The sequence below is a fragment of the Eubalaena glacialis genome, chromosome 9 (assembly GCF_028564815.1).
Source record: "Eubalaena glacialis isolate mEubGla1 chromosome 9, mEubGla1.1.hap2.+ XY, whole genome shotgun sequence".
In the NCBI taxonomy this organism is placed as follows: Eukaryota; Metazoa; Chordata; class Mammalia; order Artiodactyla; family Balaenidae; genus Eubalaena; species Eubalaena glacialis.
In genome coordinates, this window is record NC_083724.1 from 87,593,951 (window position 1) to 87,647,077 (window position 53,127).

The following is a 53,127-nucleotide window of genomic DNA, read 5'->3' on the forward strand; positions in this document are numbered from 1 at the left end:
CCTGTCCTGAACCCCTTCAGCCTCTTCTGTCAGCTGAAGGTCTTAAGAGCAAAACTGAGGTTTCCCAGGGAAGCAGGAATTCTGCCTCAAGACTGTAACATAGGTGTGTGTGTGTGTCCCCTATCGGCTCTGTTTCTCTGGAGAACCCTGATATACAGACCCACCTTATAGACCCACCCACCATTTCCTACTTTCCCTCCATATCTTTCTCATCTGTATTCTCTTCCTCACTAAAAAAAAAAAAGTGATTAGATTTCATTTCATGAAAGTGAAGCCAGAGAGTAAAGAACATGTTAATTCTCATCAGGTTAAAAAGAAACAAAAGACCTTAGGGTGCTAGCTGATATATTTCTTTCTTTCTGCATTTGTCTATTTTGATGTTAAGAATGCCTTTGTATAAAACTATTTAAGGTATTTTTTTCCATATTCATAAAAGACTGGAGTGGGTTTGTAAGTTTAGTGGGCTAAACTGCTACACAACAGTTTAAACTGCTGCACAACAAATCAACTATCTCCCTACAGGTGGACATTTAAATTGCTCTCATCTTTTTGCCATTACAAGCAATACTTAATTTTTAAAAGACTAATATAGGCTGTTTTATACATACGAAAGTGTAGGACTACTGGGCCAGAGGGGCTGTCCATTTAAACAGAACTGCCAAATTGCCTTCCCAGAAGGCTGTCCCCACCATCTGTCTCACCAGCAGAGGGAACGGGGTCATTTCCCTGCATTGTTAGCTCATTTGATGTTTTCAGTCTTCATTGTACCCTGCCATTCTGATAAGCGAAAAGTGATGTTATTTTACTTATATTTCTCTGATCAGAGAGTCTAACCATCTTTTCACATGTTTATTGACTGTTTGTGTTTTCTCTTCTGCAAATTGCAGTTTTATATCCTTAATTTATTTCTCTAGGATAGTTTCCTTTTCCTCTCAATATGTATGATTCTTGATGTTCATTTTTTGTTATAGGTTGCAAATATTTTCTCCTAAGCTATCAATTGTCTTTTTTCTTTTGCCCTACCCAGGTACGTGGGGAGTTTCTTGCCTTTTGGGAGGTCTGAGGTCTTCTGCCGGCGTTCAGTAGGTGTTCTATAGGAGCTGTTCCACATGTAGATGTATTTCTGATGTATCTGTGGGGAGGAAGGTGATCTCCGCGTCTTACTCTTCCGCCATCTTGAAGCTCCTAAGCTATCAATTGTCTTTTAACTATGTGGTGTATTGTTTTTATTTTGATATATTCACATCTGTCTTTCCTTTATATCTTATGCTTTGTGTCTTTTGGTCCCGTTTAAGGTCATAAATATATTCTTCTTTATCTTTTTGCCATACCTTTACAGTTTTATTTTTTATGTTTAATTCTGAAATGCATTTGCAACATGTTTGGGGATCTAGGTTTTGGGTTGTTGGTTTTTTTTTCCCCCAAATGACTAGCTTATTATTCAAACACCAGTCATTCATGTCCCACTGATTTGAAACACCATGTTTTCTTCTTATTTTTAAAGAGTATTAAAATGCTTCTCTCCTTTTGATGTGTTAATGGGTCTGCCCCCCAAGCTGCTGAAGCTCATCTGCCCAAAATACAATAGAAACCAGTGAATGGTCCCACCTTCCCCAAGTGGGGCCAGACCTGCAGGGGGTACTTTGGGGGCTGCTGGAAAATGGAAAGAACAACTGGATTTCTCCTGAGAGAGACAAAAGCATCTAAACTGGGAAGGCAATCAGGAAGGAATGAGAAACCAAGAGGAAAGGGATTCTCAGATCACTTCGGCCAGAGAGCCCAACTTCTTTCTGAGGGTCTTTCCAGACCCTGCCTATGAAAGCACTGGTCACCCAGGCACCATTGCACCAATGCCCTCAAATCTTTGATATGTAGCCACTGAGAATGGAATGTGAGTCCCATACTCTCCCCTGGTTTCCCGTGCTTAGATTTGATGTGCAGGGACCAAGAGTCTCAGCTTGAAGAAGGGTAGTGAGTGAATGGATCTTTCCCTGAGCACCTACCACATTCATCAAAGCAACACAGACCATGATTGAAGGTGTTATTATCCACCTTCGTTTCCAAAAACTCCTTCTCCTCCTGGCTGTGTAGTCCTGAAACCATGTGCTCACCACATCAATTTGTTCCTAAGAAGTGAAGACTTCAGCTGAAGTCTTCAGTTTGAACTTTCTTTCTGATAAAGAAAGTTTCCAATGAAATGTCTAATGAAGTATTAATAGCCCATTAGTTAGAATCAGAATTTTTCCTAGAAAATCCTTGTGTTTTGTGGAGGAAGATGAAAATTTTTCGATTACGTATTAAATTTTACTGCTTCTTTTACTACTGCCAAGCAGAGGTGGACTGAGGAACACTACTGAATCCTGAATTATATCCACATTGAAATCCATCTTTCCAAAGATAAACCACTTTGTCCAAAGCTAAAGTGGGAAAGGAATGTTTCTTCCCATGGTTTCCCCTAGCCCCCACCTCCCCACCACTGCCTTTTGCTTTAATCTAATGCACTATTTAATGGATTTTCTTTTTTTTTTAATTAATTAGTTTATTTATTTTATTATTTTTGGCTGCATTGGGTCTTCGTGGCTGCCCGCAGGCTTTCTCTAGTTGAGGTGAGCGGGGGATACTGTTCGTTGCGGTGCGCGGGCTTCTCATTGCGGTGGCTTCTCTTGTTGCGGAGCACAGGCCCTAAGCGCGCAGGTTTCAGTAGTTGTGGCACGCAGGCTCAGTAGTTGTGGCTCACGGGCTCTAGAGCGCAGACTCAGTAGTTGTGGTGCATGGGCTTAGTTGCTCCACGGCATGTGGGATCGTCCCAGACCAGGGCTCTAACCTGTGTCCCCTACATTGACAGGCGGATTCTTATCCTCTGTGCCACCAGGGAAGTCCCTGGATTTTCTAATATTGAATCATTCTTGAATTTTGGAGTTAAGCCTGATTTTGTCCTGATGTATCTTTGTTTTAAATATTTCTGGATTTGTTTGTGAATATTTCATTAGGTATTTTTGGCCTCCAGGTCCATAAACATATATAGCAACTCTTGGAAAAGCAAGCTGAGATTTCTGATGCATATGCCACCCCATCCCAATCTAGACATAATTTGGACAAATGAAGGGTCATTAACCAGTGCACTCTGGTTAGGGCCTAGGATAGATTAAAATATTTCCTGAAAATATTAAAAAGGAAAAGTCAAGAAGTTGAGAAAAGTAGGTATTAATTTTTAAATATTAATTCCAATTAGCATGTGGCTTTGTCAATAGGTGACCACATTTTTCTATTCAAATAGTTGTTGGTTATCCAAATCATTGCTCCTAATAAAGGCTTGATCCAAAATTTTAGAATTTAATACCCATGAGATTTCTAACTCAAAACCTATCCACAATAAGACAAAAACTTCTAAGAAATTAAGTCAGCCGTTTATATATTTAAATATATATAATGTATATATTTATATACCTTGAATATATATAAGTATATATAATAAGTATATATATAAAATATACATATCTATTTTATAAGAAAGGAAATTAATCACTATAGGACTCAGACACTAGGTTCAAATTTTAAGCAAACCAAGACAAATTCTTAACTGATCTCTGTACCTTTTGCCCACAAGTGGATAGCTGCGATTACTTGGGCTGATAGACTTCGAATCACAACCCTATTTGCCGCTGTTCATGACAGAAGACAAATCAAAGTTGTTCTTTTCACATGTGGGTTTTATTTTTAGTCCTTTACACTGACCACAGACTCGCCTCTGGCTTCTAGACTTGTCGTGAGCACTTGGCCGCTTCTCTTCTGGATGTGATTTGATGGATTTGCCTTTTGTTTCTCATCACCAGCATTCACTCACCTATCATTCATCTAGGGTCCTTAACAAGGTACAACACAAAGAGAAGAGGGCTTGAGGGGTCAGACTCACCACCTGCCTGCCTGGTTTTTCTGTACACAGGTGAGATATTCCTGCACATCATCCGGGGACCCTAGAATGAGGGGGACTCGTTGGTGAATGGCCTCAGGCTTCACGTCCAGCACAGGCTGGGTGCCTGTGGTCGCCATGCCTCCTGCCTGCTCGATGATGTAGGCCACAGGATTGCACTCATACAAGAGCCGGAGCTGCAGAGGAACAGAGTCAGGCGGACAAGTGTTGCAAGTGGTCAAAATTCCCAAGCCATGCCCCTAAAGCTTCACGAGGAATTCCAACTGCTCAACTGCTGTCTCGTTAGTGCGAGTGCATTTGCGCATCTCAGCGGAGCCCTGCCCGAGCCCTACGCCCTCCAGAAGGCTGGGGGCCTCAGCTGATGCTCATCACATATGCCTGTGGGGACACCTCTGGTCGATATCTACCTGCCTTGTGACCTTTGTGCTTATGAGAGCTTGGCCTTCTCACTTGGGAGTATGAGATCTAAGTACTCATTTCTCTTTGGTTCCGCAATGAGGTGAACTGATTCTGCGGGGCCCGGTTAGGAGCCTCTATATGCCAGGCCTTATGGCCAGTCAAGAGTCAAGCTTGGATGGGATTGGAAGGTCACCTCGGGAGTGCTGGCCAGTCTCTCAGGATAACCACAGTGTCCCGCATCGTGGGGAGGAACATCTCAAGTGTTGACTTGGCCGAACAGTTTGCTGGTGTTTAAATGGCCTTTCCTTTTGGCCCCTTACACTAAGTTAGTTAACTCTCTCATTGCGTGCTCTCCCACAGTATCCTGTACTTCCCCTTTCATAACAGTCCTGACTCTGAAGTTTGTTTAACATCTGCCTTCCTCCTTGGACGCCCTCCCTTGAGGGCAGGGGAGGGGTCTGTCAAGGTTGGTCTTTGTGGCGTCTCCATTCCTAGTACTGCCTGACATGTAGAGAGTGTCCAAACAAGGCTACCATGTACATTGCACAGGGGCTCCCAGTGGAGGGCAGAATTGGGGTGGGGGGGGGGGAATCAGCCTGCACCTTTGTTTGCCAAGTCAGGTACATGGGTCCAGGGCCGAGCCTGTTCTGAGGAAGAAATGCCTTTCTAAAAGGCACTATGAGAACTAGCAGGTGTCTGTCCTGTGTCCAGTTAGAATATGGTGAATTGAATTGAAATGGGCTGACTGAATGTCCTTTCTGGGCCTATTTCTGTCATTATGTTCTGACTCCCTCCCCATCCCCTGACCCACAGCGGACACACACACACATCACATTAGATTCAGGGTGACATTCTAGCTGCACGCTCTGACTCAGTATCATACTATCTTCTCCTTCCTTCCCCCATAGGTACAAAATCTGTAGTTTAAAAACTTTTCTCCTTTTCCGCAACGAGCTTTCAAAGTGGTTGATCTAGCTCTGTGAAGCCTTTTTCTTTCCATTCTTTTCTTGAAATGCATCTGTTAAAACTACTTGGAGAAAATAGTTATATCTTGTGCTGATTATTAAATTATTGTTATTTCAAAGAGAGGAACAAAATATCTCCAATCTGGGTTGGAGAGCCAGGCATCGAGGAGAAAGTAAATTAAGACTGTAGAGGGCATTTATTGCCATTTTGGGAAAACAGCATACCATGCTTCTGTTTGTATCATGTTGATTCAGATACAATAAATAAATAAGTAAACAAACAAACAAATAAATAAGCACAGCATTCTTGCATAAGGCTTGTCTCGGAGCCAAGGTTTGTTCTGACCTTAAAATGCCATTGTTTTAGTAAATGCATCTTAAAACACAATGTCCAGATCTTCATGGTACCTTGACCTGCAGGCCATGCAATCTATTTTTTCTCCACGATTAAAATCTACACTGCTCTACAGAGACAAGCGCACATAGGAGGAGAACCCAACCACACACCCACACACACAAATGTGGTCACAGAGAACTTGAGAGCTAAAACATGGAGGTCAGAAACCAATGATACTTTCAATACGGTGCTATGAATATAGATCTATATATGCAATTATACATGCTTATGGAAATGTTTTTGTAATTATATGTGGATATTTTCAGACTCATTTTAAATCATCTTAATAATTAGTAATAATTAGTCTTAATGTTCTCCCCGTTGAGTACGTGGCAAGAGCGGTTCTACTTAAGAATTTCCACATTTAAAAAAAAAAATAGGGGACTTCCCTGGTGGTGCAGTGGTTAAGACTCCACGCTTCCACTGCAGGGGGCGTGGGTTCAATCCCTGGTCGAGGAACTAAGATCCTGCATGCTGCGCAGCGCAGCCAAAAAAAAGAATTTCCACATCTTCTACTCTATCTCACTTAATACTCCGTAACACTTTTCTTTCCTCCAGCACCTTTCGTGCAGATTTATCTGTGACTCCTAGTTCAACCAGCTAATACAGGTAAGCTAAACACTCATGTGAAAAAAAATGCCTGACATACCAATCTGCATATTAAAATCTCCTCTCTGGTCTCATGTGCTGTGTTAGATTTCTTATCGTGGCTTTGAATCTGGCATTCCAATAATTCAGGTCGCCCATGCTAGGAGACATATATACATGTGGCTACTTGTTAGTGTGTCAGAGAATACGACAGGCCTTTGTCTGGATTTGTCTACTTACCTATGATTCTGTGACTGGCTAAAAATCAGACACCTTTCTATGGCGGTGTCTATTCAAAACAGATGCATTGGGATCATAAAGTTGCAGTGAGACCTTCCAGGAGCTACCTTTCCAGAAATATTGAATGAGTTCTGAGCAGAAGTGCTTAGTCTGGACTTTGGGAACTCTCTAGGGAATTTTTGGGTAGACCGCAGATCATCGTGAACCCCCTGAAAACATATGTAATGTGTATGTTTACGTGTAATTTTCTTCTGGGAAGTGGGTCCATAAGTTTCATTAAATTCTCAAAAGGGTCTATGACGAAAAATCAGTTGCTGATGAAGCTAAAAGATAGACACAGCATGGGGAAAGTGGGAGTTGAACACAGTTGACTCACGGTGAATTGAGGGGCGTGAGGCCCGCGGAAGTGAAGGCCAGTGACGATCACCAATAACAACAACTTCAGCCACCTCCTTCTCCACACCTTCTACCACAGCCTCAGAATTCACTAATGGGATATAGACTTCGTTTCTCTTCCACCTGCCCACTCGCAGACAGACATGCCAAGGACAGGGCAGTAGCCAAAAAGCAGGAATGATGAGAAAGCGAATTCTGACTGGTTCCCTGAACAGGTTCAGCCAGCAGACAAAGAAGAGTTACCTTGCCCTTCGGATTTTTCTGGTTCGCTGGGTACAGGAAGATCCCTCCATAGACCAGGGTGCGGTGCACATCAGCCACCATGGAGCCCACATACCTGGCCCCATAGGGAGCACTGCCATCCTAGAAGGCAGAGAGGGAAGAGACAAGATGCAGTGAGCTTAGCAATTGCTCAGCACCTGCTTCAGGTCACACATCCAGCTGGTGTGACCTCTGCATTCCAGGGCCTCCTTCTTCCACCCACTAGCTTAGGAATTGAAAATATTATATAACTGAGCATTCCATTCATTAGGAGCCCCCAAACCTCAACTAGTGATTGGACTCATTAAAGGTTGGACTACTTAAAGTGAGAGACAATATGTGTCCTAAGACAGAAGCTAACAGGAAAAAAAAAAAATTTGAAAAAAGAAAGAAAAAGGAAGTACAGACAAACGCCAACTGTTTGGCTGCTCCTTGAATCTCCTCCTTGGCCCCCAGAGTTCAGAGCACTTTTCAGCTTTCTGAAAACCAGACTCCCTTGAACCATGACAACTTTTGCACTTAGTGTAAGCAGTGTTGATTCACTGGCAAAATTATTTTAAAGAGCCTTAGAAATCATGCAAAGAAATACAACAACTTCCTTATAAACCTCAATTTCATTAGTCATGTAATGAAAAGAATATTTGTTCTGAAAAAAACAAAGTTCATAATTTCCCTCAAGTAGGGCATGTCAGGTAAGGCACGACTATCTGATGAAATGGTTTGGGCAGGTTTGCTTTTCCTCATTCAGTGACCCATCTGACATTTCTGTGTCTAATCTAATAATTCTCTGACAGTGCAGGGAAACACCAAAATTCCTCAGGGCAGATATCCAGTGTTTTGTGTGGCATCAGCCACAATAAAATACATTGATTTCATAAGCATTTATATTCATAAGCCAGGCCCCTCCATCAGTCTGTGACGCCCTTGGGGAAAAGACTTTCTGCTTGATCTTGGCATTCCCTGAGCCCAGCCTGGTGTGAGGCAAAAAGTACGTGCTGGGAAAATACTTACTGAATTTCATTTACGTGAGATTTCTTGAAAGCACTACTCAGGTTGTTACCTTAAAAATTACATGGGAGATTTTGCCTCCTCCATTTTATTCACATAATGATATTAAGTATATAAAAACACTTTCAGATGCCAATTAAGAGACTTCTCAGTAGGTAAAAGAACACAGGTCTGAATTAGACCAATGGCCGTAAGGATGAAGAAAATGGACTAACTTGAGAGATATTTAGGAAATAGAGTTGATAACACCAAGTGAATGATTAGACATGGGCATAATAAAGAGGTAATCCTCTCGACTCACTCCCCGAATGTTGTTGGGAATGAGTATGGTGGTTGAGGCAGTATGGATCAAGAGAAGAAGAACCAGGAAGGAGCAGGCTTGGGGGTGTATGTTTAGTGGGTGGTGGGGGATAGGAGGGTCAGAGTTGGACATGTGGAGTTCTAGGTGTCTGAGGAGCAAGCAGATCTGAATTCCATCAGAAGAGACTAGATGAGTTCACCCTGGCAGGATACCAAGTGTGAACTGAAAGGTTTGTTTGGAATAGAGTCCTGTACCAAGCATGAAGGGCAGGCAGAAGTGTGGAAGCCAGTAAAAGAGGCTAAGAAGATGGTTAGGAAGGTGGATGGAAAGCCAGACACAAGGCCGAGGAAGGGGTAAACAGCCCTAAATGCCATGGAAAGGTCAGGTAACATAAGGTGGAAACATGACCGCTGGATTTGGCAACACAGATAAAAGAGGATTATAAAGGGAAGACAATGGAGCAAAGAGGGTTAAAGAGGGAATGACAGGAAAGAAAAACTGTTTAAAAAAAAAAAAAGGAAACATCCTTCCAACTTCTGGGTATTTATCCTAAAAAAATAGGAAATAGAATCTCAAAGAGATATCTCCATACCCATGTTCACTGCAGCATTATTCACAATAGCCAAGAAGTGGAAGCAACCTGAGTGTCCATTGACAGATAGGTGGATAAGAAAATGTGGTATATACACACAGTGGAATATTATTCAGACTTTAAAAAGAAGGAAATCCTGTCACTTGTTACAACATGGATGAACCTTGAGGACATTATGCTAAGTGAAATAAGCCAGTCACAAAAAGACAAACACTACATGATTCCACTTATCTGAGGTATCTAAAGTAATCCAGCACATAGAAACACATAGGAGAATGTGGTTACTAGGGATGGGGGTGGGGAGGAGGAAATGGGGAATTGTTGTTCAATGGATGTAGAATTCCAGTTTTACAAGATGAAAAAAAGCTCTAGAGATTTGTTGCGCAACAGAAGGCTTAGATTTTAATCCTGGCTCTACCAGTTAAATGAGGTCACCTTTACTCAAGTTACTGAATAAGGAAGAACAAATCTGACTTCATATTGGATCTGTTTATTTTACTTTAACCTTCCTATTCTATTGCTTTTGCTACAAATTAAGACTGTTGCCTCTAGGCTGAAATATACAGGACAGCCCATTCTCAAGGCTCTGACCTTCAAAGGTCACTTTTCCATTCATATAGAGATAAAAAGTTGCAGAACAGAGAATAACATTTGTCTTGTTGTAGATTTACAGGAACATCCTGACCTGACCTATGTTGACAGCTGCAAGAACAAAGGATTCTGACACCAAGAAGTCTGCAACAACCAATCACACCCCCTTCCCTTTTAGTATAAAAGAAGCCTGAATTCTAACTCAGGTAAGGTGGTTCTTTGGGACACTAGTCCACCATCTTCTTGGTCTGCTGGCTTTCCCAATAAAGTCGCTATTTTTTGCCCCAGTAACTCGTCTCTCTATTGGCCTCTATTGCCATGCAGCAAGCAAGAAGAGCTTGAACTCGGTAACATTACTTGACTGTTCAGGGCCTCAATTTCCCCATATGTAAAATGGGGATTGTGGTATTAATACTTACCTTGTAATCTGTTGGAGAATTGAATGAGTTAGTACACAACAAGCACTAGGAACAGTGTCTGACACAGTATACACTAGCTACTATTATCATGACTAATAGAAGAGTGCAGTCAGGGATAGGAGAAGCTGCTACTATCAGGAGACAAACAGCAAAGGAGCACTGCTCCTTCCACAATGGCGGAGGGTAAAGAAAAGTGCCTGGACCACTTCCCATCTCCCGGGGGTGCGGTGTGTGGGAGAATGGCAGGCGGAACACAAAGGTCCTGCAGGGAAGCAATGGCCTCAGGAAGAATGAGGAGTGGGAGGAGCACTGTCTGCTCATACTAGAGAGGGGCTTCCCGAGGGCAAAACTACAGGAGAGTAAGGGGACTTCTTTTTCAAAACAGAATGATCTATTTTCTTTCCATTTTTAAGTGCAAAAGTAAACATTCATTTTAAATGGAAGAAAAGGGGCTTCCCTGGTGGCGCAGGGGTTAAGAATCTGCCTGCCAATGCAGGGTACACGGGTTCAAGCCCTGGTCTGGGGAGATCCCACATGGCGCGGAGCGACCAAGCCCGTGAGCCACAACTACTGAGCCTGCGCGTCTGGAGCCTGTGCTCCGCAACGGGAGAGGCCGCGACGGTGAGAGGTCCGCCCACCGGGATGAAGAGTGGCCCCCGCTCGCCGCAACCAGAGAAAGCCCTCGCACAGAAACGAAGACCCAACACAGCCAAAAATAAATAAAAATAAATAAATAAATTTATATAAATAAATAAATAAATAAATAAATGGAAGAAGAAACCACAACATATTACAAACTTTTAAAAGCTGACTCACACTATACTAAACAACATAAAATCCAGAAAAAATATATTTTTATTAATTAACTACTTGATATGCTTTTTCCCTTTAAATTTTCTTGGTTGTATACTCTTTGACTGCCTCTTCAAATGACAATGCTTTTGCAATAATTTCTACAAAGAGAGTTGGAATGATCCGTTTTCAGTAACACATGATTATTGCACATATTCACACAAGAGAAAGTGAAGAACCCTATAACCTCAACTTCCAGAAACAACTATTAACAAGATGGCACATTTTTAAGACATTTTATGCATACATACATACTATATATATCTGTGTGCATAAATACGTTCACATATATATGTGTATTTTGTGGACATGTTTCACTACCAATATATAAAGAAGCACTTACCTTCCTAATGGATGAATAGATGTGTGGCACAATATTTCACTAGAATATTGTGGATGCCCCCAACCAATCCTTCCTGATGGATACAATACTTCAGTTGTTCCTTTGTTGTTGTTATAAACAATGCTGCAGTGACATATCCTTGTTCATTTACTTTTTTTTATTTGACCTATTAGTTCTTTAGGATCAGTTTCCAGGGGAAGTTTAGGATTAACTAAGTCAAAAGATTTGAATATTTAATATTTGAAATCATATTGCCAGATTGCCTCCCCCCAGAAAGGTTGTGGCATTTATGTTTCCTTTAACATTTTATGAGAGCGCTTATTTTCCCACACCACTGAGCACTATTCATCTGTTAGATCTGTGCAAATCTCATATGTGGAAATGATGTTGCATTTTAATTTGCATTTCCTTTTTATTAGCATCTTCCCATTTGCTGACTGGATATTTGTTTCTTCCATGACTTGCACTATTGTGCCCTTTGCCTGGTTTTCTGTTTGGGTGTTCATCCTTGTATTTCGGTCCTTGTGTAGACAGACTGTTCACCTGTTGTCGGTCATATGTGTGGTGATTACTTTCTTTCTCAGTTTGCAACTTCTCCTTCAAAAAGATTTATGGGTTTTTTTTCATACGAGTTTGGTTTTTCAGTGGTAAAATAAGTATCTTCCTTTATGGGTTCTAGAAGAGGCGCATTTTAGTTTAGAATGGGAACAACCATGAAATCATCTCCAAGACTGGGAACTTGTAAATAATTTTGGCTTTATCAACCTCACAATTCATATCCTGTTACTTCTGCCCTTAAGATATCTAACAGGTTTGTGCATGACAGCAAAGGAGAGGTACAGGAGACTGCACTTCTAAGAATTTTGCTTAAAGAACAAACAGAACAGAGAAAGAAGAAAACTCTCTAAAGCTTCCGTTTGAGGCAGCAGAGGCAGGTCCCAGCACCCTGTTGACTAACTGCTTTGGACCCTCTGGAATCCTGAGCTCTTTCTCCCTGGAGCTCGTGAAGGGCTTCCAGGGACAGCCAGGCTGGCACGTCACACCACTGCTTTTCCAGCCACTTCCAGTGTAGGTCAGACTTCACATTCTTGATCTGGAAATGCTCTGACTCCTTGCCACACCTGTCTTAAAAGCGCTCTTTGTATGGCAGACATACATACTGGATTGTTTGGGCTATATTAATAGCTACCTGAAGTCCAGGACTCGGTGATCAAACTGAGAGCCAAAGACCTTCCTAAGACTTGGAGTAAACACCAGGCCCTGATATTAGAGCATATGAATGGTACTTTTAAATGTTATTATTCCACCTAAATACAACTAAGTGACCAGAATCAGCACAGGTGGTAGCTCAGCAAAAAATGACAGGGGAGATGCTCTGGCCTGAAACTCTGGATTTTGAAACATTGGTCTCTGCCTTCTTCATAGACAATTTCTCCTGGAAAAACTCACCTGGGGAGTATTATCTATAGTACGTAAATTTTAGCTATGAAAGATACTGATTGCTTATGAAGAAAGTCCGCCATTCCCATACGGGCCAGAGCCATAAACAGGGGCACCAACCTCTTTCAGCCAGGCCCCGACAGCCATCCCCGAAACAGGAACCCACTGAGACAGCATTCCCCCCACCTTCTGCCTTAGCGTTCTTCACTCACCTCGGGAAATTTCTTTTTCTGCACATATTCTGTGGTGGCAGCATCAAAATACTTGGCATAGCCCTCATTGAGGCTGTAAATCTTTCCTTTGTTTTTAATCTTGACATCTTTTTCCACCAGGACAAATTCACCAAGAGCCTAGAAAGGTGAAGAGAAACACCAGGAAGAAGAGAGATACCAGGAAACAGAAGCCAACAGCACACACCTCCAACAACCAGAGAACAGTAGAAGATGTGAGTCTGCTCAAAGAACCCTGGGGTTTGCCAGGTCCTCTGCAGCCTGCCCAGTGATGTTTTTATGAGTTATATAAAGAACAGTGACAATACGGAGCCTGCACAGGCAGCTCAAGCAGTGATATAACAAGAAATAAAATAATTCAAAGGAAAAAGAGGGAAAATTTCCTTTGTAACTTTCACCGTAGCTAGGTTACTCATTTGTAAAGAACCTAGCTGTATTTATCCCCCAAGTTCTCACCCCCGGTTAATTCCTAATGTTTTCAGGAAGATTTGGGCCATCAACAATGAGAGGAAGAAGTTACTCCAATGGGATTTGTCATGAAGGTGGGGGATGCAGTTAGACCACTAATTTGTGGTCCAGTTATTTTTCTTTAATTTATTTATCCTGTATTTCCTACACTGTTTTTGCCATCCTCTTCCACATTCAGTTCAGCTTTTTTTTTTGGGGGGGGTGCCACACAGTGAGGCATGTGGGATCTTAGTTCCCCAACCAGGGATCAAACCTGTGTTCCCTGCATCGGAAGCGTGGAGTCTTAAGCACTGGACCGCCAGGGAAGTCCCCAGTTATTTTGTTTATCTTAAGGACTCAATGTTGGAAACCATTCAAAGTTCCTTGTATCCCAACTACTCTTATAGGGGTACAGAGAAATCCCTTCAATCAGAAACTGTATTCGCTCAGCATGAGGAATAGTTGATAAAAAAATGTTTTTTAAATCCTCAGAATTAGAGTGCTGACGGTCTCATCCCTAGGAATGTAATTAGCTAGCTGCAGATTCACTTTGAAAGGCTGGATGTCTCTCTAAGTCACTAGGAAGAAAATCAGACCCTGGAAATCTAATCAGTTTTGATTAAACTTTGAAGACTGAGAAAATAAAAATCCCCCAAGATGACAGCTCACAGCTAGAAGGCTCCTAATGAACGTCTACAACACTCCCACAAAGAGACAAGGCCACACTGACCATGTCTGAAATAAGACAATGATGAGGATACTCAAGTGCAAAAACAACTCGACACGCCTCTCTTCTGCCAAATGTGAGTGATGAGTGCTTCTTTACCAATGAATCTCTACCCTCACTTTAAACTTCCCACCTCCTACATACAAACTGAGATACGCAGTCATTCATTGTACCCACATCTAGACAACACCCAATCCAGAACTGACCCTCTCTTTCTCAAATACTCCTTAGAATCATCAAGCAAAACCCCAGGTGCTATAATAAGCCCAAGCCAACCCCCTCTTAGCACGATGCCTCACGGTTCCTCCAGAGTGCCTTCTCCCTTGCTAGTAAACCAGCTTCTTATGTTGCAGGGAAGTACTTGATGGTCTCTGGATCATGAGCTTTAATAACTTGCTCTGGACATTTGTTGCTTTGGAGCAGCTCAGCATGGAGTTCCACGTCCTAAAAGCACCCGAACTGCCTTTGAATAATTAACTTTTCTCATTGGATGCCAGTCTAAGAAGACTCTAAGCTGGGCCTCCTCTAGCCCAAGGTCAGGCACCTGACTGAGCTTAGCAAAATAGATACTCCTCCCTGGCATTTGAAACCTGAGCGAGAGACACAGCATCAGGGGTGGTGTCCAGACCAGACTGGCTGTCCTGTGGGACCGTTCCTGTGAATCCTGCTTCCCAGACCTGCCCATCTCTAGCCTGGGGCCTGAGCTTTCCCATTAATACAGTAAGTCCTTTACTTAGTTTTGCCGGGATCCTTTTCTTTTTGTTTATCAGCAAAGATCAAAGACAGATACTGTTGTCTAAATAATGTCTTCACTTATTTATCCACCCCAGGGGCTGTGGGTGTAGACACTCAGGCCCCTGGAGAGTTGTTCCTTATTGTGGGATGGAGGAACTGGCTGTGGAGCCTTACTCTAACCTGGAAAATAAATGCCTTTTTCTGACTGTGTGATCACTGGCACCCACTGAATATTAAAAGGGCCTCCCACAGCTTTGAGAAGAGGGTACCTGATTATCAAGCACCATATCCTTGTCACCCAGAAATGATATCTGCCGTTTGTAAACAAATGCCTTGTCATTGTGGCTTATACCGCAGTTGAGAGTTTGGTTAACGTGAGGTGGTCCCTCTGTGCCTGAACAAAATGTGTGCTCTGACAAAATCAAATTAGCAGCCCTGCAAACTCACAGATCAGGCAGGCTCTTGTTGCCACACCAAGGAACTCTGGCCTGTGAGGCCCTGTCTGAGTAACCTGCTGGCCACCCTCTATGGTTTTCTACCTGTGACAATTGCCATAAGCTGCTTCAACTTGAATTCAACCTTTCAAACTAGTCCTCAGCTTCATACACTGGGTCCTTGCTCAAGTGTCCTTTGTAGTAGGGTGATGTGATCCAAAGGGTTTTCAGGCTAATAAAGAGAGCTCAGCAGAGAGCATACTATGGTTCGTCTCTTCTTTCTGATGTGTAATCAAGCTGTCTGGCCTACCTGTATCCAGACTGGGCCCCCCTATCGTGACCGAACGTGGAAAGCATGAGCTGTGTCTCTAGAATCCTTCAGCTGGACCCCTGAGCCAAAGGCACCTCCCTACTACCCTTAGAACCACTTCAGAATGTTCTTGGAGATATTTTGCTTGTAATCGAGAGAGTTTATTCAAAATTGTCTGGTATAATAGTTAAGCACAAAACTGCCTGTGAATTGGTGTGCCAAGGCCAATTCCTCTGTGTGTGTATGTGTGTGTATGTGTGTGTGTTGGGGGGGTGGGTAGGGGAGGAGTCCCACACATACTGTTAAGGGAACCACTGACAGAAACTGCCCGCCCTGGTCAGGTACCATAGTAACCACTTGCATGAGTTATCTTACAACAGGAGGTCCTGGTAAGGAACATGGAACTAATAAGCTACCGCCAACCGGAAGAATTCGGTAAAGGTCAAAAAGAGAGAGGAGACCCCAATCCATATATATATCCTACCAACCTCCCAGAATCCTTCTTGCTGGAATCCTTCTTGGCTGAGCGATGCAGGCACCACCAGGAAGGACCCTCAGTCAGAATGATGGGTCAGAGACAACCCCGAAACTAATCCCATTACCATAAAACCCAAGACTGTGAGCCATGTGGCAGAGCAGTTCTCCTGGGTTCCCTTACCCTGCTGCTCTCTGCCTGGGTGCTCCTTCCCAATAAAGTCTCTTGCTTTGTCAGCACCTGTCTCCTTGGACAATTCATTTCTAAATGTTAGACAAGAGCCCACTCTCGGGCCCTGGAAGGGGTCCCCCTTCCTGCAACAATTCAACCAAGCAATTCTCGGACACCAGCAGTGTGTCTGAAATTCAACTCAATTCTGACACTATCTACACAGAGATAGCATCAAATTCTACAAGTTAAGGGCTCAGTCCTACAAGTCTGCCCTCTCCCGAAGTGGGGACACTTCAGACGCCAGTTCCAAACCCAGGTTGTCACCTATAATTCTGACCGGACATAAATCAGAGGTTCCCAGGATGAAACCAAGCAGGGCCCTGTGGGGCTCCCAGGCGTAGAGGCCTTTCTGTCCCCCATTTCTTGCAGGCAAGACTCCAGCCTGCATGACTTTCCCTGAGTTCCAAAGGGCAGATTCGACTAGTTGCTAATTAAGAAAGGAGCAGCCATGAAATCACCTAAGGTTAAGATAAAAGGGACCAGAGAAGCTCATCAAGATTAGGAGACCTGACCACCTGAGACCCTTCACAACCCTAATCTTGTCAGCAACCCCACCCTTTTGAAACTTTGCAGAAGAAAGAATGCAAGACTGTTGCTGCCTTGATCCTTATCACATACCTCTGACCATGAGCCCTGACTATAAGACCGCTCCCTATTCCCCAGGGAGGGGGGCACAGTTCTTGAGGCGCTAGCTTACTGTGTTCCCTCTTTGCCTGGCAAAGAAATAAAGTTTTCTTTCTTCTCCATAACTCTGTCTCCATATTTCTGTTCAGCATCGGTATGCAGGAAAGCCAAGATTTTGGCATCAAGGACCTCTTTCTCAGGTCAGTTAATTTGCTACAGTGGTTCCCAGAACTTAAAGAAGCATTTTACTTACTAGATTACTGGTTTCTTATAAAAGTCTATAACTCAGGAACAGCCAGATGGAAGAGATGCACAGGGAAATGGTGAAGAGCTCCCCTGCCCTCTCCAGGCTCACCACTCTCCTCAGTCTCAACCCAGAAGCTCTCTGAACCCAGTCCTTTGGGTTTTTATGGAGGCTTCATTATACAGGCATTATAGGCATGACTGATTAAATCACCTGTAATTGATTCAACCTCCAGTCCCTTTCCCCTCCTCAGAGGCCAGGGGCTGAGATTGAAAGTCCCAACCCTCTAATCACGTGGTTGGGTCCATTGGAAACCAGCCCCCATCTTTAGGAGCCTTCCAAAAGTCACCTCATTACCATAACAAAAGACACCTTTAGCACTCTCAAAACTTAGGAAATTCCAAGGGTTTTGGGAGCTGCTGTGAGCCAGGAACCATGGATGAAGAACAAATATATGAGGAATATATTTTGGTCATCTTGAAACCGTGCACCTCAGATTGGGACTTGAACCCCTGTGCCAGAACTCGAACACAGCCTAAACCCAGATTGGGACTTGAACCCACACTGCTAGGACTCAAACCCGGCCAAAACCCAGTCTTCCAACTGAGATTCCACACCTGGTTTCAGGACTTAATGAAGCTCAGGTTCTTGATGTCTCGTCACAGAAACAATTCAATGAGAGACAAAGTGATAGGTAAGAAGTGGATTTATTTAGAGAGAAACAACACACTCCACAGACAGAGTGTGGGCCATCTCAGAAGGTGAGAAAGGAACCAGGGTATGGGGTTGTCAGTTTTTATAGGGGTGGGTAATTTCATAGGCTAATGAGTGGGAGGAGTATTCCAGCTATTTCAGGAAGGGGCAGGGATTTTCAGGAACTGGGCCACCGCCCACTTTTTGATCCTTATGGTCAGTCTTGGAACTGTCATGGCACCTGTGGGTGTGTCATTTAGCTTGCTGATGTGTTACAGTGAGCATATACTGAGGCTCAAGGTCTAGTGGAAGTCGACTTGTCCGCCATCTTGGACCCATTTGGTTCTAATCAGTTTAAGTCATGTCCTCGGGTTATGTCATTCTTTCAAAGGTCGTGCTCTGTCCCCTTCCCTCCTGTTTCAATCTGAATGATCAAATTTATTTTTTTCTTATAAATCACAATTATCACAGCCTGAGTGTGACTCTTGGCTCCACTGCTACTAGCATGACCTTGGGCAAGTTACTTACCCTCTCTGTGCCTCACTTTCCTCATCTGAAAATGAGAATAATAGTAGGACCTACCCTCACAGGGCTGTTGTGAGGCTTAAATGCATTAATATATGCAAGTTGCTTAGAACAGATACCTATCCACCACTTAATAAGCACTGTCTGTCAGCTACTATTCTGAGAGTATTATTGTAACAGGGAAGAGTTAAATCAGACTCCATGTTCAATCTGTTTCTTTGACTTTAACCTCTGCTTTTCGTTGCTTTTGTTATTATAATCATACATAATGGCCTGCCACAGGGAACCCTTACCCTGTGGCTGAATGTTAAACTAAAGTGCCTTTGCTCAGCTCACAGGGAGATAATCTGACCTTGACCACCTGTGAATGGCTGCAGAAAAGAAGAAATTAACACATCCCCTCCCGATGTTGGCCAAGACAGGCAAAACTAATGGCCTCTTTACTTCACTTCCTCACCTCCTCCCAGTCTCTGTTCTATAAATGAAACTGGCATCCAGACCCCGGTAAGATAGTTTTTTGGGGACCCTAACCTGCCATCTTCTCGGTCTGCCAGCTTTCCAAATAAAGTCACTATTCCTTGCCTCAACACCTTGTCTCCCAATTTATTGGCTGTCGTGCAGCAAGCAGAACGAGCTTGGGCTCAGTAACATTATTTGTGAACTACAGATTCCTGCTTCTATGAAAATAAGGAGAAATTAGAGCATCAGTAAACCGACACAGCAATGCGTTTTGCTCTGATGGGTTTATATGTGAAAAATTTAGACTTTAAAAGGTACCAGATGGACTTCCCTGGTGGTGCAGTGGTTAAGAATCTGCCTGCCAATGCAGGGAACACGGGTTCAAGCCCTGGTCCAGGAAGATCCCACATGCCGCCGAGCAACTAAGCCCGTGCACCACAACTACTAAGTCTGTACTCTAGAGCCTGCAAGCCACAACTACTGAGCCCACGTGACACAACTACTGAAGCCTGTGCTCCAAGAGCCCATGCTCCGCAACAAGAGAAGCCACAGCAATGAGAAGCCCACGCACCGCAACAAAGAGCAGCCCCCGCTCGCCGCAACTAGAGAAAGCCCACGTGCAGCAACGAAGACCCAATGCAGCCATAAATAAATAAATAAAATTTTAAAATAATAAATAAATAAATAAAAATTTAAAAAAATAAAAGATACCAGATTTCCATACTATAAAGTTTAGTTTAACTGTTTTGAAATTTGTAACCCCCTTCCATCCACTCACGTGTGAAACAGGAAAGAAGGGGGCAGGGCACAACCTTTAAAAGAATGACAGAGCCATTGAGGACACAACAAAAACTGGTTAGAACCAATTAGGCTCAAGATGGCAGAAGACTTGACTTCCAGTGGACCTTGAGCCTCGTTATATGCTCAATGTAATACACCAGCATATGCTAAATGACACACCCACCAGCACCATAACAGTTCCAAGGATGACCATAAAAGGCCAAAAAGTGGGCAGTGGCCCAATTCCTGGAAATTTCCGCCCCTTCCCCAAAATAGTTGGAATAACCCTCCCACTCGTTAGCCTATGAAATTACTCAGCCCGTAAAAAGCTAACCACCTCATATTTCCGGGCCTCTTGCCTTCTGAGATGGCCCACACTCTGTCTGTGGAGTATGTTTCTGCTTTGGCCACTCTCACTTTCCAAGACAACCCCATGTCCTGTGGTCATTCTCGCCTTTTGAGACAGATTCTGTGTATGGAATGTGTATCTCTCTAAGTAAATCCACTTCTCACCTATCACTTTGTCTCTCACTGAATTCTTTCTGTGATGAGACATAAAGAACCTGAGACCTGAGACCAGGTGTGTGATCTCAATTAAAAGACAGTGAGTTCAAGTCCCAATCTGAGTTGTGTGGTTTCACATGCACCAACATGTAAAATCCTGAAATGTTTGTCTAAAATGTTTGTTTGATCAGTGCATTATCTCCCTCCACTGCCTAGAATGGTATTGGGGACACACTAGATGCTCAATAAACATTTGTAATTTCAAATTAAGTTGAAATACTGAACAATAGCTTTTGCTTCACGGAATACTGGAAATTTTGAAATGGACTTTGGTCAAAATTATTTGAGTTTTCACAAGACCTGATTATATTTAGCAAAGTAGTTCACAAGTCATAAGCAAAGCATCCAGCATTTAAAAGAGAAATTCTATAAGTTACACATATTTTCCAAAATTTCTCCTGAACATTTTTAATGTACATTTGCCATGAAGGCTCACCCTTTATTTTTGAACTCTTGTGTCTTTATCCAATTATTTCATCCTCCAAACAGCGTTGTGCTATCATATTTTTCATCTACCCAGAGGTTGTGCTTCTTCCCCTTCTGCTACTGAGCATTTTCTCATTGTGGAAAGTGTGGAGAACAACACAGAATCTGATAAAATAGCTTTCTACCAGTCACTCCTCCCATTGGGAAGAACATGTGTATTAGGGGAAGTCCTCCAAACTGGTGTCCAGTAGGGTAGCCACTAGTCACATGTGGCTATTTAAGTTAATTAAAAAGAAATAAAATTTAGAAACACAGTTTCTTAGTCACACTAACCACACTGCAAATGTTCAATGGTCACAGGAAGCTAGTAGCCACCGTAACAGACAGTATAGATTACAGAACATAGCCAATCATCACAGAAAGTTCTACTGGATGGTGCTACTCTAAAGAATCCATGCTTCTGGCTGGAAATTGGCATCATTGGGATTCTTAAGTCATTGTATTCCCATAAACCAAAGAAGTTGAATGCATTTTTTGGTCATAAATTCCTTAAGAACAGGGCCTGAGTTGCTACGACTGACTCTGTAGAACCCCTCAAATGCCCTCACTTGAACAGAGGTTCTTAATGTTTTTAGATGATTCTGTTGGCTCTCCAAACTAGACTCTCTGGCTCCAAAAGCAAGTATTAGGAATGACTAGGAAATTATCTCAGAGGACAGGAATTAAAGCACAAAGACCCATACTGCCTTATTGGGTACCTACTGGGTCAAGCATGAAGAGGTCCACTCCTTGCCCAGTGGAAAGAGCCACCAGTGTTGCACTTCCATAGAGTGCATAGCCCGCGGCTACAATGTTGCGGCCCGGCTGCAGGGCATCCTTTTCAGAAGGCTCATCCTCTGAGGTCTGCAAAAGAGAAAAGGGAAACATTACTGTCTCTGGAGAGAACCCTTTGCCAGAGGCCTGCATTTCAGATCTACTTGAACCACTGAAGGAAACGCAGTTCTAGAATTTCAAGCCACAGCAAATGCATCTGGAGGAAACGCATTGCCATGTTAATGAACGGTTCTAGCTGAACCATTGCAAAGGCCATTCTTGGACTTCTCCCTGTTTTCTGAATGTATTTGTCTCCATCCTGCCCAGAACAGCATCCCAAAGTGCTAAAACTACACCTTCTCTTAAAAATCATAAGCCATGCTCCTTGATGATTATAACAACCAAGGTCATTGAGCTCTGATTTTGTGCAGTACCTCATTCTACATACACAACAGCACTCCAAGGTAGATACCTTTATGACCTCCATCGTTCAGATGAAGAACTCAGAGCCTGAGCGACTGGATAACTCACCTAACATCAAGAGGAGCTGGAGTCAACCCAGGCAGCTGGGCCCAGAGCTTGTCACCGTCCATGCGCTGCCCCTTGAAGACCCTGCCCCTGTCTGTGCCCAAGTCTACAGTTCTGGACGTTTTCTTGAGGAAGCCTCTCTCTTTGGCTAGCAGCACTAACAGTGCCAATGGGAGTGGGAATTCAGAGAGACAGGGCAAGGCAGGCATGCTGACGAAGGAAGAGCGAATGTCCTTGTTGGAGGGGCAGAGGCACAACTGAGACTGGATTTCACAACCTACTTTTCCAGGTATCTCTTGAAGGGCTCGTCCCTCCCTACTTCCTTGTGCTCAAAAAGGCAAGGAGGGACGTCCCTGGTGGCGCAGTGGTTAGGATTCCGGCCTTTCACTGCCGTGGCCCGGGTTCAATCTCTGGTCGGGGAACTGAGATCCCGCAAGCCGTGCAGCGCAGCCAAAAAAAATAATAAAAAATAAAGTTTTACCTTTAAACCTGTAATCTATTTTGAGATGATTTTGGTATAAAGTATAAAGTTTAGGTTGAGTTCTTTTTTTTTCCCCTCTGTGGATATACAGTTGCTCCAGCATTAATTGTTGAAAAGACTCCTTCTTCCATTGAATTGTTTTCACAACTTTGTCAAAAATCTGTTAGCCATAAATTGTGTGAAACCATTTTTGGGTTCTCTGTTCTGTTCCATTGAACATGTGTCTATCCCTCTGTTAATATCATATAATCTTAACTTTTAGAATAACCTTATCTATATCTACAAAATATCTTGCCAGGATTTTGAGAGAAATTGAGTCAAACCTATACATATATCAGTTTGGGGAGAATTAACCTCCTTTACAATGTTGAGTCTTCCAACCCATGAACATGGTATGTTTCTCCATACAAGACATATTATTTGATTACTTTCATCAGTAATTACTGATAGAATTACTATTCCTTTTTTTTTGAGTAACTGTAAATTGTATCATATTTTAAAGTTTAGTTACCATATGTTTATTGCTGATATATAGAAATCCAATTGATTTTTGTATGTTGATTTTGTATCCTGTGACCTTGCTGAACTCACTTATTAGTTCTAGGAAGTTGGCTTTGGTTTTGGTGTTTGTAGATTCCTTAGGAGTTTTCTACATGGACCATCCTATCCACAGTTTTTCATTCCAATCTGTATGGTTTTATTTCTTTTTCTGGTCTCACTGCCCCGGCTAGCTCTTTCAGCATTATGTTGAATAACAGTGGTGAGATTGGACATCTTTGCCTTGTTCTTGATTTTAGAGAAAAAGCATTTTGTCTTTCACTGTTAAATATAATGTTAGCTGTTGTCTTTTTATAGATGTTCTCTATCAAGTTGAGGGAAGTTTCCCCTCTATTTCTTGCTTCCTGAGAGTTTTTGTTTGTTTGTTTTGTTTTGTTTTATAACTGAGTGTTGAATTTTGTCAAATGGTTGTTCTTCATTGATGGACATGATTCTATGATTTTTCTTCTTTAAGCTTGTTGATGTGGTGGATTACACTGACTGATTTTTGAATATTGAACCAGCTTTCCATCACTGGAGTAAACCCACTTACTCACGGTATATAATTCTTTTTATGCATTGTTGAATTTTATTTGTTAATATTTTGTTGAAGATTTTGCATCTATTCATGAGAGATATTGGTCTGTAGTTTTCCTTTCTGAACTGTCTTCATCTGGTTTTGGTATCTGTGTAATGCTGGCTTTAGAAAATAAACTGGGAAGTATTCCTTTCCCTTCTCTTTTCTAGAAGAGATTGAATAATCTTTAATCATTTGGTATAATTCTCCAGTGAAACCATCTGGGCCTAGAGATATCTCTTTTGAACTCTATTTTCTTAGTAATTATAGGGCTGTTCAAATTATCTGTTTCATACTGAGTAATAGTAGTGTGCTTTTTAAAGAATTGGTCTGCCTCATCTAAGTTATCAAATTTATGTGTGTAGAGTTACTTATAGTATTATATTATCCTTTTGATGTCTCCAAATGTTTTAAAATATCATAACGAATCTGAGATGAAAAATCTAGTGCATAAACATGTGTTTCTCTGATTATTTTCCCAAGAGAAATTCCAAATAATAAAAGTATTGGGTAAAAGACTTTTGATACATATTGAAAAGTTGCTGTGCAGAATCTGATAAACATAAGATGGTATTGTCTTTTCAACTTGGCCAATTTGATAGGTGCAAAAAAAGACATCTACTTTAATTTCCATTTTGTATAATTAATAAAGTAAATTTTTATATATTTATTGACCATTTTTATTTCTTATTTTGTAAGTTGCCTGTTTGATGTCATTGCTTATTTTCTATCAGGGTACTCATCTTCTTATTGTTAATTTTAATAGCTTTTTATATATGAAAGATATAAGTACCTTATATATGTTACAAACATTTTCCTCAATTGTCATCTGCCTTTTAATTTTATTTATAGTGTCTTTTTTTTTTTTTTTGCAGTTTTTTTTGGTAATTAAAACTATTCATCGGCTTCCCTGGTGACACAGTGGTTGAGAATCTGCCTGCCAATGCAGGGGACACGGGTTTGAGCCGTGGTCTGGGAAGATCCCACATGACACGGAGCAACTAGGCCCGTGAGCCACAACTACTGAGCCTGCGCGTCTGGAGCCTGTGCTCCACAACAAGAGAGGCCGCGATAATGAGAGGCCCACGCACTGCGATGAAGAGGGCCCCCGCTTGCCGCAACTAGAGAAAGCCCTCGCACGGAAACAAAGACCCAACATAGCCATAAATAAATAAATAAATAAATAAATAAACCCAAAGTTTAAAAAAAAAAAGAGACAGATGCAAGTTCAAATCCTGCCTTTACCACTTAGCAGTAATGTGACTTCACTGATTTAAAAAAAAAAAAAAACTATTCATTACAGCCTAATTATTTTCTTCTCTTGTCCATGTTCAGACAGAATTTCTCCTACATCAAGACAAGATTAGACAAATATTCTACACTTTTTTTCTGGTTTTATTCCCCACCTCTCCACCAAACTTACAACCCATCTGTAACTTATTTCAGTGCCTGGAAAAAAGAAAGTTTCAACTCTCATTTTCCCTCCAATATGGTCTTGGAACTCCCAAAATACACTTCATGTTAGTATTCTCCATTGCCATGACACTTTTCTCAAAAATCTCAGAGGAGTTTACAAATGATTTAGTGTTATCTTTTTCAAATCTTTATATTTTTCCCTACTCCACTAAAATCTTTATATTTTTCCCTACTCCCTACTTCTCTGTCACATATAAAGGCAGTGGTGCCTCCTATGGCCACTTAACAGTAAAGTTAGTGACAATTGCAAAGGCTCAATGTGTTTGGTGGTAGAAGGTATGGGAAAGTTGATTATTTTTCTTTTAATTGAGGTATAAATTACATATAGCAAAGCACACAAATCTTAACTATACAGTTTGACGAATTTTTACATATATATAGTACATACCGATGTAACTACTAAGATCAATTTATAGAATATTTCCAGCCACCTAGCAGATTCTCTTATACCCTCTTTCAGTCACTATCACCTCCCCCAAGGTAACCTCTATTCTGGCCTTTATCTGGACATCAAAAGAATAATTAGCTTTGACTGTTTTGGAACTTCATATAAATGAAATTACAAAGCATGTGTTCTTTTGTATCCGGATTATGTTTCACAACATATGTCTTTGTGATTTTATCTGTGTTGTTGCACATAGCAATAGTTTGTTCTTTTGCATTTGTATGTAGCTTTTTGTCATGTGACTATGTCACAGTTTATTTATCTATTCTTATGTTGATACACTTTTTGATTTTTTTTCAGTTTGGGTCTTTTATGAATAACTTGTACACATCCTTTGGCAGACACAGGCACCCATTTATCCTGGGTGCACTCCAGGAGTGGACTTGCTGGGCCATAGTGTATCAGTATATGTTTAATACTAGCAGGTGCTATCAAAATTTTCTGAAGTGTTTGTATCATTTTCTACTCCCACCACCAATATATTAGAATTCCAGTTTCTTCATCTACAGTTGGTATGGTTAGTCTTTTTAATTTTAACCACTCTGGTTGGGGGTGGGTGGTAAATGATGTCTCAGTGCTGTTTCCATGTCCATTTCCCTGATGACTAATGATGTTGAGCATCTCTCATGTGCTTACTAACCAGCTGGGGAAAAAAATCTCTTTTTTGAAGTTCCTGTTCAAGTCTTTTGCCCATTCCTTTGATCAGATTGACAGTATTTTTTATTGATTTGTAGGAGTTCTTTATTTATTCTGTAAATGAGTTCTTTGTTGGATGTATGCATTGAAAATTTTTCCATCTGTCTGTAGTTGCCTTTTCACTCTCTTAATGTTGTCTTTTTTTTAAATTAATTTTTATTAGAGTATAGTTGATTTACAATGTTGTGTTACTTTCTGCTGTACAGCAAAGTGAATCACTTATACATATACAAATATCCACTGTTTTTTAGATTCTATTCCCATATCGGTCATTACTGAGTATTTAGTAGAGTTCCCTGTGCTATATAGCAGGTTCTTATTTGTTATCTATTTTATATATAGTAGTGTGTATATGTCAATCCCAATCTCCCAATTTACCCCTCCCTCCCCTTCCCCCTTGGTAACCATAAGTGTGTTTTCTACATCAGTGATCCTATTTCTGTTTTGTAAATAGGCTCATTTGTACCATATTTTTAGATTCCACATATAAGCGATATCATATGATATTTATCTTTGTCTGACTTACTTCACTCAGTATGACAATCTCTAGGTCCATCCTTAATGTTGTCTTTTGATGAACAAAAGTTCTTAGTTTCAATGAAGCGCAGTTTACTAGCCTTTTCCTTCACGGTTAGTACTTTTTATGTCCTGTTTAAAAAATCTTTACCTTCCCCAAAGGCATGAAGATATTCTCCTGTGGTTTTTTTTCTAGGAGCTTTATAGCTTTACTTTTTACAGTGAAGTCTCTGGTCTTTAATTAATCTTTGTGTATGGTGTGAAGTAGGAGTCAAGTTCATTTTTTCTCATACTGATATTCACCTGGCCCAGCATCACTTATTGAAGGGATCATCCTGTACAAATTAAACTTCAGTATTGCCTTTTCATAAATCAGGCAATCATACATGTGTGGGTTTATCTCTAGGCTCTCTTTTGTGTTCCACTGGTCTATGTATCCTTATGTCAGTAAAAGAGTAGAATTTTGGTGAGGTTGACTTACCCATAATAATGGGATACGGGGTCTCCTGACCCTGTAGGGGTGTTAAAACCCACACCCTTGATTTACTCAGATCAACAAAACCAGCTCCTCCCATCAGGATGACTCCCTCAGTCCTCCTCTTAAGCCTCTGGTTTTCAGTTTTCTGTGATTCTGGTCCCCCAACCCTTACCTTGTGTTTATTGCTTGTTCATTTCAATGAGATCAGCCACGAATTTAAAGGATGATATATTGTATCCAAAAGTTCTGGATGTCTTGAAGGGAGAGAGTTTGCACTTTGTCTAATCTGTGACTGTTGGAAATGGAAAATGTCAACTTCAAGAAAAAGGAAAATCATAGAACAGGGAGCTGAAAGCAGTATGGGATGTCTTAAAAGGTGTTTAGCAATGCTCCTCAGAGATAAGGGGAAGAAAATACTTTTGACAGTTCTCTGACAGTCTGAAACCTCTATCTTGATGCTTATAGAGAATCACAGAAATCCTGGTCAGAAACGGGCATCATCCCTGGCTTTGACAAGGTTCTAAGAGGCTGTGACAGCCCCATGAGGTCTCTGAAGCAAGCTGCTCTCTCATTAGACATTGCTTAAGCATCACAAAGCTTTCTCTTCATGTCTCATTCGTTTCTCAAACTTGCCCCCCTTATTTAGAAACATTATCAGAGAAAATCTATGGTTATTTGGACTAGCCTTCAAAGCCTCTGGTTTATTTGAATTTTAAGACAAAATCTCTGTGTTCAAAATCACCAAAATTCAAGTGTGAATATCCCACATTATGTATAGTAATATCCTCTTTTTTTGTTTCAAAGACTTCATTTTTTTTTAACATCTTTATTGGAGTATAATTGCTTTACAATGTGTGTTAGTTTCTGCTTTATAACAAAGTAAATCAGTTATACATATACATATGTTCCCATATCTCTTCCCTCTTGTGTCTCCCTCCCTCCCACCCTCCCTATCCCACCCCTCTAGGTGGTCACAAAGCACCGAGCTGATCTCCCTGTGCTATGCGGCTGCTTCACACTAGCTATCTATTTTACTTTTGGTAGTGTATATATGTCCATGCCACTCTCTCACTTTGTCACAGCTTACCCTTCCCCCTCCCCAAGACTTCATTTTTCTGAGAACAGTTTTAGGGTCACAGAAAAATTGTGAGAAAGATACAGAGATTTCCCACATACTCCCTGTCCACACACATGCACAGCCTCCCTCATTATTCCTCTTTGTTTTTAAATCAGTTGGCTTTAAGAAGCTATTAAGACCATCAACAAAATGAAAAAGCAAAAAATATTTGGAGATCATACATAGAATAAGGGATTAATATCCAAAATATACAAAGAACTCACACAACTCAATGGCAAAAAAACAAATGATCTGACTGAATAGACATTTTTTCAAAGAAGGCATACAAAGGGCCAACGGGTACATGAAAAGGTGCTCAACACCACTAATCATCAGGGAAATGCAAATCAAAACCACAATGAGATATCACCTCACACCTGTCAGAATGACTAATATCAAAAAGATCAGCAATAACAAGTGTTGGTGAGGATGTGGAGAGAAGGGAACCCTCAGGCACTGCTTGTAGGAATGTAAATTGGTGAAGCCAGTATGGAAAACAGTATGGAGGTTCTTCAAAAAATTAAATATAGAGCTATATAAGATGCAGCAATTACACTTCTGGGTATATACCTGAAGGACATGAAATCACTCTTTCACAGATATATACACATAAAATTCAGCAATGAAAAACAAAGAAATCCTGCCATTCATGACAATATGGATGGACTTTGAGGGCATTATGCTAAGTGAAATAAGTCAGAGAAGGACAAATACTGTATGATCTCACTGACATGTGGATTCTAAAAAAAAATAAAAACAACTCATAGATACAGAGAACAGATTGGTAGTTTCCAGAAGCAAGGGGTGGGGTAGGTGAAATGAGTGAAGGTGGTCAAAGGTACAGACTTCCAGTTACAAGATGAGTAAGTCCTGGGGATGTAATGTATGGCATCGGGACTAGAGTTAATAATACCATATTGTCACACTTTCTTCTCAACTGCTCATGGAACATAATCCAGGATAGATCATATCTTGGGTCACAAATCAAGCCTTGGTAAATTTAAGAAAATTGAAATTGTATTAAGTATCTTTTCTGATCACAATGCTATGAGACTAGATATCAATTACAGGAAAAAATCTGTACAAAAATACAAATACATGGAGGCTAAACAATACACTACTTAATAACCAAGAGATCACTGAGGAAATCAAAAAATACCGAGAAACAAATGACAATGAAAACAAGATAACCCAAAACCTATGGGATGCAGCAAAAGCAGTTCTAAGAGGGAAGTTTATAGCCTTACAATCCTACCTCAAGAAACAAGAAACATGAAACATCTCAAATAAACAACCTAACCTTATACCTAAAGCAATTAGACAAAGAAGAACAAAAAAACCCCAAAGTTAGCAGAAGGAAAGAAATCATAAAGATCAGATCAGAAATAAATGAAAAAGAAATGGAGGAAACAATAGCTAAGAGCAATAAAACTAAAAGCTGGTTCTTTGAGAAGATAAACAAAATTGATAAACCACTAGCCAGACTCATCAAGAAAAAAAGGGAGAAGACTCAAATCAATAGAATTAGAAATGAAAAAGGAGAAGTAACAACTGACACTGCAGAAATACAAAGGATCATGAGAGATTACTACAAGCAACTATATGCCAATAAAATGGGCAACCTGGAAGAAATGGACACAGTCTTAGAAGAGCACAACCTTCCAAGACTGAACCAAGAAGAAATAGGAACTATAAACAGACCAATCACAAGCACTGAAATTGAGACTGTGATTAAAAATCTTCCAACAAACAAAAGCCCAGGACCACATGGCTTCACAGGCAAAATTCTATCAAACAGTTAGAGAAGAGCTAACACCTATCCTTCTCAAACTCTTCCAAAATATAGCAGAGAGAGGAACACTCCCAACCTCATTTGACAAGGCCACCATCACCCTGATACCAAAACAAGACAAAGATGTCACAAAGAAAGAAAACTACAGGCCAATATCACTGATGAACATAGATGCAAAAATCCTCAACAAATTACTAGCAAACAGAATCCAACAGCACATTAAAAGGATCATACACCATGATCAAGTGGGGTTTATCCCAGGAATGCAAGGATTCTTCAATATATGCAAATCAATCAATGTGATACACCATATTTACAAATTGAAGGATAAAAACCATATGATCATCTCAATAGATGCAGAAAAAGCTTTCAACAAAATTCAACACCCATTTATGATAAAAATCCTCCAGAAAGTAGGCATAGAGGGAACTTACCTCAACATAATAAAGGCCATATATGACAAACCCACAGCCAACATCATTCTTAACAGTGAAAAACTGAAAACATTTCCACTAAGATCAGGAACAAGACAAGGTTGCCCACTCTCACCACTATTATTCCACACAGTTTTGGAAGTTTTAGCCACAGCAATCAGAGAAGAAAAAGAAAGCAAAGGAATCCAAGTCGGAAAAGAAGAAGTAAAGCTGTCACTGTTTGCAGATGACATGGTACTATACATAGAGAATCCTAAAGACGTTACCAGAAAACTACTAGAGCTAATCAATGAATTTGGTAAAGTAGAAGGATAAAAAATTAATGCACAGAAATCTCTTGCATTCCTATACACCAATGATGAAAAACCTGAAAGAGAAATTAAGGAAACACTCCCATTTGCCATTGCAACAAAAAGAATAAAATACTTAGGAATAAGTCTACCTAAGGAGACCAAAGACCTGTATGAAGAAAACTATAAGACACTGATGAAAGAAATTAAAGATGATACAAACAGATGGAGAGATGTACCATGTTCTTGCATTGGAAGAATTAACATTGTGAAAATGACTATACTACCCAAAGCAATCTACAGATTCAATGCAAATCCTATCAAACTACCAATGGCATTTTTCACAGAACTAGAACAAAAAATTTCACAGTTTGTATGGAGACACAAAAGACCCCGAATAGCCAAAGCAATCTTGAGAAAGAAAAACAGAGCTGGAGGAATCAGGCTCCCTGACTTCAGACTATACTGCAAAGCTACAGTAATCAAGACAGTATGGTACTGGGAAAAAAACAGAAATATAGATCAATGGAACAGGATAGAAAGCCCAGAAATAAACCCATGCACATATGGCCATCTTACCTTTGATAAAGGCAGTAAGAATATACAATGGAAAAAAGACAGCCTCTTCAATAAGTGGTGCTGGGAAAACTGGACAGCTACATGTAAAAGAATGAAATTAGAACACTCCCTAACACCATGCACAAAAATAACCTCAAAATGGATTAAAGACTTAAATGTAAGGCCAGACACTATAAAACTCTTAGAGGAAAACATAGGCAGAACACTCTATAACATAAATCACAGCAAGGTCCTTTTTGACCCAGCTCCTAGAGAAATGGAAATAAAAACAAAAATTAAAAAATGGGACCTAATGAAACTTAAAAGCTTTTGCACAGCAAAGGAAAACATAAACAAGATGAAAAAACAACCCTCAGAATGGGAGAAAATATTTGTAAATGAAGCAACTGACAAAGGACTAATCTCCAAAATTTACAAGCAGCTCATGCAGCTCAATATCAAAAAAACAAACAACCCAGTCCAAAAATGGGCAGAAGACCTAAATAGACATTTCTCCAAAGAAGATATACAGACAGCCAACAAACACATGAAAGAATGCTCAACATCACTAATCATTAGAGAAATGCAAATCAAAACTACAATGACATATCGCCTCACACCAGTCAGAATGGCCATGATCAAAAAATCTACAAACAATAAATGCTGGAGAGGGTGTGGAGAAAAGGGACCCCTCTTGCACTGTTGGTGGCAATGTAAATTGATATAGCCACTATGGAGAACAGTATGGAGGTTTCTTAAAAAACTAAAAATAGAACTACCATACGACCCTGAAATCCCACTACTGGGCATATACACTGAGAAAACGATAATTCAAAAAGAGTCATGTACCACAATGTTCATTGCAGCTCTATTTACAATAGCCAGGACATGGAAGCAACCTAAGTGTCCATCGATAGATGAATGGATAAAGAAGATGTGGCACATATATACAATGGAATATTACTCAGCCATAAAAAGAAACGAAATTGAGTTATTTGTAGTGAGGTGGATGGACCTAGAGTCTGTCATACAGGCTGAAGTAAGTCAGAAAGAGAAAAACAATACTGTATGCTATCACATATATATGGAATCTAAAAAAAAAGAAAATGGTTCTGAAGAACCTAGGGGTAGGACAGGAATAAAGACGCAGACATAGAGAATGGACTTGAGGACACGGGGAGGGGGAAGGGTAAGCTGGGACGAAGTGAGAGAGTGGCATGGACTTTTATACACTACCAAATGTAAAATAGATAGCTAGTCGGAAGCAGCCGCATAGCACAGGGAGATCAGCTGGGTGCTTTGTGTCCACCTAGAGGGGTGGGATAGGGAGGGTGGGAGGGAGATGCAAGAGGGAGGAGATATGGGGATATATGTATATGTATAGCTGATTCACTTTGTTATACAGCAGAAACTAACACACCACTTTAAAGCAATTATACTCCAATAAAGATGTTTAAAAAAAAATACTGTATTGTTTATTTGAAAGTGGCTGTGAGAGTAGATCTTAAAAGTCCTCATCACACACACACACACACACACACACACTCACACACACACACACACACAAATTGTAACTATGTGAGGGGATGGATGTTGACCGTTTCAGCGAATTTTGCCAACAGCCTAAGTGAGCCTGGAAGCGAATTCTTCTCAATGGGGTGCCAGGCCGGCTGACACCAAGATTTTGGCCTTACAAGACAGAGAACCCAGCCATGCCTACCAGACTTCTGACCCAAGAACTGGGAGATAATTAATGGAGGTTGTTTTAAGCCTCTAAATGTGTGGTGAATTGTTACAGCAGCAACAGAAAGCAAACGCAGTAAGATTTAAGATACACAAGGAAGGAACATAGGGGCCTTCAGATGCCACCTGGAACCTAATTCCACGTCTGGCATTTGTGTTGCCTCCAGATTTTCAAAACAAGGCCCCATCTATCAGCTCACCCTCACTTCCTAGGAACGCCGAGAACAGGACTGAAGGAAATGACCGATTCGGGTATTCAGTGAGGAGCCCGAGGCAGAGCGAGGTGCATGGCTTGCCTGCCACGGTGTGTCTGGTTAGTGGGAGGACCGAGGTGAGAACTCCAGACTCGTGGCTCCCAGCCCAGGAACGTTTGGAACCACCAGAGGAAGGAGGTGTTAAAGAACATACTGGTTACTCACCTTTCTGTAGATGGCAAATATGGTTCCAATGGAGGCCAGGCAGTCGATGTTCGAAGATCCATCCAGTGGGTCAAAGCAGACCACGTATTTCCCCTACATGCACAGAGGGCAGAACACCTGATCAGGTCACCTTCCGAGCAACACACTCTGTGTAAGTGGCTGTGTGTGGCAGACAACACTACACCAAAAGCGATTCAGAGCAAAGGGATATCCTCGTCAAAAAATGCAATTACTTAAGGAGTGCATAGTGTATCAGCATACATTAACTGTGCAGCTCAGAGCCCGCCTGCCCATAAACAGATTAGTTGACACCCACAGAGGGTGATGAAGGTCCCACCCACCTCCAAATAGCTCTCCTCCCACCTGCCCTGGCTCCACCCTCCACTCCTACCTGGGACCAGTGGGGACTCAGAGCTGCTGCGGGTGTGAGAGGAAACCAGGTCTGAAATGGGCACCTTGCAGGGAAGAGGTGGAGAAGCTGAAGACGAATTTGGACAAGCTCTACCCACGTCCACAGTAAGGTCGGCTATTGATTTACTGATACTTCTGAGCCTCTCCCCAGACAGGCTTTTTTCATTTTAGCACATTTTTACTGAAAGAAAATCTCAGAACAATGTCCCAGGACCTCTGGGTTTGTCTTATTAAAATAGCTGGTATGTATGACTACATCAGGAGAATAAAAATACTCCTCTGGGTTTTGCTGCATCCACCCTACCTTGCTGATGTGAAGACCAGAGACAGAGTAGGTGGGGTCTTGAGATACCATGTCCCTCAAGCCCACTCACGCTGCTGTCACCGGCAGTTTGGTGGAAAGAAAACACCAGATACTTTTTACAGGCCTCCTATGTACAAGGTTCTGTGAGAGCCTTAGTGATGGGGACTGGGGTGTCCTGGCTAATTAAACACTGGTAATCAAGCATCAAGTAAAATGGGAGTCATTTTTCCCACCACTAAACTACTTTCCCCTGACTTTCCAATGAGTAATGCCCTAGCTTAATGTGAGCTTTCTTCCTTTCTTTCTTTCCCTTTCTTTCCTTCCTTTCTTTCTTTCTTTCTTTCCTTCCTTCCTTCCTTCCTTCTTTCTTTCTTCCTTTTCTCCTTTCTTTTTTCCTTGTTCAACAGGAGGTGAGGCGGGGAGGGCAGTGGAATTCATAAGCTTGGAAATTCCCCATTCTCCCTGTAGATAAGCCAATTCAGCCCATTCATTTCATACATGCATGCATTCAACAGGTATTTGTTGAACATCAAGCATATGCTGGAGAAGGTTCACGAGCTGATGTGGGAACAAGCAAGGAGTATTCAAGAACTAGCGTGAAGACCTGTGTAGCTCAGGCCAACAGGGAAAGAAAACGTGAGATTTGATCAGAGAGATAATCAAGAGTCATATCGGTGGAAATTGAAAGTTGAAAATAATAGGTGTGACTTAGCCTAATTATGTGAGACAACAAGTATAACATGCTTTGGCACAGTCCCCACCCTACAGCAAGTGTTCAATAAATTTGGCTTTACTTTACTTTTTCCATCCTTTCAGCTAATCACAAGGAAATGGCACCTTGTCCCCAAGACCCACTGTACAAAACAAGGGCCAACAGTCTTAGCGTTTATTTGGCATTACTGTACAGCAGCTGAATATGGGTTGAATTTTTTGGCTACCAGCTTTTTTTTTTTTTAATAAACTGTGAAAACATAGTGAATATAGACCCTCCCCAGTCATGCCCTGCAGTAACCAAGTTTACCATTGCATTAAGGCCAGAGCAACGATCTTTACAAATTCTTTTATGTTTTAGTCTAACAGTTTGTCAGGCATGAAGAAATCTCTGCTGAAACCAAACCGCCTTGGGGAAGGGGCTGAGAGTACAGTGGGGATGAGACGATTAAGAGACGGTATAGTACCACAGGAACTCTACTTTTTACTGGACTGGATTTTCAAGCGCTCCAAAATGTTGGGACTTGTTACCAGTACAGTAAGTGAAAACCCATGATGAACCCCATCCACTGAGAAGTTTTGGTAAAGCACTCTGATTTATTTCCTGAATGAATAACTGCCCTATTACGGAGTCTGTTTGACTAGACAGCATAAGGCTTCCAACTAAAGAAGTATGTAATCCCTTGTTTGTTTCCAGAAAATAAAAAATTAAGCAATAGAGGGAAATACTAGAAATAAAAAAAAGCAAGTCAACCAAAGTCTTCCCAACTCAGTTGCGCCCTCTACTGGTGAGTAGAGGAACTTCAGCCCGGCTGCCACACTCACCCTCTTCTCCCGGGCGGTGACAAGCGCGTCTTTATTCTCTTCCGAGACCAGGACGCAGGTGCTGTAGGAGGACTGGAGCATGTTGATCACCAGGGAATTGGATAACACGTCCAGTTTCTTCACCTCATCCCCTGTCACGTTCACGCTTCCCGCGATTCCGTACCTAAGAAGACAAAAGGCTGGAGGAAATCAGGAAGGGAGCCTGGACTCCAGCAAAGATGCCCAGACGCCAAGATACCACCCCTGTATCCCTCTTTTCCCTTCATGGCTCCAGAGTCTCCAAATTATAAATACGACCAAGTGCGTCCTCTCTCACAGCGCTGGTTCTTACCCTTGGTTCCTTTACACCTCAGGGATATTGTCCTAAGTCCCTCGTCGTCCCAGTAACACTAACCAGAATTCAATCTTACTAACGAGCAACCCTGCCCCCCGCCCTGGGAGAGAGAATTCATAAAGTCAGACACATCGCCATAATTAATAACTCTAAAAAATAAAGGACCGTGGCTTTCCAGCCCCAGAATTTCTAGTATTTGTTGATTATCCTCAAATAGTGGCCTGCTGGGCTGAACTAAAATTTGCTCTGCTGTAGCTTGGCATTACTTGAATAAGAAGGAAAGTGGGGGACAGACTTAACTAGTTTGATTTGATTCTTTACCACCATTCCAAGCAATGTAAGAATGAACACTACTGTAAGAATTCTATCTGGAGGCTTTGTGTTTTAGAGGATTGCTATGCAAAGGTCTCCAGGGAATTCCCTGGGGGTCCCGTGGTTAGGACTCAGTGCTTTCACTTCCCCAGGCCCGGGTTTGATCCCTGGTTGGGGAACTAAGATCCCGAAAGCTGCGTGGCTCGGCCAAAAAAAAAAAAAAAAAAAGTCTCCAGCTCCCAACCTTGTGGGTGGGATCCTTCTAAAATCAGTCAGATCACCCCTGTCTCTCCAGAGTCCCCAGGCCCCCCACAGTGGGTTTCAGGCTGCACCAAGGAAGGCCTGGTCCCACACTGGCCTTGCCTCTTGGCCCTCTCACCCTCAGTCTCAGCCTCTGGAACCCAACAGGCACACACCTGCCTTACACAGACCCCTGGGTTCCCTGTCCCCCACCCCCCATGCTCTTCTCTCCGTGAGCCACATGGCTATCACCCCCCTCAAGCCTTTCTCATGCCAACAGCCACCAAGGTCCTGAGGCCACCAGCACCCAGCAAGCTGCTTCTCTCCTCTCCCCCTTCACTCATGGTATCCCCCCCACGGGAGTGCTTTCTGCCCACAGACAGCTTTCTTCTACTTGCCCTCCTAACCTCTTCCAGAAGCTTCCCTGGTGCCACACACACCAGATACAGCCTTGTCAGCCTTTCCAGAGCAGCTCACAATCTGTTTGTGGGAATGTCCTTCCTGCTGGATTATCTGCTCACCGAAGGCAAGAGCTGTGACTCACTGTACTTGTTTCCACAGTGCTCAGATGCTCAATATACGTTCACTGAATTATGAAGAATGGATGGCAGGAAAGTAATTCCCTCCCTCTCCTTTTTGTTAATGCCATTTATTTGTTGAAGGAATCCTCAGGCGGCTCTAACAGGTAGCCAGGGTTGAGATCCACTGATTCACCCTAAGCCGGGGCGGGGGACAACTCATTTCCCACCCTTTTCCCTGATTGACAGCCTCTCCCCTCCCCCACAGATCCCCCCATCACTTGATGTCTGATGTGATGAGATCTGCCTTGGAAAACAATACTGGTGGCCTCACCTCAAAGACTGTACCTTCTGGTTCAAAATAAAAGCAAACACACAACAGCAGCCACAAAACTGGGTTATTTTGCATCAGAATTTAAAGGGTCCACAAACCCAGTCCTCTTGTTTAACTGGAATCTTGATGGGGCTTCTACCGGAGAATGAAGAGCTGGGGTGCCCGAGGCCTGTGGGTGGTGGAGCTGAGAAACAGGCTCTCTGTCCTGTGCTTTGCAAACACTTCCTCCACCTCCACAACAACCCCGCCCTTATCCCGCCCCTCAACCCACCCTCTGCACCCTCCCTGCAGGTGCGGGGCATTCTGCTCTGCCTGCCCCCTCCCACCATCCACACCCCTCCTTTCAGAAAGAATGGAAGATCCTCACAATGAGATCTAATTGCCTGACAACTGCTCCAAGTTAGATCACGGGCAGAAAAACGCTTTTTAACCCGTAAGACAGTATTTTTTACGATCTTAACTAACATTTAAGCTTTACTGATAATTTTTTAATGGATTGTTCTGCTGTTTTGACACTAGAAAGCTGTGGAGAGGATTCCAGGGGTGGTATTCTAGCATTCCCTTCTTGCTACAGAAAGGAGCAGAGAAAAAAGAAGAAAAATATGAGACTTTCTGATCCGTTTTGCATTTATCGAGCAGGTGTCTAGAAATGTCTTCCCAAAAAGAGGAAGCAAAGGAATGAGGGGCTTGAGGCCCCCTAAATGGGAAAGTGGCAGGAATATGTTAAAGTCCCATTTTCATGAGCAGAATTGCTCTGGGATAGGATGCAACCTTTTAGCTCTTTGAGAAGCAATTCCAGGGTCCTCTTAAAATTATCTCAGCATCTTATTAGAAAGAAGGAATTTCCAGACAATGGACTTCTCCCACTGACACTTTGGGTATCTATTACAGAGGCACCCAGGGAAGGATGTGGCCTGAATTGGCAAAATACGTGGTCTCTGCTTTACGGAGGACACCTGCCTCAGCCTCCGAGAAAATGCGAAAGCCTGACGTCTTGTTTCCACGGGCTGCGCCTGCCACCTAGTGGTGAGTCAGCGACATCGCCCTGTTAGCCGGCAAATTTCCCCAGGTTCGGGCTTGGAGCCACAGTAATAAGGAGCATTTATTATGGGGCTGGCACTGTCGAAGTCATCATCACATGGACCTACTAAGCCTTACAACTAGCCCTACGAGTTAGGTGCTATTAGTATCCAATCCGTTTTACAATTTTACAGCGAGAGTAGATCATTGACCATGATCACATGGCACAAAAAACCAAGTCAGAGGAGCGCCTGAATTATCCAACCGCTGAGTCCACGTCCTCTGGACACTCCATGGCCACAAAGTCAGAGTTCTGCAGCGATTAGCACGACCCCACCACAGCAGCCCCTGCCCAGCCCAGCCCCCCTGCACTGGGGAGCCCATTAACATGGGTAACACTGAGAGGTCAGCAGGCAACCCAGGAAACTGCTCTATGCGTAGCCCAGCTCACCACCAGATAGGAGCAGAACAGAGGCAAGTAGCTGTGTCTCACGTTCATGAAGGTCTTTAAAGGTAGAGCTGGCCATTATTGCCAAATGAGGTACTCATACAGTTATAGCAATACACAGACAGGGGGAAAACCAGTCACAATCACCTTTAACTTGGAGCTCATTACTGAGTCACAAAGCATTATATAAATAAAGTCTGTAATTATCACATTTTTTGTGTGTTAAAAGTACTAAGTTGTTTGAATAAATATTTCAAATTATTGGACTTTGTTATTTCTTCATTTTGGAATAATAATAATAATAACAACAATGGGTCTCTTCATCTTCTGCGAGGACCTCCACGGCAATTGCTACCAGGAAAATGGAAGCCCAAAGAAAGACTGCTTCTTTTCACCACAGACTTAAACTGGACCCTTGGCTGTGAGAATCAGCAGCTGTAGCATGAACTTGGGTAAAGCACCAAGAGAGCAAAGTGGGAGAACACTGTGCATGCCCTCCTCCCGGGCCCAGCACCTCCTAGCTTCCTGCACACCAAGTGGAGAGAAGATTGAGTCACAGAGAAGAAATAAAATATTGTTTTAAAAGCAAAAGACTCTTTTCGATGGTGAGAAAGGAGATGGATGACGGGCCCTGGGATTCAGTAAATGATTTCTACCTCCTAATGACTATGGGCAAAGGTCATGGTAATAAAACACTCATATCTGCAAAGGGCGTCAAGCGTCCTCTCAAGCCTACTGGCGGTTGCTTTGTGCCAGTGAGAATGCAAGCACAAGTCACGATAACTCAGGATATGTTTCAATGCAACAAGCCCCTGAGCTTGTTATCATTATAATACATGGTAACTGGGAAAATTATATACTTTTTCTCCATAGCATGTCTCCAAGTATTTGTTTCTTTCTTGAAACAAGTCAAAGGCCCCTTTATCAAAGCACACCTGGCAGAAACTTTAAAGGCAACTTCCCTCCAGGGCGCACGGGCTAATACTTCTGAGCCAGTTTCGGCCCAAGCACCTAGAGCTCTGCCCACCCCCACCTGGGCCCCCGTCGCTGCGTGTCGCCGGGGTGGCGCGGGGCGGGGGGGGGCGGGGGGGGCGGGGGGGAGGGGGGGGTAGACTCACAGATGGGCTAGGCCGGCCTTGCGCACGGCCGAGGAGATGGCTTTGATGGCCGTCAGCATGGAGTTGAGCAGCTGTGTGAGCTCCCCGGTGCCTTTGGCCTGACGCCCCTTTTCCATAACATAGCGGGTCAGGGTGAGCATGTCCGTTGCGAAGGGGCTTCTGTCCCCCATTGCGGCGGGTAGTTTTTCAAATCCTTTTCTCCCTGCAGAAGAAAGCCTTATCTCTAAGGGCTGGTCAGTGGCTCTGCGGTATCAGAGCTGATTAGAAATCTGTACTGGCCGTGCCAGGACCTTTAAGGGAAAGTGCCCCAGGCCACGTGGTTGAAATAACTGGGCGAGTCCTCAAGGAAACCTCTCGGGCCTGGCTGATCTGAAGGCTGCCAAGCTGTAAATAGAACCGGGCAGCTGGGAAACACAGACCTACTTTTTCTTGACGAGCCTTTTTCTTTAAAGATCCTAAGAAGCAACCGTTTAGTAAAGGTAAGAGATGAGAATTACAGCCACTAAAAAAAAAAAAAAAAAAAAAAACAAGAAAAAGGTCCATAAAACCCTCTTATTCAAAGACTCAGAAGGTTTCTTCACATGTATCTACTGCAGGGCCCCATTCCCTCACATTGCAGGAGGCAGATTGGCAGATATCTTATCTGGGGTATAGGTCACATAACAAAATAATGGCAATCCTGGGACTTCTTAGCCAGGGTTCTTTCATATGTTTGAAAAGGATGCTTTTAAATTCCAAAAAGCATGTATAATTGGATGGATATTTATAATAGGTATTCAAATCTGGAAGAAAAAAATATTCCTAGTGCCTAGCACTAGGGTTATTTTATCAATTCTTTATTTTTTCAATTTCTCTAGATTTGCATTTTTATAGCAAAAATGATGCTTGCTTATTGAAAAGGAAACACTACAGAACCAGCCCATCCTCCAACCCACTGCCTAGAAATAACTGCATTAGAGGTGGTGGGGGTCTGTATTTGTAAACAGGGGAGGAGGTCTGCATCGGGTGGTTCAAGCACTTTCTCTAGGGGCAGAGACACCTGGCTCCAAGTCCCAGGCTAGTCATCTGCTAGTTGTACAGTTTGGAAAAGCTCCTGAAGCCTCAGTTTCCTCACTTGTAAATGGTGATAGCAATAAAACATCTACCTGACAGAGTGGTTGTGAGGATTAAAGTGATAAGACGTGCCTGTCATAGTAGGTGCTCAATACTTGCTAGTTGTTATTACCCTTCCCATTTGTTGATGTGTGTATAACTATCATGTATACATATACAATTTCATTTTACAAAATAGGACAATATGCACATTGCTGTGCAAGTTGATTTTTTTCCTTTGACAGTTACTTCAATCAGAATGTGTTTAGCTGCAAGTAATAGCAAACGTAGAGTGATTTAAATATGTGGGGTTCGTTAGTCTCATATTTTCTCCGAGGCAGCAGCTGGCATTCATTTAGCTGGTCAAAAGTTCCATTAGGAACCCCTCTCTGTCTCTTCTCCATAATCCTCGGTCAGCTGGCTTTTGCCTCCAAGCTTATCATCTCACGGGCACAAAATGACCACTACAGCTCTGAACATCTGAAGACAGAAAGAGGGGAGAAGGGCAACCACACCCATTCCCTTTTATTAGGAAAGAAATAGTTCCCCAGAAACACCCTCTGCCTACCCTGCACCCCCACCCCAAGTAGCCTTCCACTTTTGTAGCATTGGCCAGATTTACGGCATATGATGATGCTTTGCTGCCAAGAGTCGGGCACTGATATTGAATCAACCAATCGGAAGTGTCTGCCACAGCAAAACAGCTGGGAAACACATCCGTGTCGACACACAGAGACATACTGCTTTCCCACGTGTGGACAGTCAGTTTTTTTTGAAATATTTGCTCCTCAAACAATGCTGCACCAAGATCCTTACCTTTGTGTATGTGCTTGTGTGAGGGCTTCAGTAAGATACAGCCCTAGAAGAGGAGCTTCTATGTCAGAACATTTTAATTTTGACATCACCAGGGTCTAAATTGGAAAACTTTCTTTTTCTTCCCCAAGAGCTTCTGGAAATTGTGAGGACTGTAGAATGGAACTTTCTTTGATCCTGATGTTTCATGTTGCCATCAACACATAACTCAGTTTTGTCTTTCACATGGGAGATCAACCATGATTCTTCAGACATAATTATAGAAAGAGCAGTGGCTGGATATTAGGAGTTCTGGGCCAGTAAATGGCTACAAGATAAAGAGAGTGGCCTGGCTGATTGGTTGCCAGATTTCCTTTGAAGTCGAATGTCATCATCTGATTAAGAGGGTTTCCCCCGTGGTGGTACAAAACGATGCCACTCAGAGTGGACTGTCACATCTTCCCTAGAGAAATGAATTGTATGTTCACACCAAAACCCATTCGTGAATATTTATAGCAGCTCTATTTATAATTGTCAGGGACTGCTAACACCCAAATGCTCTTCAATGGTGGTAAAGAAACTGTGGCAGATCCATAAAATAGAACACTATTCAGCAATAAAAAGGAACAAGCTGTTGTTACATGTGGCACTGGCACTAATCTCAAAGGCACTATGCTGGGTGAAAGAAGCCAGTCTTAAAAGACTATATGCTGTATGATTCCATTTATATGATATTCTCAAAGAGACAAAATTAGAGCGTTAGAGACCAACTTCATGGTTGCCGGGGATAGTTGGTGTGGGGCAGGGAGGACAGGATGGGGAATTTTTTGCCTGATGGAACTGTTCTGTATGCTGATTATGGTGATGGCAACTTGAACCCATACATGTGTTAAAATTCAGAGAACTGTACATTTTTAAAAAGTCATTTTACTGTAAAGTGAAACTCTGTGCCTATTAAACAATAACTCTCTCTTCCCCCTCAATCCTTAGTCCCTGACAACCAGCAATTCTACTTTCTGTTTCTATGAATTTGACTATTCTAGGTACTTCATATAAGTGGAATCATACAATATTTCTCCTTTTGTGGCTGGCTTATTTCACTTAGCATCATATTTTCAAGGTTCATCCATGTTGTAGCATGTGTCTGAATTTCCTTCCTTTTTAAGACCGAATAATATTCCATTGGTGGATATACCACATTTTGTTTACCCATTAATCCATCGACGGACACTTTGGTTGTTTCCACCTTTTGGCTATTGTGAATAATGCTATCATGTCCACAGTAGGACAAATACATGTTCAAGTCCCTGCTTTCAGTTTTTTTTGGGTATATACATACACAGAAGTAGAATTGCTGGATCATATGGTAATTCTATGTTTAACTTCTTGAGGAATCACTGTACCATTTTCCACAGTGGCTGCACCATTTTACATTCCCACCAGCAGTGCACAAGGGTTCCAATGTCTCAACATCCTTGCCAACAGTTGTTATTTTCTGTTTTTTTTGTTTGTTTGTTTGTTTTTTTATAACTAGCATCCTAATGGATATGAAATGGTATCTCATTGTGGCTTTGATTGGCATTTCCCTAATGATTGGTGATGTTGAGCATCTTTTCACATGTTTATTAGCCTTTCTAGTTAATTTTTTTTTTTTAAAGCTGAAATCTTGCGTGTTACATCTATTTTTTTTTTTTTTTAACTTTGGGTTTATTTATTTATTTATTTATTTATTATTTAGTTGCGGCAAGTGAGGGCCACTCTTCATCACGGTGCGCGGCCCTCTCACTATCGCGGCCTCTCCTGTTGCGGAGCACAGGCTCCAGACGCGCAGGCTCAGTTATTGTGGCTCACGGGCCTAGTTGCTCCGCGGCATGTGGGATCTTCCCAGACCAGGGCTCGAACCCGTGTCCCCTGCATTGGCAGGCAGATTCTCAACCACTGCGCCACCAGGGAAGCCCATCTAGTTAATTTTTATTATGTATTTGTTCACAAGAGATTGGAAGTAAACTAACAGCACAACTGGCTGGAGAATCCCTGGTGCCCAGCACACCGTGGATGTTAAGAACGAGCAAGACTAGATACTTCGGGAGTCAGAAGGGAGAGTATTGGCTGGTGTCCTTTATAAGCAGTCAACCACTCGTCCATAAAGGGATCTGAGGGAGGGGCTGCTACTTCTGTCACCGTCCAGCCCAGGCTGACAGGCGGTACAGCAATCCCACCACTTTGCAGCTGCATTTAAATGTCAGAAGTTTGTTACCCAATGGTCTAAAATTGCAGCTGATGACCTTTCAGCAAATGCCAAAGTTCTTTCAGGGCACAGGACAGGGTGGAAACTGAAAGAGCAGCTGTGGTGAAAGCCTGGAGGAAGGTAGAAGAGCATCCAGCTCACATTTATTTCAGTGCCAAGGATACACTGGTGACCACAAAGCTATCTTTGGCTTTGTTCTGCTTAGTGAAAGATGCTCACAGACCTCAGTCTAAGTAAATAAGGTCAAGCAGACCGTCCTAATGGCTGGGGCAATCTTACTCCTGACTCAGGACCCTCCACCCAAAGACAAGGATCTGGAATGTGCCTCTAGAATATCAGCTGAGGGACCATTCTTTGTTAGCAGAACTCTGCTAAGATGCTTTATGTAATCCCAACATAGGTTTTTTTGTTTTTGTTTTGTTTTGTTTTTAATATTTATTTGTTTATTTGGCTTCACCTGGTCTTAGTTGCAGCATGCGAGATCTAGTTCCCTGAGCAGGAATTGAACCCGGGCCCCCTGCATTGGGAGCGTGGAGTCTTTAACCATTGGACCACCAGGGAAGTCCCCAACATAGCTTTTTGTTTTACTTTGTTTTTGAAGTTTTCAATCAGAAAAGGTTTTATTATAAGAAATAATGCTGGGCTTCCCTGGTGGCGCAGTGGTTAAGAATCTGCCTGCCAATGTAGGGGACATGGGTTCGAGCCCTGGTCCGGGAAGATCCCACATGCCGTGGAGCAACTAAGCTCGTGCGTTACAGCTACTGAGCCTGCGCTCTAGAGCCCGCGAGCCACAACTACTGAGCCCGTGTGCCACAACTGTTGAAGCCCACACGCCTAGAGCCCGTGCTCCACAACAAGCGAAGCCACCACAGTAAGAAGCCGGCACACCGCAACGAAGAGTAGCCCCCACTCGCCTCAACTAGAGAAAGCCAGCGGGCAGCAACGAAAACCTAACACAGCCAAAAATATAAATAAATAAATAAATAAATTTGAAAAAAACGAAAAAAAAAGGAAATAATGCCATTAGGTTAAAAATGCAAAAAATTTTACAATTATGGCAAAATGTTTCAAAATATCTACACACTTGCCCCCATAGGACTACAGTACTTACTACATACCTGAGCACTGAACATTGAGTGCCATTCTAAACAGCTTCACATAGGAACTCTGTTTCTTTGCAGATCGCATCTTCCTTTTCTCATGTGCCAGTGAAACCGGCTTGATGCTTAAGCATCAGCTTTGTAGGATAACAGAAAACAAAGATAAAAAATAAAGAATACAATTTCTGCTTTCCTATAACATAGTTTTACCAAGATACCAAGTCTAGTTTTCAATGTATAAAAATACGTAGGAAAGTGCTATATACATTCTTCAAATGCAAAAATAAAGTTAAAGTGGGACTGGCATATGTTGGAACTATATTTTAATTCTTTGGTACCCATTGCACCATTTACTTATATTCTCATCATACTATGCTTTTTAAAAAAATATATATATATAAGGCTTTATCTTTTAGAGTAGTTTAGGTTTACAACAAAATTGCGAGGAGGTACAGAGATTCCTCATTTCCCCCTGTACCCACACATGCACGGCCTTCCTTGTTATCAACATCACTCACCAGAATGGTATTTCTTTTTTCTCTTTTTTTTTTTTTTTTTTTTTTACAAAAATGAACCTACATTAACCCATCATTATCACCCAAAATCCATAGTTTACCTTAAGGTTCACTATGGGTGTTGTACATTCTGTGGGTCTGGACAATTGTATAATGGCATATATCTATCATAATATCACACAGAGTAGTTTCACTGCCCTAAAAATTCTCTGTGCTCTGCCTTTCATCGCTCCCCACCACCTCACCCCTAGTGACCACTGATATTCTTATTGCCTCCGTAGTTTTGCTTTCTCCAGAATGTAAAATAGTTAGAATCATGCAGTAGGTAGCCTTTTCAGATCGGCTGCTTTCACTTAGTAATATGCATTTAAGATTCCTTCATGTCTTTTCATTGCTTGATAGCTCATTTCTTTTAGCAATGAATAATATTCCATTGTCTGGATGTACCACAGTTTATTTATTCATTCCTCTACTGAAGGACATCCTGGTTGCCACCAAGTCTTAGCAATTATGAATAAAGCTACTATTAACAACAGTCTGCAGGTTTTTGTACTAATGTTAAGTTTTCAGCTCCTTTGGGTAAATACCAAGGAGTGTGATTGCTGGATCATAGGGCGAGAGTATGTTTAGTTTTGTAAGAAACCTCCAACTGTCTTCTGAAGTGGCTGTACCAATTTGCATTCCCACCAGCAATGGATGAGAGTTCCTGTTGCTCCACATCCTCACCAGCATTTGGTATTCTGGATTTTGGTCATTCTAATAGGTGTGTAGGAATGTCTCATTGTTGTTTTAATTTGCATTTTCCTGATGACATATGATGTGGAGCATCTTTTCATATGCTTATTTGTTATCTGTGAGGTGAGGTGTCTTTGGTGAGGTGTCTTTGGCCCATTTTTTAATCTGTTGTTTTCGTATTGTTCAGTTTTAAGGATTAACAGTCCTTTATCAGATGTGTCTTTTGTAAATATTTTCTCTCAGTTTGTGGTTTGTCTTCTCATTCTCATGATACTGTCTTTCCCAGAGCAGAAGTTTTTAATTTTAATAAATTCCAGCTTATCAATTACTCCCTTCATGGATTGTTTATTTGGTACTGTATCTAAAAAGGCATCACCATACCCACGGTCATCTAGGTTTTCTCCTATATTATCTTTTAAGAGTTTTAGTTTTGCATTTTACATTTAGGCCTATGATCTACTTTGAGTTAATTTTTGTGAAGGGTGTAAGGTCTGTGTCTAGATTCATTTTTTTGCATGTGAATGTCCAGTTGTTCTGGCACTATTTGTTCAAGAGACTCTCTTTACTCCATTTTTTGCCTTTTCTCCTTTGTCAAAGATCAGTTGACTATATTTATGGGGGTCTATTTATGGGCTCTCTATTCTGTTCCATTGACCTATCTGTCTATTCTTTTGCCAATACAGTACCACATTGTCTTAATTACTGTAGCTTTATCATAAGTCTTGAAGTCAGGTAGCAACAGTCCTCCAACTCTTTCTTCTCCTTCAATATTGTGTTGGCAAATCTGGGTCTTTTGTCTCTCCGTATAAATTTTAGAATCAGTTTGACAATATCCGTAAAATGACTTGCTTGGATTTTGACTGGGATTGCATTGAATGTATAGAACAAATTGGGAAGAACTGACATCTTGACAATATTGAGTCTATCCACTGATTTAGTTCTTCTTTGATTTCATTCATCAGAGTTTTGTGGTTTTCCTCATACAGATCTTATAAACATTTTGTTTGTTAGATTTGTACTATTTCATTTTTTTAGGTTCCAGTGTCAATGGTATTATGTTTCTAATTTCAGATTCCACCTATTCATTATTGGTATATAGGAAAACAATTGACTTTTGTATATTAACCTTGAATCCTGCAACCTTGCTATAATTGTTTAATAGCCCCAGGAGTTTTTTGGTGTGTCAATTCTTTTGGATTTTCTACATAGACAATAATGTCATCTGTGAACAAAAGCACTTTTATATCTTCCTTCCCAATATGTATATTTTTTATTTTCTTTTATTGCCTTATTGCATTAGCAAGGACTTCCAGTATGACATTGAAAACAAGTGGTGAGAGGGAACATCCTTGACTTGTACCTGATCTTAATGGGAAAGCTTTGAGTTTCTCATCATTAAATATGATATTATCTGTAGGGTTTTTATAGACAGTCTTTATCAAGTTGAGAAAATTCTCTTCTAGTCCTAGTTTACTGAGAGTTTTTATCTTAAATGGATTTTGTCAAATGCTTTTTTTGCATCTATTGGTATGATTTTGTGATTTTTCATTTTTAGTCTGTTACGTGATGGATTACATTATTTGATTTTCAAATGTTGAACCAGCCTTGCATACCTGGATAAATCCTACTTAGTCATGGTATATAATTATTTTTATAAGTTTTTAAATTTAATTTGCTAATATTTTGTTAAGGATTTTTGCATCTATGTTCATGGGAGATATTGGTTTGTAGTTTTCTTTGCTTGTAATGTCTTTGCCTGGTTTTGGTATTAAGGGAATGTTGGCCTCATTGAATATGTTAGGAAGCATTTCCTCTGCTTCTATCCTCTGAAAGAGATTGTAAAGAATTGATATTTTTTCTTCCTTAAATGTTTGGTAGAATTCACTAATAAACCCATCTGAGCTTTGTGCTTTTGGTTTTGGAGGGTATTAATGATTGATCCAATTTCTTTAATATAGGCCTATTCATATCATCTACTTCTTGTGTGAATTTTGGCAGATTGTGTCTTTCAAGTTATTTGATCCATTTTATCTGGGTTATCAAATTTTTGGGCATAGAGCTGTTCATAGTATTCCTTCATCATCCGTTTTTTTTTATTCATGTATTTTTTTAAACATATGTTTTGCTTTTTATTTATTTATTTATTTAGCTGCATCAGGTCTTAGATGTGGCATGCAGATCTTCATTGTGGCATGCGGGATCTTTCATTGCAGCTCATGGGCTCTTTGTTGCAGAGCACAGGCTTCTCTCTAGTTGTGGCATGCAGGGTCCAGAGCGTGTGGGCTCAGTAGTTGTGGCATGTGGGCTTAATTGTCCTGTAGCATGTGGGATTTTTGTTCCCTGACCGGGGATCAAACTCGTGTCCCCTGCATTGGAAAGCAGATTCTTAACCACTGGGCCACCAGGGAAGTCCCCTTCATCATCGTTTTAATTTCCAAAGGATCTGTAGTAATGTCCCATCTTTTATTTCTGATACTAGTAATTTATGTCTTCTCTCTTTTTTCTTAGTTAGCCTGGCTAGAGGCTTATCAATTGATAAGATCTTTTGATCTTTTCAAAGAACCAGGTTTTGGTTTTGTTGATTTTCTTTATTGATTTCTAATTTTTACTTTCATTGATTTCTGCTCTAATTCTTATTATTTCCTTTCTTCTGCTTACTTTGGGTTTAATTTGTTCTTCTTTTCCTAGATTCCTATGGTGGAAACTTAGATTGATTTTAGATCTTTCTTATTCTCTAATATATGCATTTAATGCTATAAATTTCCCTCTAAGCACTGCTTTTCACTGTATCCCACAAATTTTGATAAGTTGTATTTTTACTTTCATTTAGTTCAAAATATTTTAAAATTTCTCTTGAGATGTTTTTCTTTCATCCATATGTTATTTAGAAGTATGTTATTGAATCTCCATGTATTTTGGGATTTTCCACTTATCTTTCTGTTGTTGGTTTCTAGTTTATTTCCATTGTGGTCTAAAAGCAGACATTGTGTGATTTCTATTCTTTTAAATATGTTAAGGTATGTTTTATGGCCCAGAATGTGGTTTATATTGGTGAATGTTCCATGAAAGCTTGAGGAAAATGTGTATTCTGCTGTTGTTGGATGAAGTAGTCTGTAGATGTCAATTATATCTTGTTGATAAATGGTGTTAAGTTCAACTATGTGCTTATTGATTTTCGCCTGCTGGGCCTTTCCATTTCTGAGTGTTGAAATCCCGAGCTATGATAGTGGATTCATCTTCCTCCTTACAGTTTTATCCATTTTGCCTCATGTAGTTTGATGCTCTGTTGTTAGGCACATACATTATTATGTCTTGTTGGAGAATTGACTCCTTTATTATTATGTAATACCCCTCTTTATCCCTAATAACTTTCCTTACTTTGAAGTATGTTCTGTCTGACATTAATATAGCTACTCCTGCTCTCTTTTCATTAGTGTTAGCATGATATATTTTTCTCCATCCATTTACTTTTAATCTATATGTGTCTTTATATTTAAAGTGGGTTTCTTGTAGACAACATATAGTTAGGTCATGTTTTCGATCCACTCTTTTAATTGGTGTATTTAGATCATTGACATTCAAAGTGATTATTGATACAGTTGGATTAAGGGAAAATAGTAACCATATTTGTTACTATTTTCTATTTTTTGCCCTTATTCTTTGTTCCTATTGTTGTCTTCCTTTCTTTTTCTGCCTTTTGTGATTTTTATTCGTCATTTTATATGATTTCCTTTTCTTTCCTTTCTTAGCATATCAGTTATACTTCCTTTTACTTTTTTTAGTGCTTTCCCTAGAGTTTGCAATATACATTTACAATTAATCCAATTTCACTTTCAAATAACATGTACCTCTTCATGGGTAGTTGTGAGTACCTTATAATAACAAAATAATTCTAATTCCATCCTCCTGTCCCTGTATAATTGCTATCATTCATTTCACTTATATGTAAGCATACATAAGTGCATATATATGATATATACATAAGCAGATATAATTGAATGCATTGTTGCTATTTTGAACAAACTGTTGTCTGTTAGATCAATTAAGAAGAAAAAATAAAAGTTTTTATTTTATCTTTTTTTCCTTCTTCAACGCTCTTCCTTTCTTTATGTAGATCCAAGCTTCTGACCTATATCATTTTCCTTCTCTCTAAAGAACATCATTTAACATTTCTTGCAAGGAAGACCTACTAGCAACAAATGCCCTCAATTTTTGTTAGTTAATAAAAGTTTTTGTTTCTCCTTCACTTTTTTTTTTTGAAGTCTTTATTGAATTTGTTACAATATTGCTTTTGTTTTACATTTTGGTGTTTTGGCCATGGGGCATGTAGGATTATAGCTCCCTGACCAGGGATCAAACCCACACCCCCTGCATTGGAAGGCAAAGTCTTAACCAGTGGACCACCAGTGAAGTCCTTCTCCACTTTTGATGGATAATTTTACAGGGTACAGAATTCAAAGGTTGATGGGTTTTTTCCTCTAAACACTTTAAATATTTCACTCCAAGTCTTCTTGTTTGCATGGTTTCTGAGGAGAAGTCAGATGTAATTCTTTGTTCCTCTGTAGGTAAGATGTTTATTTCCTCTTCTGGCTTCTTTCAGGATTTTTTCTTTATCTTTGATTTTCTGTAGTTTGATGATGTTAGGCTTAGGTGTGGTTTTTTGGCATTTATCCTGTGTGTTACTCTGTGAATTTCCTGGATCTGTGGTTTGGTGTCTGACATTAACTTGGAGGAAATTCTCAGTCATTATTATTTCAAATATTTCTTCTGTTCCTTTCTCTCTTTCTTCTTCTTCTCCTGATGTTCCCAATATGCATGTTACATCTTTTGTAGTTGTCCCACAGTCCTTGGATATCCTGGTTTGTTTGTTAGTTTTTTTTTTCCAGTCTATGTTTTTCTTTGCTTTTCAGTTTTCAAAGGTTTTTGATATATACTAAGGCTCGGAGATTCCTTCCTCAGCCATGACCATCAAATTCCAATCAAAGCCATTCTTCATTTCTGTGACAATGTTTTTTTTAATCTCTAGTATTTCTTTTTGGTTCTTAGGATTTCCTTCTCTCTGCTTACATTGCCCATCTGTTCTTGCATGCTCTCTATCCATTAGAGTCCCTAGCAAATTTATCATAGTCTTATTTTTTTTTTTTGAATTTTATTTATTTTTGGCTGTGTTGGGTCTTTGTTGCTGCACATGGGCTTTCTTTAGCTGCAGTGAGTGGGGGCTACTCTTCATTGCGGTGCATGGGCTTCTCATTGAGAGGATTCTCTTGCTGCAGAGCACGGGCTCTAGGCGCGTGGGCTTCAGTGGTTGCAGCCCACAGGCTCAGTAGTTGTGGCATGCAGGCCCTAGAGTGCACAGGCTTCAGTAGTTGTGGCACACCGGCTCAGTAGTTGTGGCGCACAGGCTTAGTTGCTCCACAGCATGTGGGATCTTCCTGGACCAGGGATCGAACCCATGTCCCCTGCATTGGCAGGCAGATTCTTAACCACTGCACCATCAGGGAAGTCCCATCATAATTGTTTTAAATTCCCAGGCTGGTAATTCCAACATCCCTGCCATGTCTTACTCTGAAGCTTGCTCTGTCTCTTCAAATTGTGGTTTTTTTGCCCTTTGGTTTGCCTTGTAATTCTTTCTTGATAGCTGGACATAGTGTACTGGATAAAAGGAACTGCTGTAAATAGGCCTTTAGTAAGGAGGTGGTGAGATGTGAGGGGAGGGACCTAGTCCTGTGATTAGGTCTCAGCGTTTAGTGAGCCTGTGCTTCTAGATTGTGAACTTCACAAGTGTTTCTCCGTTTTTTTCTCCCCCTTTAAGTGGTATGGGATGGCTAGAATTGGCTAGAGTTGGGTATTTCCCTACCCCAGGTCAGTTAAGACTGATAATCCTTGATTGGGTTGCTCTAGTTAACTCATGTCCCCTGAGGGCAGGCCTTGTTAAGAACAGCGAACTCTGGTGTGTTTCAAAATGTTTCCTTTTCCCATCCCCAGCCAGAAGCCCAGTATCTTCTCCAGCATTCACTGTGGGATCCTGGTCAAGCTCCTAGAGGTAAAACTCACAATACTGGGGAGCCCCCTGTAGGTCGCCCTGGAGTTTTTAACTCTCAGAACTGTCCACGCTGAGCTTCCAGCAATTTGTTAATTACAGTTCAGGCTTTAGACCCCAGCACTGGCCCCTGCAGCAATTTCCCTTCATGAGTCTTTGCTCTGGTGAGATGTGACTGCCTGTTTTCACCTGTCTCGCCAACCTTGGGGGCAATGGTTTGCCCTGTGTCCTTCCTTCTCTTATGGACCCAAGAAGAGTTTTTGACTTTTCAGCGTTTTCAGCTTTTCACTTGCAGTTAGGCTGGAGTGGTGACTTCCAAGCTCCTGACAATGCAGAATCAGCCCGGCATATGCCTTTTCATGTAACCTCAACATCCCTGTGTGTGATATCTTTGAGGTATCTGCTCAGCCCATGATCCCCATCTTGGAGAAAAGTGCACCCTGCTCATAAGAGGAAGATTCAAGACACATTTGCTTGTGTGACCCTGTCTCTGGCTGCAGCTG

The 53,127-nt window shown here is 41.4% G+C and overlaps 1 protein-coding gene across 1 annotated transcript; it reads right to left on the minus strand.

The window, feature by feature from the left end:
- Window positions 1-3,710: 3,710 nt before the first annotated feature.
- Window positions 3,711-40,342, minus strand: FBP2 (fructose-bisphosphatase 2). The gene is made up of 7 exons (XM_061199299.1): window positions 40,103-40,342; window positions 35,779-35,941; window positions 33,528-33,620; window positions 21,390-21,530; window positions 12,936-13,073; window positions 7,160-7,279; window positions 3,711-4,107 (listed from the first exon to the last, which is right to left on the minus strand). The coding sequence occupies exons 1-7, from the start codon at window positions 40,270-40,272 to the stop codon at window positions 3,910-3,912; spliced, it is 1,023 nt and encodes a 340-aa protein (XP_061055282.1). The 5' UTR covers window positions 40,273-40,342; the 3' UTR covers window positions 3,711-3,909.
- Between the last annotated feature and the right edge of the window lie 12,785 nt (window positions 40,343-53,127).

What these genes read in the sequence shown, in the direction of transcription:
- FBP2 (XM_061199299.1), bottom strand. Translation starts at nt 40,272, where the DNA reads ATGGGGGACAGAAGCCCCTTCGCAACGGACATGCTCACCCTGACCCGC. An exon ending in AGAAAAAGAAATTTCCCGAG is followed by an intron (nt 7,280 to 12,935) that starts GTGAGTGAAGAA and finishes TCTGCCTTCTAG; the next exon opens with GATGGCAGTGCTCCCTATGG. An exon ending in AGAAAAATCCGAAGGGCAAG is followed by an intron (nt 4,108 to 7,159) that starts GTAACTCTTCTT and finishes GTTCCTCTGCAG; the next exon opens with CTCCGGCTCTTGTATGAGTG.